Source organism: Rhododendron vialii, chromosome 13a, assembly GCF_030253575.1.
Source record: "Rhododendron vialii isolate Sample 1 chromosome 13a, ASM3025357v1".
NCBI lineage: Eukaryota > Viridiplantae > Streptophyta > Magnoliopsida > Ericales > Ericaceae > Rhododendron > Rhododendron vialii.
In genome coordinates this window covers 15,102,413-15,174,501 of record NC_080569.1, presented here as the reverse complement: position 1 = coordinate 15,174,501, position 72,089 = coordinate 15,102,413, and the positions used below count along the sequence as shown (strand labels likewise).

Below are 72,089 nucleotides of genomic sequence, written 5' to 3'. Positions count from 1 at the left end.
TTTTGAAGGTTTTCTTTAATAATCCCAGGCAAGAATGGGTGAGAATTATTCCGCTCCATGTACAAGTTCGACATTAATATGTTTGATGGCCAGCATAGAGAGTGGAATTATTGGATCATTGCAGAACGTGACTTGTCTGCATGGTCACTAAGTCCCAACATCAGAGTTATTTCATCTTTCTATGCAGTACAAAGTCTCGATCTTTGTATTTTAATTACAACAGTTAGTTATTATCCTTTTTTAGGTTATTGTGGAACACTTTTTATCAAGTTATCATGCCAATTTGAGTTGTAGTGTAATGCAATCTATTCTGGCCAAAGCTCTTGGCATAGTAATGCTTCATCAACTAACGGAAAGCGAAGCTATGCAAATTTATATTTTTAGTTGTTTTGCTTTTCAAGTTTGTTGGTACATAAAAAATCTTCCATTTTATTGCAAAAAATTTAACGAGAAACAAAAGCTAGAAATTATTTTAGGAAATTGTGTGTAGTGCACTGGCATATTACTTCATGACAGGTATGAAGAAGAAAGGTCCTCAGTACGTCTATGAGTTCCGCACAGTACTCTTGCTAGTCATTGCAGCGGTTCTCAGTTGGATGTTGCTGCAAGAAAATTATACGTCGTGACGTGCGTATAAGTTCTTGTACTTCATTTTTTTCCTTTGAATTACAAGAACTTATACGCACGTCCCGACATATAATTTCTCTTGCAGTAGCATCCAACTGATAACCGCTGCAATGACCAGCAGGGGTGGGTGGAACGCAAAGACGTACTGAAGACCTTTCTTCTTCATACCTCATGACATGAGGTAATATGCAAGTGTACTACACACAATTTCATGAAATAATTTTTAGCTTTTGTTACTTGGTAAATTTTTTGCAATTAAATAGCAGATTTTTTATGTACTGACAAACTTGAAAAGCAAAAAACTATAACTATAATTTCCATAGCTTCGCTTTCCGTCGGTTGAAGCATTACTATGCCAAGAGCTTTGGCCAAAATAGATTCCGTTACACTACAACTCGGATTGGCATGGTTACTTGATAAAAATCGTTCAAATATAAGTAATAACTAACTGATGTAATTAAAATAAAAAGGTCTGAGACTTTGTTCCGCATAAAGATGAAATAACTATGGGACTTAGTGACCATGCAGATAGCTGATAGGTCATGTTCTACGATGAATCCAATAATTCCACCCTCTATGCTAGCCATCAAGCATATTGTAATAGGACTCCACGCGATACAGTTATTTCTTCTTCGACACCTGTTACTTGCTCAGCTTCTTTGAGGTCGCATGACATTCAAAAAAAACCAACTCATACACAGTGGGTCCGGCGGGCAAGCTCATTTGAGAACACAGAGGAAATCTTCTGTCCAAATTAATGAGGATGCAGAATTTGATACCAAACCTAGTAAACGAGGTAATACAAAAACCATATATAGTTATCTTGGGGTATTTAACTGTAATTTATGCTAAAAGAATGAAATAAATTAGAGATTTCATATATTGATGAGTGTTGTATTGCCTTATTTTTAGTATTGAAAATTATTAATTCCATTTCAGGTGACTAATTCAGGTCGAGGAGATCACCAGGAAACAAGTAAAAACGCTTGATTCCATTTCCCCAAACTATTTTTTTCTATTTTTACTTCCTTTTTCTATTTGAAAAGATAATACCGATTTATTGGAGTTTTTTTTTTTGTGGCAATTTATATGTTCTTATCTGCTTCATATGGAATTCTTATCCAACTCTAATCTTGGTTGCAAATGAATGGTCAATCGAAACTTGGTAGGTTTGATGCGGTGGCTAATGCAATTTTCTCTTGTTTCTGCAATCAAGCTCCTATTGTGATTTCTAGGAGAAATTATTCTACTAATTTTGTAGGCTTTTTGGTGAACAGAACACTGGCAAGGTACCTGTGCATGCAGAACCTTTCTAAAGACAAAGAAACGAGGAGGAGACGCGGTAATGAACTTATCGCAGGTCCTAAAACGTAAAACCAAGAGTGAAAAATGAATCTACCAAAAATAATATGTATGTAATGAAAATTGTGCAGGCACTAAAAACTGGAGGGTATGTTAATGTGAACCCAATATATATATAGAGAGAGAGAGAGTCCTTTTCAGGTCTGATCGACCAGATTTTCTTATGGTCCAGATTTGTGTCTTAGCTCCCATTTCCCGATCGATTTATGATGATCCGAGCCGCTCAATGTGTTCATAACGTGATTTTTTAAGGGTACCCGCGAGAAATCACCAAAAAAAATGATGAAGGGCTTGATCCGAGCAATTTTTTTATGAACCGTTCAATAAAAAAACTGCACGAATCAAGCCCTTTCCGATAATATATCTTCAGGTAAGGACCTTATATGCGGACCTCCCCATTTCTCGCCTTTTCCGATCTGATTTCGATGATCTGAGCTGCTCAATGTGATCAGAATGTGATTTTAAGGGTACCCGCGAGAAATCGTCAAAAAAAATGACCGGAAAGGGCTTGATTTGAATTTTTTTTAACCGTTTAATAAAAAACTGTTTGGAACTGTTCGGATGAAGCCCTTCCCGATCATTTTTTTTTTTGACGATTTCTCGATGTGGACCCTTAAAATCACGTTCTGATCACATTGAGCGGCTCCAATCATCGAAATCCAATTTGGATCAATGAGGTCCTTATAAGAAGGAAACTCATATATACACACACACACACACACACTGTAGTATTGTAGTATTGTAGTATGACTAGTGTAAATAGGGAAAATGGGAGCACTGTTGAATACTAGCACAAAGAAATGAAAAGGCAAAGCACTAGAAAATGTGAGCACTAGTCAATTATATTCAAATATAATATTTGATCAAGTTGGAAGCTATATCGTTCAAATGGTTTTCAACATGAATGAATATATTTGAATAGTGGAAACATAAATGATTACAATGTAGTATTATATTGTTATATGTATAAGGACGCCCCCTCTTGGTATCAGAGCCAAGTAGGATATATTTAAAGGAGTAAACACTAAGTAATCTGTAAGTTGTTTTTATTCCTATTGAATTTTCAATTAGTATTTTAATTCTGCTATCATCGTTTGAGCATTCAATCAATGGTCACCCAAGTTGTTATCTATCCGTATGTGTAAGTCCTAGGTGAGGCAGTCGAGAAGGATAAGATTAAAAGTAGGATATGCGTGTATACAGGATAGGTCTTAAACATGGTTGTCTAGGATTAAAATATTGAAAGAAGAATCTCTAGAATTAAGCATAATGAATAGATTATTCAAGTGTAGTTCTTCAGCCAGCTCCTCAATGGCTTCGTTATCTGAATTTCCAGACATAGTCAATCAAGAAGAACATGAGTACCAAGATTTAAATACAGAATTAGGAAATTGGAATATACCCAAAATCCCAGTAAAAGAAATTTACAAAACAAGTTTTTTAGAAGATACTTTTAGAACTAATCAAGTAGCAAAAACTATAGAACAGGTTTATGCTATTACTAAACAAGAAGAAAGATGCTCACTTCTTAGTAAAGAATAAGTCAAATGACACCTCGAAAGAGGATATAGCTATATTCATGTAGGATTAGTACAAGTAGCTATTAAACCCCTTATAAGAGTAGGACTAAATTCTTCAGTCTTATTATCTCTAAAAGATAGTAGATTCATGGTCTATAGTGATAGTCTGTTAGGATTAATGGAATCAAGCTTACACAATGGTCAAGTTTATTTTAATTGTTATCCTGATTTAACTCTTAGTCTAAAAGATAAGAATATATTAAAAGCCTTAACTTTAAATATTCAAACTGTCGGAGCAATTACTCAAATGCTCGAAGGAAGTCAATCAATTGCCTTGATTTACCGTATTTATTATAAATGTATGAAAACTAATTTGAATATTCATGCCTTAGTCAAAAGTCCAAAGGACAAAACTGTACTTATACAAAGTAGCACTAATGCTAATATACAAGTATCCAAAACTATCTCTTGGAGTGATATCCAGCTACCAGCCAGTTGGCTTAGTGAAAATGAAAGTTACTCACAAAAAATTCAAAATGATACTATTGATCTAGACTATATTCAACAATACCTAGATGGTACAGTTAGGATAAGTTTTGATCAACAAAGAGTAAATCCTCCTCTTAGAATTAAAGAACTAAGCAGGTTAAATAGTTCAATCGCTATGCCTAGGCAAGATAGAAATTTACTTGATCCTAGAGTTAAGCTAAAAGGTGTTGAATCAAGTTCATAAATCAATAAACCTTGTTATTCTACACAGTCAAAATTTGAAGAAGACACCTCCCAAAGGTCTCCAACTCAAACTGATTTTGAAGAAGTAACCTCAAACCTTGTTGATCCGTCTTTATTTGTCATAAATAAAGATTTTAATATTGATATTGACAAATTATTCATAGAATTTAAGTCAAAAGAAAATAAACAAAAAAGAAAAGAATATGCTAGTAAATATACACCTTGTCAGCAAGAGAAAATAATAGCTCATTGGAAAATATTTATGGAAGATACAAGAGCTGAAGTTTATTTTTTCGATTACTTAGAGCATTACTATAAAAAAAAATCAGCACTATTATGAAAATGAAATGAAAAAAGTCAGATAATACTATCATAACCTCTAGCCATCCTCCTTTAGATTCTATAATTATTGATTACAAAGGTACATCTATAACAGGATCCCCATTCAAACTACCAAATGAGAGAGCAGAGTGCAAACAAATAGTTGAACAAATTAACTACACTAATCAGTGTCTCAAGACTATAAGTAAACAATTAGATAAAATAGAAACTAAAATTGAGGAAGGATCATCTAGCAGCATCCCTTCGTCTTGTAAAATGGAAAAACCCCTTATACACATTCCTGAAAAAAGATCAAGAATTAGTTATATATATATATATATATATATATATATATATATATATATATATGAGAAGACATACTAATACTGGAATTCTCAAGTTGAAAGAGTCTTGTGATTCTTGTGAAAGCTGATGAAGTACTTTTGTAGCTAGCTATTAGGATCCAAGCTGTATGCTCCATGTGTATTTAACTGGTAGGAAGTAGAGAGTTGTTAACATAACCATTAGGAGGTGAGTACATACGTGCAAACATGTTACATTTGTAAACTCCCTCTCTCGCTAGCTCTTCCACCCTCAGATCCTCCCTCTTACGAAGCACAAATACTCATATCTAACTGTTCTATTTCTTAGGCCTTTGTTTGGTCTTCGCTCGTCGCTAACGTGTCTTAATTATTGTAACGGTGATAACATATTGTACTTTTCTTACTATCAATGAAGTTCATTAATCTTCCAAAAAAAACTATTGGTATAATGCCCATAACGGATACTGATATTTTTATTATACTCTGGGATACGTATCTATATAGTAATATCATATTAGTATTGGATACTTTTTGGATCGATGCTCTAGGTGTAAGCTAAGCCGTTAACCCTTAGTCTAACCATGTCACTCAAAAACTTAACCTCAAGTTTTTTTTGATCGGTGACTTAACCTCAAATTATACAGTTATTGGTTAGGATTCGTTATATACCAATTTAACTTTTCCATTTCTTTCGATGTGGGACTTTACACTAGGTCACATATCTAATTTTCTATTCAATTAAGGTAGTGGCACTTCAACCATAGCATTGGAGAAAAGTTGTTAGGAATACAAAGAAGTGTTATATATCAAACCACCTCAAGCCTTAAGTCTTAGTCAATTAAGTTCAGCTACATGAATATGTTGTATGTATTGATTTCTGCCAAGAGGATCGTGTCCAATATATCTAAGAAACTGTGGTCTTTTCAAACTACTGCTTCTGAAGTAAGTTTGATCCAAGTCCCCCCGCCCCCCCAGTTCCACTATCTATTGTAATTATCTCACTCCTCCAGTCCTCCTAACTATCGCATTGAGTGATCTACAATCGTCGTCCAGACCACCTTAATCTATTCTTTCTTATCTTAATTAATCTTCTATCGATGCTACTGTTACCTTTCCACGAAGTTTTTTGTTTCTAATTCTATCTCTCAATGTCTTCTTATGCATCCATCTCGACATTCTTATTTCAACTGCACTCATCTTACTTGCATTGGTCGGGGAAAAAAAATATCCATATTGGTTTCGCACATTTTCTTGGCTGACTCACTTCAGCTACCTAACGGTGAAATTGGTCTCTCAAATTGATTGATATGTGCTTAAGCTGACCCAGACAAACACTTAGCAATCAAGAATAAAAGTTTAACTTCGAGGTCTACTTTGAAGTCATTTTAATCTATTAACAGCCAATTTGGGTGAAGTAATTTTATGAGAAAAGAAAGGAAATGATTGTTATTTCTTAAGATATTATACATTTGGATTGAATATTTTGGTGACAAAAGTACAATAAAGTAATATTTTGATTGACCATTCTCCTTTCTCACCCAATCTCACAGAAAATGGTGAGATTTAACGTGCTCCCCTTTCTTTTCTCCTCCTTTCTCACCATCCAAAGGGGTGTTAGTCCTTTAACGTTTGTTTAGAACATATGAAAAAGAAATAGAAATTACTAATTTTTTCTTATTCAGTTTGAAGAAAACAATAAGGAAAATAACTAGGGAACGCCTATTCGCAGCTGATAAGCACCCAAGATTGCTTGATCGTGGTGCTTAACTCCGTTAGTTAGAAGTGTTTTTAGTTATTATTTGTCGCTTTTATGCAATTTTGCTCGTAAGGTAGTTTGTTAAGTGTTTCAGGCAAAATGCCCTTAAAAGGTGTATTTTGATTGCTAAGCCAACCCCCAAGTTAGATCAAGTATTATCGCCCGGTGGAACTTGTGCCAAAGCGACCAAAGAACGAAAGCGAGAAGCGTCGGGCAAGCCAGTGGTCATCGGGTGTCAAGTTCTGGAGGCTAGCTTTCCTTTCTGAAGATAAGCTCTGCGTATCGATACGGATTAAGGGCTGTATCGATACGCGTTGGTTAATTGGGCAGGCAGAGAGTTCCGTATCGATACGGCCATAAACCGTATCGATACGGGAGCGTTACGGGAAATTGGTCTTTTCAGCTTAGCGACGTGGTATCGATACTTTGCATAATCTGTATCGATACGGGGAGCTCTCGGTCATATATTTTATTACTTTTTGGACTTTCCATTTATGGAATACTTGCCTTTAATAGTATGTTTTTAGATATTTGATGAGAGAGAAACCCATTGTGTATAAATAAGGGCTTCATCTCTCTCTTGGTATCTAGCTCATTACACCTTTTGTTCCTAGACTCCATTAATGCTCTTTTAAGCATTTCATAGTGTAATCTCTTAGAACTCAAGTAAGTTTGTTCTCGTTTGTTATTTTCTCGTTAATTAAAGTTGTTCGTACGACTTGGATCCTTTATAAAATCAAATTTATTTTCATTTCTGTCAGTTAAAATTCATGTCTTATTTTTATGCTTTGGTTTATGCTTTAAGTATGTGTGAGTAGTCGTTTGGCCAAGTCTTGGGATAATCTTTCCCGAGTACTTAGGTGGTTACTTGGTTCTCAAGTCCTCAGGATTAAAATCATGATTTTCGGAATTTCATTAACCTAGCCATTTTGGTCTAAGCGAGGGGTGTTAACTCCTTGGCATGTTGTTTAGTCAAGTGGTCTTGGCAAGCGACATATTGAGGGCTCGTGGCCTCCTACGTGTTAGATATATTAGCAAAAATAGGTTGTTTTAATTCCGATTTATCACATCTTTCTATAAACGTAGTCTTTTAAAGTTAAACCCTCCGGGCGTGAGCACGCGGTCGTGACTCTCGCCTGAGTTAAATTGAGGACCGATAACATCCTTTGTTAAGGGTTAGAAAATCCCTAGACTTGCCTCCTTTAAGTTAATTAAGCGTTTTCCTAGTCTTTTGCCTTGGCTATTTTCACCGCTTCAAAGCATCACCAAGTTGGCCGTCTTGAACGCTGCATTCTACCATTTTAACCTACAATCCGATTAAGCTATCTTGCGAATTCCCTGTGGTACGATCCCGGTCTTACCGGTTTATTATGCTACCGACGATCTAGCCCTACGCTTGGGGTTTTTCTCAACCTTATTTGAAGGCGAGGTTTGAAGGCTAAGCAGCGGCTCCGTATTTTCTCCCTTAGCCCACTATTTCACATAGCCCATTTCCAATATTTTAAAAAAAAATAATCTCCATATAACCTATTAAATGTACCTGATCTTCCAATTATACCATTCCCTTCTCAAAAATTACACTTTAACTCTCACCCTACCCACAGCCACCACTTCCACCTCCATAGCCACCACTTCCACCTCCACCCCCATAGCCACCACTTCCACCTCCATAGCCACCACCACACCACCGCCACACCACTGCCTCTCTTCAAGGTGTCGTTCTCTCTCTATTTTTGTTCGTCAGTCTTTCTTTTATTCTGTGAGTATATACATACATGTATGTATGTATATATACAATAACAGCAATTAGATCACTTTCGTTAACAACATGTTGAAAATATGTACAAAATTCGGTAACCAACTGTCGAACTATGTATACGAAAATCATACATAACATTTCGGTAAATAGTTGTTGAAACAAGATTATATTTCGGTAACTACATGTCGAAAATATGTTCAACATTCGGTAAACAATTGCCGAACTACTATATACGAAAATCATACATACATTTCGGTAAATAGCTGTTGAAAACAAGATTATATTTCGGTAACTACATATCAGAAATGCATACAATAAAAACAAGAAACATATATTTCGGTAATTGGATGCTGAAAATGTATCTCAATTTCGATAACTAACTGTCGAGTATGGTAATATTTTACTGTTGTTAGCTACCGAAATTACTTACTTTATTCTATTCGAACCAGACACATCAAAAAACTAGGTTTTTTAAACCCAGACGCCATAACAACAAAGAATAGGAGAATGATGAAGAACAAAGGGAGGAGAAGAGAAGAACAGGAGAAGAGAAGATGAAGAACAGGGGGAGGTCACCTGGTGTGTGGGTTTTTTAAATAAAAAAAACGTGAATGATGATTTAGGGAGAAGGGGGAAGAAGATAATTTAGGGGTTTTGTTCATAAGGGCATATAGGTCATTTCATGTATAGGTATAAGGGTAAGTAGGTCATTTTACATTAGGGGGTCATGTTGTAATTAATTGAAAAATTTTAACGGGCTAAAGGAGAAAATACAGGGCTGCGAATAGTCGCCCCCAATAACTAGGATAAATTACAGTTAACCCCCCTTAACTAAGCATGTGTTTCACTTTACCACCTTATTGTTCAAAACTTGGCACTTAACCTCCTCCAACTATATGAATCTGGAATAGTGTTGACGGCGTTAACCAAAAGGTAAATTACTTTAATATCCTTCCATATTCCTACTTCCCCAAGCTTGTTTCTCTCGTACAAACCCACCAGGGCCACCACAAACACATCAACGCCATAGATGCCCATCAACCCCCCCACCCGTCTCTCTCTGTTTCACGGCTTCACCCCTAAACAAAGCCACATTTGTTACAAAGCTACAAAGTCTGTCGAAAACTTGAGATTCAAAATCCAAATTCCAGTTTGCCTCATGCTTGTGGGATTTCTCAGCATTAAATAAGCTATGGTGCCTTTATCGTCTCGTTGTCGGTCTTCGTTCTCCGGGAAGGTCTGCCCAAGTCCCGGCAAAAGACTTCATACTGGTGTTTTTTCAGATCCGTGGAGGTTAGGGTTAGGTTTCTGTTTTTTGACGTCTGTTTTCCCTTGTTGCTACTATTCCATCGTTCGGCTACCATCGCTGGACATTCTTTGGATTCCATCGACCTTCACCGACCACTGGTGAGGCTCGCCAGAGCTCCAGTACACACACATACACGTAACATGTATATCAGCAACATCTCTACCAGAAAGGGGTAGGATTTTAATGAATTAGTTTAGTACAATCCTGGCAAACCCAATCACATTTGAGACCTCTAGTGTGGCCGATTTCACCTATAAAAGAACTTTGGCGTGGCCGATGTCATTGGTAAAAAGAAAAAAAGAAAGCCCACTCATGTAGTAAACCCCTGAATCTCCATTGAAGCTTCGTTTGGAACTACTTCATCCATTGGCAGTCGGAGAGAGAGAGAGAGAGAGAGAGAGAGAGAGAGAGAGAAAGCCGTTGGGTGGAGGCTGTGCGCTCTACTGATATATAGAGGATCGAATTGGGGGTGATTATCGGAATAGTGTTTGGGTTATGCAACAGTTGGGTGGAAGAAGGGCACAAATGTCATAAAATTCCACTTATGATGACATGTGACCAGCATATGCAAATATACATCCCAAACCCTAATAGAATCTAAACGGAAGGTGTAGGTTGACCACACATTGGTAGTTCAACGTGGTTAAGTGCGAAAAAAAATAATTTGAAGTGGCAAAGTGTAAACAAGGCATAGTTTAAGGGGCTTAATATAATTTATCCAAATAACTAAACAGACAAGAGATAAAATTAGTGGGCCGTTATTCGCAGCCCTTTATTTTCTCCCGTAACCCATTTCTTCACTTAACCCATCACCCATATATTTAGGGGGTGTTTGGGAGGTGCATTTTTGCATTTTCCCATTTCCATTATTGCATTTTGGTTGTTTGGCTACTCTATTCTCAAAACTCATTTTACAAAACCCATTCCCAGATTTTGACAAAGGAAGCAAAAAGTAAGATGAGGCCTGGAGGTCCTTTTTGTCTTTTGGGATTTTTGCATTTTGGATAAATTACTAAAAAACTCTCATTGAGTTAAGTAATTACTTCCATTACTTCCACGATACAGAAAGAACAGAGGAGAGAGAACATTATTCCCCAAATAGCTTATGAACCTGAGGATGCCGTCCACGTCATCGATGAATTCGACGGTCCAGGCCAAAAAATTACATTTCCCAAAAAATATATAAATAAATAAATAACATTATTTATATACCTTTTAATACGACAATAAATAATCAAGGACAAAATGGTAAAAAATCAACTCATAACTCATTTTGATCATATATCTCCCAAACACTATTACTGTTCCAAAATACATTCTACACATATCTCCCAAACACTCCTATCATATTCAAAACATATTTTGACAATAATTCAAAAAGTGAAAAATCCAAAAAACTGAAAATGAAAAGCCAAAAAGTAAGCTCCCAAACACCTCCTTAATATAAAATTTACTCCAAATAACCCATAAAATTCTTCCAATATACCCATCCCCTCTTAAGCTCCGTTCCGGAAACCTTCTTAAAAAATAAGTACTTATTTTGCCACTTCTCATTCAAAAATAAGAAGGGTCATTCCACAAAACCCAAATAAAAAGTTCCTTTCACATTTTCAAATTCAAAAAATATGTAAATGAAAAAAAAAATTCAATTTTTTTTTGCACCGTATTAAAGATCTCAATGAGATCTATCAAACAAGATCCATAGTGATAGGAAAGTTATTTGTGTAAACACATGATTTTTGAGCTTGAAATTGCCTTATACAAAAAATAAGACTGTTGATATGATAATGGGCGCCGGCGGAGGGAAATCGTACGGCGTCTGCGCCGGGCACGCTCCGGCCACCGAACGGCCGATCCGAGCCGTCCAAAAATTCTAAAAACAAAAAACCGAGGGGGCTTACGCGGGAATCAATGGCATCCGAGGTGTGTAGGGTGCTTGATCCGAGCACCTCTTTTCCGTGTATATATGATCAAGCACCCTACACGGAAAAAGAGTGCTCGGATCAACCACCCTACACACCTCGGATGCTGTTGATTCCCGCGTAAGCCCCCTCGTTTTTTTTTTTAGAATTTTTGGACGACTCGGATCGGCCGTCCGGTGGCCGGAGACAGCCCGGCGCGGCCGCCAGTACGATTTCCCTCCCTGGCCGGTCGGTACCTATATAAATTCTTCCAAAATAAGTATCAGCCTTCTTATTTTTAGGAACAAACCTTCTTATTACACAAAAAATAAGTTCTTATTGTGTTTCTGGAACGGGCTCTTAAACACCTACACTATCCCTCAAATGACACTTTCCACCCCAAAATCAAAACAAAACCCTCTCTCTTCTTCTCTGCTTTCGTCTCTCTCTCCTTCATAGCCACCGCCCCGAAGCAGGAGCCAGCACTGCCGCATCACCGCTTCCGGCCCACCGCCCCAAACACGATTCTCCCACTTCAAGGTACGTCGTTCTCCCTCCTTCCCCTCTCATTCTCGTCTCTCCCTTTTCCGTCTATATACATACATACATACATACGTTGATGCCTTTTTTCAAAGATTTTCAAAGACAACTCATTTAAGCCCTGGAACAGAAAACTCATAAATTTGGGAAATTGATGTGGGTTTACCTTGTATTGCCTCATTAGGATCTGCCTTGATTGCTGTTGTTTCTTGCTCTTCAGTACTTCCAATTAAACCAGAGCTTTGGTCTGCAACTGTAATGGGTCTAAACCCAGATGGGTAATCTCCAACGGATCTTGTTGTGGTCTTAGGGGGTTTATCTCTCTGAAATGGAAGTAGGTCTGCCCCCTAAAAAAACCTTTCTTTCTTTTGTTGGCTATTTCTTTGTAAAGAAAACATAGAAAAAAAATTTCCCAGTGTTGAATTCTTTTGAAATCATGTAAACATTGTTTGTGAGGAAGAGGAAGATACTGTCCTTAAGGATGAGGAGGTGAAAATTTTTCAATTTGACAAAAAAAAAAAATGAAATATGTAAGTTCAAGGTGGGTAAATCGGTTGAAGGTGGGTTTCATATGGTTATGGTTTAGGTCTTTGTTGTGACGAATTGAGGTAGCTTTTAGTAATTGGAGATTGAGACATAACTTCCTCTTTTTAGCTTTTCAACATTTTCCTTTGCATGATTTATAAGACCAGTTATAAAGTCATTAATATGGGATGTGTGTGTGAGAGGTAATGTTAGTGAGGAACAACTACATTTCGTAATGCTTTACCGTTTTACCGTTTTACGAATTTAGTTAGTTAATGACTGGCCAAACGGATCTAGGTGAGGCAGGTAAGTGCATAATCCAAGCTGTGGTTGTGTTAGTAAGAGGGATACGAAGGAGGTTGGAGGCTGTCTTACATTGGAGAAACTCCTTGATCGAAAGGGAAGCTACTCAGTAAGTCCTGCCAGTGATAGATAAGAAGTTTTCTAATGGGGTCACACTATACCAGTTATAAAAATGAGACCTTTTCGTAGCAAAGGCATTGAGTCATGGAAGTTCATATTCAATGCCAGACCTGGTCATACAAGCTGAATGTCGATCTATGCATAAGTGCACTCTTTGGTGGTGTTCACATTAAGAGTTTGGCAGATATGATGTAGGACAGATTTAGAACCCTTAGCGTATCGCTGCCTACAACTAGAATCGCGGTGCTTTGGGTGGGGAAATAAGAATATTGTTTGGATAAGTGCGCAAAGTAGAAGAAATGAGAGAATAGAAGAAGTCAAGAGAGATAGAGAGAGAGATGTGCTTTACCCTCGCAAGGGCTAGGCAGTTTCTGCAAGGAAGGACCGCAGCCCAAACCCCAATTACAAAGGCCTTAACCTTGTAAACTCAATTCATTAATCAACTCTATTCCAAATGAAAGATTACATCTCAATTTATAATCCATGAGAAAGACTCTTCGAATTCCTAGAACTTTAAATGAAATGAACCTAACCTAGATATATGCGTACATTGAACCTACTAGCATGTGTTTAATGCATCTAGATGAGTATTAATGCAAACACTAAATACGTGATGACCCTTTCAACTATCAATGCAAACACTTAATTCATGATGACCCTTTAACTACCAAACTACCATAGATGACCCTTGAACTACCAACTACCAAGGACACTTATTTTCGGACCAAAAAGCCTTCTTGATGCTCGTGCTATCCTTAGCCTTTGGTGTATGCTTCCAAAGCCTATGAAACTTGTCTAACCACTCCATGGCTATGTCATCAATTCTCCTCTGCTGAAAAGAACTCGACTCTAGCGAGTTAGGTGCAACTCCCAAAATACCAGCATGTGGAAAAGCTCGTTGAAGAAGGAAAGAACTTTTCTGCAATTTCAATGATCGGGCATCTGTGGCACAAGTAAGAGTATACTTCTTTTTTCCATCAATAAAGGAGTAAGTGTTGGCACGCCCGGCATGGTGTACATCACGATCCCACAACCATGTTCTTCCCAAGAGTATGTGGCAAAGCTTGAGTGGCAAAACATCACACATGACTGTCTCTTTAAGGCTCCCAATGTTGAAGGTGACAGGACATTGTTGCTCAACCTTCAACTTTGTATTAGTGATCCAAGCCACATGATATGGTTCTGGATGTGGTTCAACTTTCAACCCTAACTTTTTGACAGCTTCTTCGGATACCACATTGGTGCAACTACCAGTATCAATGACCAATGAGCATACTTTTCCACCGCAATTAACCCTTGTTTGGAAGATTTTCCCTCGATAAGAAAGATGCTCATCACTTTTGGAACTTTTTTTACTTGTTACCATAAGAGGACGGATAATGCCCACGCATTCATCTAGATCATCAAAATTTACCTCCAAATTAGGATCAAGGGGATCACAAACCTCTTCATCGGTTGGTGGTTCATTGGATGTGGCCTCTTTTGGGACTTCCTTTCCAACCAAGGCAATTGACTTGCTTGGACATTGAAAGGATAAATGACCATAACCATGGCAATTGAAACATCTTGTTCTAGAAGTACTACTTGCTTGAGATGTAAATGAAGATGCACTAGGACGAGAGGACTTGTTAGGAACAAAAGAGTTTCCTTGTGGCTTATCAGTAAACTTACTTCGATTCTCATCCACAAAGGTCCTGGTAACGCTTTCACTTGTAGACCTCACAGGAGTGTTCTTTTTCAAGTCTTCCTCCATTTGGTGAGCCACTTGAACCGCATCTGCCATGGTATAGAGTCGACTAGCAGCTAAACCACAAGAGATTTTTGTATCCAACCCTCGCCGATACATTGAAATCATCACATCCTCATTCCATGGGAATTCAGATCTGGTAGCCAAGCTATAGAATTTTCCAGTGTACTCTTCAACGGACATACTGCCTTGTACCAATTGTGTGAATTGTAGCTGAACACGTTGCTTGTAATTAACAGGCACAAAGTATCGAGTCATCGCGCTTCTCATGTCTTCCCACGTCTTGATGGTAGAATAATATGTTTGTTGGTATTTTGTCCACCAAATTCTAGCTGTACCCTTCAACTTAGCCTCCGCAAAGAAGAGTTTTCGCTCATCTGACAAACGGTACCACTTAAAGAAACTTTCTAGGCTATGTAACCAATCTAGAAATACTTCCGCATCGTTGCCTCCATGAAAGTCTCCAACTTCCAATTTAGCACCTCTGTCAACTTCATTTACTCTAAGATCTTCTTGCAATCGCTGTGACCCTTGTATTAGCGGAGGTTGGAAGGAGGACCCTGGAGAATTAGAGGCTTCAAACTCTGGATTTTTTCCCATAACAAAAGATGTCAATTTACTTAGTGATGTGTTTATCTCCTCTACAACACTTTTTAAAGTTGCAACACCTTCTTGAGTAGCCTGAAGCTCTTTGGAAATACCGTCAACCTTAGAATTAAGTTCGCTATTTGTCACCATTGTAAATAGATCAACTTTGAAGATGCAGGAGCATAAGCTCTGATACCAAACTGATGTAGGACAGATTTAGAACCCTTAGCGTATCGCTGCCTACAACTAGAATCGCGGTGCTTTGGGTGGGGAAATAAGAATATTGTTTGGATAAGTGCGCAAAGTAGAAGAAATGAGAGAATAGAAGAAGTCAAGAGAGATAGAGAGAGAGATGTGCTTTACCCTCGCAAGGGCTAGGCAGTTTCTGCAAGGAAGGACCGCAGCCCAAACCCCAATTACAAAGGCCTTAACCTTGTAAACTCAATTCATTAATCAACTCTATTCCAAATGAAAGATTACATCTCAATTTATAATCCATGAGAAAGACTCTTCGAATTCCTAGAACTTTAAATGAAATGAACCTAACCTAGATATATGCGTACATTGAACCTACTAGCATGTGTTTAATGCATCTAGATGAGTATTAATGCAAACACTAAATACGTGATGACCCTTTCAACTATCAATGCAAACACTTAATTCATGATGACCCTTTAACTACCAAACTACCATAGATGACCCTTGAACTACCAACTACCAAGGACACTTATTTTCGGACCAAAAAGCCTTCTTGATGCTCGTGCTATCCTTAGCCTTTGGTGTATGCTTCCAAAGCCTATGAAACTTGTCTAACCACTCCATGGCTATGTCATCAAGATATGCAAAGGGAAACAAGATGATTTAGGAAAAAGATGAACTGAAAAAGCTAAATTTACTAATTGCTTTCCTGGTCATTTTCTTTTCCTCAAAAAATCTCGTCGCACATCCATGATCCAAAGTTAGTGCATTGAAATTTGTAATCAGAATCGTTAGATTGAGTTGGCTTATTAGTTTTTATGTTAATAATTGTGAGGGTCTTCACAATTTTGATACACAGAATATGTGCGACATTGTATTAGCTTATGAGTTACCATTTCCCTTTGTTTCAGTCCAAATATACAAAGCCTGACATTGGCATGGAAGAGATCAAGGCAATGGCAAATACAGAGGAGAAGTAAACAGCTGCATCAATCAGGGTAACTACTGTTGGACTGTATCTGTTTCTGCATTTAATTTCAATTGGTATCTACTGTTGGTCTGCTTAGTTTCCGGGGAAAGACACTAGCCTCCAGGAAAAGTTAAGTGCTTTCTAAAAATCGAGACTGAGAAAAACTGTTGGACATTGAGAATGTTTTGTTTGCCCCTGTTCGAAATTTTTTACATCACGATTGAGGTTTGGTTAGAAAATTTGTATGAACCTAAGAAGCACGGACATGTCTACCGGCCTCACGTATCCCTGTCCAACACGGGTCGGTCATGGACACGATAAGACACTCTCCGGACATGTATTGGACATGCCCAAATACTTGTCTTATGATTTTATTATATTTCTTTTAGTTAGACACATTGTGAACACTCTAGGACATGTTGTCAACACTCTTGGAACATTAAAAGGACACATCAAAATGTCTCTGATGTTTAATTTGTACGGAATCAGAATATACCTCTTTAATACAAATACACTTTACATTTGATGTGTCCCCGACGTGTCCGTGTCCTAATTTTCGGAGAAATGATTTGTCCGTTTGTCCGTGTCGTGGCGTATCCTTATCATGTCATGTCCATTTCCCGTATCCCTGTTCGTGCTTCTTAGCTATGAACAACCATAGTTGATTGGCAAGATCAAAAAAAAAAAAAAAACATAGTTGATTGGCATGCATTTTCATTAATTCAATTCGTGAGTATAATGTATGAACCATCTGTTTTCTTAGTTCAAATACGAAAAACATGAACTTTCGCGATCTTTCTAGGCTGTGTGTGGATCATGAATGTGTGAAGGGATTTACCAACAAAAGGGGAATAAGGAAATCAAAGAAATAAATCTAGCTTTTTCAATATCTTCTTTTCCAATTTTATGCTTGCTTTTAATAGTTTTTTTTTTAATATTTATTTGTTTTATGAACACTAATCTGTATTGTATTATTGGCATATACGTGTAGGTTATGCGTCCACTGCCAATAGTTTGAGGCCGACGTCGACGTTGGGGCCGGGGCCGGGGCAAAGCGCAGCTACATGACGATGCGCCTTTGGATGTGGGTGGACCGGATGACCTATCCTTGCTAAAGAGTTTTCGCACACACGTGGCTAAAGCCATTTTGGAGGAAGAAGAGAGGAGTACATTGAGATTGCATCAACACTCTGGTCTTTTGGGTAGTTAGGTAGTTACAGAAGACAGGTTCAAACAAAAGGTTATGAATTCGGGCTTGCTTCCAATATAATCTGTTATAGTTTTTGGTTGAGACTTGAGATCATTGTCGTTTCATTGCCCTTTAATACCTGATCTACCAACTCTTGGTTGTAAATATCTATTTTCAAAACAGATTCCCCGGAAGGAAATGAAAGTTGCCCATCTCAAATGTAGGTGGACAGTTTTAGTTCATAGCAGTCTTCAGTAAATACTTCAGCATTGCATTACATTCCCAACTCCAGAAGTTGGTTTTCACCCATGCGGATTGTTGCATAAAATTGTCTCTTCGGAGAGGTTTGTTCGTGTACTTTCCAGTGTGTAATTTGCACGGCAGATCTTGACTAGCCTGAGGGCCCAAAACACCTTGAAGATTGCTCTGGCTTTATATAAACGGGAACTCAGTTTTAGACTTCAAAACATAATTTTTTGCCTCTACTGATATTTCAACTTTTGCTTAACTATCTGTCATCAATGCAATTTCATTGCTCTATGATGCAACCCAGTGTAATCAAAGCTGTGTTCATTATCCTCTAAAAGTGACTGCTGTGGTGAATACAACTCCAGCGGTTTCTATTAGAACTTGCTATTTGCTTGCCAACTCCACACTGTATTTTCTCCTTTCTCACCATAGGCACCACGTGATACCAAGGGAGTTCACCATACAGGCTTTTTTCTCAAAAGTGGACAGAAGTGACCAAGGTCCATAGTTCCATTGCCACCTCACCATGGATAGCATCTGACGACTTTATGATAATCACAAACCCATTTTCCTTGCCGGTAGATGTTATCCAATCTCTCAACATATCTTCGGATGGAACAAACAAAATCAAAAGAACCATTGAATTATCCACCTGTTTGAAAACACTCACATTCTCCGTTGTAAACTCCCGTGTGAAATCATATAGGGCCACTGAACCTATGTGGCTGTCGTGCACACTCACATTCTTCGCCGTAAACTCCGGTGCTATGGTCACTGGACCTATGTGGTTGCTGTGCGTTGAAGCATCACCCTGAAGAAAAGTATCAAAAATTCAAAAGTCTATTAAAACAAGTTTTCTACCTCTCTGGATCTGCTTCGGTAAGTGAATGTCAAAAATACATAGAATTCGGTATATAACTGTTGAACATAAGTATCACTTTCGGTAACAACATGTCGAAAATATGTATAAAATTCAGTAACCAACTGCAGAAATATTTTACAGTGGTTAGCTACCAAAATTACAATGGTTATTCTATTCGAACCAGAAACATCGAAAAACTGGGTTTTGTAAACCCAGACGCCACAAGAACAAACCAGAGGCCATTGTAAACGGAAAAACTTACATCCTCACGCGGCTTCCAAGATACAATGTCCATCACAGTATCTTTCTTCTCTTCTGCCATCATATGGTTGCCAATAAAATTTGAAACAATTTCAAAATCTAAATCTATAAGTGGGTCAAAAAATGGATCAATGGAAGGATTTGAACCTTTCATTGATAATCTTCCATTGATACAATATTTGGCCCTTGCTCCTCCATTGAAAAATTTGAGAGAGAGGAGAAAAGAGAATGATGATTTAGAGAGAAAGGAGAAGAGAAGATGAAGAACGGAGGAGAAGAGAAGAAGAACAGGAGGTCGGGGAAGTCTGGTGTGTGTTTTTGTTTTGTGAATGATGATTTTTGAGGGGGAAGGGGGAAAATGATAATTTAGGGGTTTTGGTCAAAGGGGTATGTAGGTCATTTCATGTATAGGTATAAGGGTAAGTAGATCATTTTATATTGGGGTCACGTTGTAACTAATTGAAAATTTTTAACGTTAATAGAGAAAATACGGGATTGCGAATAGTCACCCCTTAAATTATTTTCCTTTAAAACGTAAACAATACAATTAATTTAAAGAAAATAAATAATTACACCGTGTATATAATTTATTCTCACGTCTCAACAAACAAGTAGTCAGGATTCTACTTTTCCCCCTGTGAAATTCAACTCTAGCCCCCATTTCTTGGATCGTCCGTTTTTGGTTTCTCAGTCCCGCTTTCCCACCAAACCGGAACACACCGGAAATCTCTCATTTCCACCTCCAGACTCTACAACCCCTTTCCACCCTCTGTCGATCGATCTAGAGAAGGTGTCGGGGGTGGGGCGGGTTGCGGGTTTAATAACACGACGATGAAGCACAAAAACGGTGAGATCTGGGAATTCGAGAACAACGTAAACAGTACTACTGGTGGAGTGGAGGATGCCCACTCCGACGGGGGCGTAATTTTAGGTTTGGACGGCGGCACCACCTCCACCATCTGTATCTGCATGCGGGTCCTCCCCTTCTCCTCCTCTAACCTCCCCGACCCTCTTCCGATCCTCGCTCGAGCCGTTGCCGGTTGCTCCAACCACAACAGCGTCGGAGGTATTCCCCAATTCACACCTATGTCTCATTGTTTGTGCATTTGTATTTCTATAAACTATTCTTTATGGTAGATTCTGTAAGTCCATTTTAGAGAGCATTGTCAGTTGTTCCAATTTGATTGCATCAGTTATTGTACATCCCAAACGAGATTAAAATCAGTGGCACCATTTGATGGGAATCTACTTATGTAGGATTACATGTGCGGATAAATATGGTGAAGAAAAACTAAGTGTAAAGTCATGTATTTTAAGTCTTTGTCGTGAGCAGGCCTGGCCCTGAGTTTTCCGGGGCCCTAGGCGACCAACCAATTTGGGGCCCTTCACATCTACAAATGAAATATTTTCAAAATATACAAATTGTCCCAAATATAAGACTTCCAAATACTTAGCCAGGTCACAAAAATTACAGTACAATAACTAATAAGTATTACTTGAACATTGCTCTTCTTGCATTTTTAGAGGCAAATAAATCAATTAAGCTTCCATAGTCTAGTTTTTGCAGCGAAATCATTTTCAATGGATAGCATGGCTAACCCATTCAACCTTTCTTGTGACATGGTTGATCAAAGATAATTCTTGATCAATTTCAACTTTGAAAAACTTCTTTCCCCCGATCTTTCCCCCGATGCAACTGTAACCAGAATAGTCAAAAGTATTCTATAAGCAATCCATGAATTTGGAAAACAATTGTCCATAGTCTTCAAATGATTGAGCACTTCAATTGGTTTGTTGACTTCCTTTGGCAATCCATCTTTCAAGACTTTCAACTCCAAGGATAACTCTCTTCCATCAATATCTGAAACCCCACCATGTTTTAAAAACCTTTCAAGGTTCTCACAGCAAGTCTTCAAAGATTCATCGTTGGTCTTTTTCAAGTTAAACAAAAAGCCAAAGTTTGCTTCATATACTTTAAATTGCTCAAACCTATTCTTGAGTGACAAAAGACCTTTGTCAACTATATACAAGAAGTAATTAACTCTGAAGGATTCTTCAACCGATTGGGTCACTTCTTCACTAACATCCTCGTCAAATTGTTTCTTTCTACAAATAATGCGCTTTTTAACAAATGAAGGTTCAACTTTCATTTCACTTGCCATTTCTTTAGCTTCAACCATTGCCTCCACGAACCAATTTCTCTATACCTTTCAAAATAGGTAATAAGTCCTTTCAATTGCTTTACAGCAACATCTATATCCATATCTTCACTTTGAAGGAGCTTGCTAACGGAGTTAACAGCAAACAACAAATTGTACCAAGCAGCAATGCAAAACAATAACTCAAAATCTCAAGTTCATGAGTAACTAAGGACTTAGCTTCACTCTTTCCCATCGCCTCTGTGGTAGTATTTGCCAAGATAACTAAAGCATCTCTTATTTGTGGAGCATGATACCTTAGTGGTTTAACACTTTCAATGCAACTTTCCCAACGTGTTTGTGACAATTGCTTAACGGTGAAACCTTCCACATTATCTTTCAAATAGCCCATCGTTGAACGGAAGATGAAAACAAAACATATATCCGTTGTACCACACCAAAGAAAGTTTTTGCTTTAGAGGAAGAGTTGGCTATATCACAAAGCACAAGATTGAGATTATGACAACCACATGGCGTATAGAATGCTCTAGGATTAAGCTCAAGTACTCTTGTTTGAACGCCTTTGTTTTTTCCTTTCATGTTAGAACCATTGTCATATCCTTGTCCTCTTAAGTCACCAATATCAAGTTCAAGGCTAACTAACGCTTCTTGAAGTTCACCAAAAAGTCCCATTCCTGTTGTATCATCCACCTTCAAGAATTCCAAAAAAAAACTCTTTTACCATAATTGGACTCGTTGAAACATCCACACATCGCAAAACAAGAGACATTTGTTCTTGATGGCTTACATCCGGAGTACAATCAAGTATGACTGAAAAATATCTCACTTGTTTGATTCTTGACACAATTGCAGTTTTGACTTCCCCGGCCAACAATTGTATCCATTCATGTTGAATTTTGTGACTCAAATAATGGTAATGAATCTCACCCTTTTCTATCCGCCGCAAGTGCTCTTGCATTGTTGGTTCAAACTCAGCAATCATTTCAACTGTGCTTAAAAAAACTCCATTGCTCTCTTCATAAATCTTCTCATGGCTTCCACGAAAAGGCAAATTATTCTTTGCAAGGAATTTCACAACAATTATCATGATTAATACCCATCTCCAATGTTCTCTTTCTTTGCTAACTTGGTCTTGTGCACTCTTATCTATTGTTTCATTCTTCCCCAATCTTTTCTCCAGCTCAATCCATTTGCTCATGCAGGTAATGTGCTCGTTACTACTTTCATGGCCTTTAAGTCTCTCACCAATATTTTTCCAATCTTTAAATCCTTCAGTAGCCAATTGAGTCTTATTTCTTTCTTGCTTAAACAGCTTACAACAAAAGCAAAAAACTCTATCCAAAACCTCCGAGTATATTAGCCATTTCCTATCAAGTTTTTCTCCATTTGCTAAATGCCGAATGTAATGAATGGAGGAGAAATGCCTAGCATTAGCGACCTTAGGGAAGTTGACGTCGCAATCTCTTCTCACAGGACCTCTCTCTACTAATAAATCTCGTAAATTTTGATCAATATTTTTCCAATTACCCGGATCATCAATATTCAAAGGTTCACATTCAACATTCATCTCCTCATCTTGATTGGCTTCTCCACTCCCTAAATTCTCATTTCCTTCTTCATTCACCAAGTTTTCGTTATTTACCAAACTTTCAACTTCTTCATTCACCAAATTTTCATTTTCATTATTCACCAAACCTTCATCTTCTTTATTTTCCAAGTCTTCAACAGAATGTTCAATCGATTTACCAGTCGTAACGAATTTATCAATAGCCCCTGTTTGAGATTGGAGTAATTTTTCGACTCTTTGCTTCTTTTTTCTCTTTTCATATCCAGACAGGTAACATCTTTTAAGCTTCATGATAAGCTGGGGTAAAAGGGAAAAAAGAGAGGTATTAATCATGTAACATACTTTTTTTATTAGACTAAGATGTACAATGTTAGGTTATCAATGAACTCTCATATATGCCTATTTTATTCTATATGCACCACCACATTCCAACATATTTTATTCTAAAGGAATAAAAAACAAGAGCACAACTCCACAAAATCACAAATTACAAAAGAAAAAAGCAGAGAGCCGAAACAGTGAATACACATAAACACAAATCACAACTCCCACATATCACAAATCACAAATCCACTGCCGATTCACAAATCCAACATATTTTATCCAACATAAACATATTTTATCACAAATCACAACTCTAACATATTTTATCCTATTTTATGCCAATTCACTGCATGGCTTTAGCCTATTTTCGAGAAATTAAACAAATAGTTCTCAACTGGAAAACGAAAAAAGCATACCTTGTACTCTGGTAGATTTCTTCTTGCCGAGTGGCCGCCGATTCACGTTTTTACCCCTTCTGGCTCTTCATTCTTCAAGGGCAAATTTCACATTTCAATTCTCTGCAGCTCTGCTGTGACTCTGAGACCAGAGGACTAGAGAATTGGAGAAGGTGAGAGCAGCAGAAAGCCGAGAGGATTGGAGAACTTGAGAAGCCGACGTTGGGGACCTGGGGTTTTCAAATTTCAGATTTCAATTCTCTCCCGTGAGACTAGAGGCTGAGCCGACTTGGCTTTTCTATTTGTGGTTCTAGTGTTTTCTTTTTCTTTTCTTTTTTTTTTTCCTTTCAAGAGTTGTTTGTCGCAGAATTTCCAGATTGGGGCTAAAAAAATATTTTGGGCCTTGTTTTAAAATGGGGCCTCACTCTTTTAAGTTAACTTTGGGTACAAATTTTGGGCCCAAAAGACTCCTAGGGTAGTATACTAACTTACAATGTTTAGGGGCCCTAATTTTGGGCCTTTTGGGTGGGGGGGGCGGCAGCCCTAGGCCACCGCCTGGTGGGCCAAGGCCGGGCCTGGTCATGAGCTATATTTTTTTTGGGGAAAAGAATAAAGGCTTGGTTCAACTCTCTTGTGGTGTTTAAATTGAAGCGGTTAAGATACTATTATTTTTTATTATTTTCTAAATTGCAATTTTTACATTATTTGTACAAAAGATTTTGTTTACACACCGTTAAATACCTAATCGAATCACGTTAGTGTATGTTGAGAATATAAATAATAAAGTTGCCCCTCTCTCTAACAGCTTAAGCTTTTGGATGAGTTTGTGGTTAACAATCTAATATGGTATTAGAGCATGCAATAGATCCTGGGTTCGAAACTCACCGCCTACCTAATGATTAAAATTTATACGTGTTTAGCCTGCTTATGAAAGAGAGTCTGGCTACACGTGAGGGGTCGTGTTGAGAATATAAATAATAAAGTTGCCCCTCTCTCTAACAGCTTAAGCTTTTAGATGAGTTGGTGGTTAACAATCTAATAGTGTATAGCAAAATTTGTGTGTTCGAAAGTGGGGGTTTTTATAAGTTTAGTTTTTGCACAACCTAATCCAAAGGAATTACAAGTTTAGTTTTTGCACAAGCTAGGTAGAGTTAAAAGGACACTACGACACATGAGGAGAAACTTAGTTGGAGAGTAAGCATAGTAAGAGTCATAGTTTTCTACACAAAATATTAAGAGCATTTACCTGGATGCTTTCCTTTTGAACATATATGTATTGTATACATTGGTGTGGTACGGGGATACCTTCCTCTCTGCTGATCCCGTGGTGTGGAGGAAGGTCACCGTGGTAAAAAATGGATTTCATAGCCGAACAATGATTAGAATAACAGTTAAAGGAGGGAGGGAACTTTCTGGTATTGAACTTGGTCGTCACCAAATATTTTTACAAAATAAAAGGTGATTGGGTTCAGGTTTACTCTATAAGAGAGAAGAAAAAGAAGAAGAAATTCGCTTTTTCTGTGGAGGCTTTAGTGGTCTAAGATTCTGGTCTGCAAGAGGAAGGGCGTTTTGCTTCAAAAGTTAGAAATGTAGGGTTTTGGAGTTGAGCTTTCACAAAGGGCCTATTTGATAGGAGGGATTGGATTAGATGGGATTGTAGTCAAGGGATTATTAGTGAGGGGACTATTTGGGAGTATAGTCCCCTGTATCCCATGTTTGTTTGTGCATGGAATTCGACAACGGACAAGATCAATCCCGTATATCTGTGTTTGTTTTGAATACCGCTTGAGAAGGATTAATGGTTCAATTGTCCATATTGCACCTAGTGCAATTTTCTCTTGTAATGAGCTGTTTAGGAAACCGAATCAAAATTTATTCTTGCACTCCTTTTAAATCCAATCTGTCCAATTTCAGTACCCATCTTTATTCTTCCAAGAATAAAAAAAATTCAATTGCTTGAAAAATTTTGTTGTTCAATGCTCACAATGATCTTGACCATGCGATACACTCTTCTCTTTTAATTTTACCTTGAGATATCAACATAAGAAAAGTATATTGTGTTTTGACGTTATATGTCAACTTCCACCTCCTTTTTGCTTCAAACTTACAGAAGCAGCTGCAAGGGATACATTAGAACAGGTTATGGCCGAAACCCTTGTTAAAGCAGGTGCCAAGCGATCTGCTGTTCGAGCTGTTTGTTTAGGTGTATCTGGTGTTAACCATCCAACAGATCAAGAAAGAGTATTGAATTGGCTAAGGTTAGTTACCTGGGAATTGTTTTGCAATTTCATCTTCAAAGTCTTTATGGATATGTTGATCTAGGTGTCTGCTGCATAATGTTTCTAAATTTCCTTAGGAAAACGAATACCCATTTACATCTTATGGTTGAAAACTAAATCCCAGTGTACTCCCAGTTATTTGCATTCAATATGTTTGTCAACAATGAACTTCTAGTTCTAGGTTGTCTGAAAACTAGTTAGGATTTGAATATACGTCTATTTTCCTGCTTTAAACAAATGCATTCTAGTAAAAGAATTTTACAATTTGTATCAGGACAGCATCCTTGCCCACTTTTAACTGATAACACTCATAAATTCAGACCACGAAGTAATCAGGAAAAAGGTGTTAGGAGTACAGAATAAAATGAAACAGGTGTTAGGAGTCTTGGGACGCCCATAACTGTGAGACATACGTGTGTACAATATGGGCAGGCAGAGAAATTCGTGCAGTAAGTTGAAAAGCATTTGTGACTTTGTGTGCATAATTTCTTGTGGGTGGGTCCCTTTCTTGTGCTCCACGTTATCCCTCTCCATGCCTTATGATGCTTGGTTTTCCCTTGCCCTGATTTCGCATTTGACAAAAGGAAAAAAATAAAATAATGGGCCGTGTTTTTTAGTGGTTAAACCTAACTAACTATGTTGTATGTGGCACTGGATTGACATTTTACAGTGCTGCTAGAAAAATTGTTTCCAAGAACATATTTTGGCACCAACAGCTTCTGACTTCCTGTAATAACTTTCTCAGGGACATATTTCCAAGCCATGTAAAGCTATATGTCCATAATGATGCCGTAGCAGCTTTGGCTAGCGGGACATATGGTAAACTTCATGGCTGCGTTTTAATTGCCGGTACAGGTTGCATTGCTTATGGGTTCGCTGAAGATGGACAAGAAGCACGAGCTGCCGGTGCTGGCCCTGCCTTAGGTGATTGGGGCAGGTAAATGAAGCATGCCTTCCTGACAAGATGTGTTACCTTTGCTTTCTCTAGCATTAGAAATGAAAGAGAGCTGTTGTATAATTTAAGCAAAATAGTTTCAGAAATAACAGGTACAAAACAACCTGACACAGCTAAGTAGAAGTGTTTGCCATTTGAAGTCCTTTGTGTCCCTGCTAGAAAGAGAGAGCTTTGAGATTGAAACTTTGACGAAACATGACAAAAAATTGGTCATAATGCTCTTGACAATGTTTTTTTTTTTTTTTAAGTTGTCTGATATATAATGCTCTATTTAATGGAACGTTCACCATTCACAGAGGTATATTTTAACAGTGAATTTTATATTAGTTAACCTTTACGGTTCCACAATATAGGGGATGTGGCATACCACGTTCCTGTTCTTGTTTCTCGAGTGGAACAATCCAAGTTCTAGGTAACATAGTCTTCAGGGGGAGGATAGCACATTGATGAACATAATTATTTTTGCATTTTGATGTAGGTGCATAGCACAATTGAAAGGTGACAGGTAATACTAAAATTAGTGGATTACGTGTCATGCGGCTTCCTAACGTCAGTAGTGGAACAACACTGATATGTTCCCACAAATGCCACCAATGCATGGAGGTGAATAAGGATGTAGATAGAATTTTCTAGGACTACTTGAAAATCGAAAGAACATACAGAATGTCAAACTACGTCTCACAATATCTGTTCAAGACCCTCAGGAGAACAAGAGCCATGATCTAGCAGATGCTTAATGATCTTCCATCTGGTAGATTTATTTTTTATAACCAAACCGAGCCTTACGTCCCAATCACTTGGGGTCGGCTACATGAATCCGTTTTCTTTATTGAGCTCTGTCAAGAGCCACTTGTTCACGCAAACCCATTATACTCATAGCTTTGCTCACAACAGCATCTAATGTCAATTTAGGTCTACCCCTTCCCGTAGCATTGCTACCTAGAGCTATCCTATCTGTTCTCTTAACTACTGCATCTTCTGGTCTACAGTAGACATGCCCAAACCACCTTAGCCTATTTTCCCTCAACTTCTCCTCTATAGGTGCTACATCTATCATCTCACGAACTGTTTCATTTCTAATCCTGTCTCGTCTAGTCCTACTACACATCCACATCAACATTCTCATTTTCGCTACACTCATCTTGCTCACATGTTGTTTCTTAATAGGCCAACATTTTGTCCCATAAAGCATCGTTGGTCTTATGGCAGTTCCGTAGAAGATTTATTTTTTATGCCAAAAAAAAAATTTCCCGGCTACTAATATCACCTGATAACGTTATCCACCAAAATCAAAATTTACATTTTACAATTTTGACAAAATTACCATTGTTATTCTTGACTTCTGATGTTAGACTTTTGGCCAGGTTCACTTTCATTTCCTGCCAAGAAAACTTCGTATGAGCTCATTGCTTCTCAAATGAATCATAAAGCTTGATCCTCCACATTCTTTCTCAGCATGTTTAGGCTGTTTTTCAGAAAATATGCAAGCCATTTCATTTCCCCCTGGTCCTCACTTTCTTATGCTATATTTCAGCAAAAACCTCTCTCTCTCTCTCTCTCTCTCTCTCTCTCTCTCTCTCTCTCTCTCTCTCTGATGAACTGACATGGAAATGTGACATCAGTTCGGTATAGTTGAAAACATGGGGCACATGAGTAAAATTCTATGGGCCCAGGGAAATAGGGAAAATAGTCCTTGTTTTTCATACCACGAAATGAACTCTAAATGAAACCTGTCATTACAAAAATTATTTGAGGGACTCTACATGGTTTGTCTTTGGGGTCCTTCTACTGAATGGCTTGTCCAAGCCTAGAGAAAAGCGTTGGTACTTAACATGTAAACATCTGAACCATATAATCATGTATTCCCGTAGCTGATTTTCAGTCCTAGGTTTCAGGATTATGAAGCTTTTGACTTTCCATTTTACATTTTCCAAATCGTGCTATATGTGACTGAATAGTGGATTATCTCACGTACTACACTGACTGTAATTACACTTGTGCGATTATGCATTCTTTCTTGTAAAGAAAGGACCATTTGTTATCTATAAGTTCTATTTACATAATTACAATCAAAGAGTATGTTTTGTATGTAAAGTGAATACTACAAGGGGGGAATTTGAATTGACGAAGATGTTTCTTACAGTGGCTATGGAATTTCTGCACAGGCATTAACAGCAGTGATAAGGGCTAATGATGGTCGTGGTCCACAAACAATGCTTACAAATAGTATTCTACAGTCACTTGGTCTTTCTTCGCCTGATGAACTTATTGGGTATGTCTCTATTGAAACTTATGGCTCATGCTGTGCAATCTTTCCGCAAACAATCTAGTTAAACTTGGATCTCATTACTTTAAGGGCAATAAGAAAAGATCTTGGAGTTCTTACAATTGTCTTACTTCGTTGTATTAGTGATATTCAAGCCCATCTTAACATGCAAATCATACCCACTAGGATATAGGGATCGATTCCAACTCATCTTGGTTGCTTTCAGGTAACATTGTTTGAAGTTGGTTCTGTTTGAATGATTTTACAACCTTTTGACTTGATCTTTAATTTTCTAACCGCCTTGAGATGCTAGCAGGCTCTTTTCTAGAAGACTTTTTCATCGAAGAATTGGCAAGAGAGGCTTTCTTATAGATCTGCTTTCATTTTCTAGTCCAAACTAAATTTTGAGTTTTGTCTGTGCTTCTACAAGTTCAAGTTGTTTATCAAGGACATTGAAATGACAGCAGTTTAAGTGGAAATGTTTTACTTACATGAATCCAAACAAAATCCCTATGGAAAGAAGAGGTAGGAGGTTACATGTGGGTTCCTATCCATCTCTTTGTACCACAGTTCTTACTTGGTATGATCAACCCATTTACTTTTCAACGTTTAAGGTTGTGAAGTGCCTCTCATTCAAAGGGTTACACTAACATCTGAAGTTCTCCCTTGATCCCGCTCTTTCCTGGAATGTGATCCCTGCCTTTCTAACTTGTGGACCATAAGTCTAACAGTGGATACGAGGTGTGACAAATAGGAAAGCCCAGATATGTATTTGACAAAACTCAGGAAAAACTGATATTCTTGTTATTTATTGTAAGCTGAAGGGCTGTAGGTGATGGCTTCGGTACTTGTGTAAGTGCTGTAACTAGTGGTTGGATTTGTTTCAAAAAAACCAGTGGTTGGGTTCCCCTTGCTTTAGTCGACTACTGTTTCACTTGTTTTTTTAGAGAATTAAACAAGGACTAGTAAAACCTAGTGGACAACTTCATATGTTGCTGTTGTATACTGTTACTGTGTTGCTGTTCAATATGTGGTTTCATTTTTTACCTTCTCGGAATATAGGTGGACCTATGCAGATCCATCTTGGGCCCGCATTGCGGCACTTGTTCCACTAGTGGTGTCCTGTGCGGAAGCTGGAGATCAAATCGCTAATAGGATTTTGGATGAAGCAGTCCAAGAATTGGCTCTAGATGTGAAAGCAGTTGTTAAAAGACTTGGCTTGAGTGGACCAGGTAAAACCTTATTATATGAACTTTAAGGTGTATTTTTATTTCAACAATGTAAGGAGAAAAACCAGATAGGGGTTTATAGTGTAGCTCCAAAAATGTGGACTTCTGAGATGGATGTTGTCTTTGATTTGACTGCTGGTCATGTTGTGATACAATCTATAACTACTAAACAAGCACTTTGGTAGTATTTACTGCCTTGAGAGTGTGGAGCCAAACCCCCTCACCCTCTTCTGTGGGCATGTTTCATGAGATGTAGCAGCTTCTAAATGCTTATTGGTCTTTAATTGCAGATGGAAATGGCTCTTTCCCAGTTGTGATGGTTGGTGGTGTGCTTGAAGCTAATAAGAAGTGGGATATAGGTAAAGAAGTTACTGCCTGTATCCAGAAGACCTATCCCAAGGCTAGTCCAATTAGACCAAAGGTTGGCATTCTTTCCCAATTTCCCCTTTTCAGTGACTAGTTTTTTTCTCCTCATCTCATGTTAAGTTTTTGCCATGGATTAACCAATCAAGAATTCCCTTTTGATTCGTCAGGTGGAGCCTGCCGTTGGGGCTGCATTGCTTGCTTGGAACTCTTTGATGAAAGAAACAAGCAAACTGTCGTGATAGATGACCCTGGATTAGTTAGGAGCATCCAATTGTAAAGTTCAACATACAATACCTTGTACATTGATTTATGCCATAAACCTTTGGTATCTATCCCTTATCGGCCAAAAAGCTCCTTCATTGTCTTGACTCTGCGCGTGGTCATGTTCCCATGGCAGTTGATGAGTTGAGTGCATACATTTACAAATTGCTGATGTGATATTAGAAAACCCACTCCAGCTCCACACACTCTGCTCGTAATTAGAGCATAGACAACGATTGAATTGTTTTGCTTCTATGTCAAATTTTGATTTGATTATTGACTTGTCAAATTCTTCTTTTAGTGTTGTGTTGGTATAATCCTTGCAAATGTTCTTTTCTTGCCTTCCTTCTTTCTTTCTTTCTTTATTTTCGTAAATCGTCTTAGAAATCCATGTTTCCTACTACATAACAGTTGGAGACAGTCAATTTATGGGTCTATGGAACCGGTGAAATTCTGGAAGCAGACGGAAATCCGTTCTTGCCGCAGCCACCTTTAACTGCAATATTTGATCATTATCATTCACACTAATGCCTAGCATGTAGAGCATTCCCGAGAAAACAAGCGAACTGAACAAATCAAGTAAATTCTTCAATGATACAAAAGAACTTTAGCAAATCAAGTAAATTCTTCCACACGATACAAAAGAATTTTAGCGGAAAAAAATAAAAAGAACCTAGCCTGTTTTGAAGGTTGGAATTGTGGAATGAAAAGGAAGAAACATAGAAAAAGAAAAAAAAAAGAAACAAGTTTAATTCATTTCCCTGGTTATTGCAATAGGAGAATATGGCTGGTGCTCCAAAACCTTCACTCCATTAAACACTATACTTACTATATACTACACACACACACACACAAAATTTCCAATAAGGGTGCTCTTAACTTATTAAGTTAATGACGTCCCTTTCCCAACCAATTTGCGATGATCCGAGTCGCTCAATATGTTCAGAACGTGATTTTAAGGGTACCTACGAGAGATTAGCAAAAAAAAAAAACCGGCAAGAGCTTGATCCGAGCAGTTTTTGTTTGTATTTTATTGAACGGTTCAAATAAAAACCGCTCAAATCAAGCCATTCTCAGTCATACATACATACATTCATATATATATATATATATATATATATATATATATATATATATATAGAGAGAGAGAGAGAGAGAGAGAGAGAGAGAGAAATCTTCAAGTAAGGACCTTATATGCATACCTCACCATTTTTCGCCTTTTCCGATCAAATTTCGATGATCCGAGCCGCTCAATATGTTCAGAACGTGATTTTAAGGGTAACCGTTAGAAATCGGCAAAAAAAACGACCGAAAAAGGCTTGATTTGAGTAATTTTTATTTGAACCGTTCAATAAAAAACAAACAAAAACTAGTCGGATAAAGCCCTTCCCGGTCTTTTTTTTTCTGATTCCTTGCGAGTACCCTTAAAATCATGTTCTGAACACATTGAGTGGCTTGGATCGTCGAAATTCGATCGGAAAAGGAAGGTCCACATTTTATTAAAATGAAGTGATCCTTATTAGAAGGGAACTCTCTCTCTCTCTATATATATATATATATACACACACATACATATTTGCCTTTAGGCCCATCTGATACAAAAAATGTGACACCAAACACGACTCTAGCAAAACAAACCTCCATTTTCAAGCTTGATTTGCACTCCCCTCTAGTTTAATTGTTCATGGTAGAAAGTAGAAACACAAACCGGCTCTTCTCAAAAAAAAAAAAAAAAAGAAAAGAAAAAGGAAAAACAGTTACAGCCAACTCAAAGCAAACACCCATCTTAAAACCCAATTCATACATGGAATTTACATTTCTTTCCTAATATATACTAGTCTAATGGGAAGTGGCATCCCTCGGTTGTAATAAAAATACAATGCACTCATACTTCGTACCACCCAAAAAAATAAACTTTTTTCCTAGGACGTGCCAAAATTGTCCAAGATGTTTGGACTTTCCTCAGTTTTCTTTTCATAGCACAATCTCATCACCAACTCTCTACTCTGGTTTTGGTTGCTTTCACCAACAGACCAGAAAGAGTCTCCAATTTAGGCATTCAAAAGAAAAACTGGAACACCTGAACCTGTTAAACATCAACGAATGGTAGTTATGGTACTAGTAATATTTCAAGATCTGTTTTTTAAGCTGCTTTACTGGGTAACGAAAGATGAACATGTCTTGGAGCTGTCACTTGGGCTGTATTCAGATCATGGTTCAAGAATTATGGAGGGAAAGATCATATTTAATTTAGGAAGATAGCGCATCAAAACGCAAATTTTACCCTGTCATTTACTGGAGTAAACCCATCCACAAGTCCATGATCCAAACAGAGCGTAAATGTATGTACTAACAGAAGCCCTTAATCTTTCCTTGTTAGACTAGAGATGTAAGCATTAGTCCTGATGGAACTCGGGACCAAATGAAGACTAATTGCTAAGGGCATCTCCATCCCTTACTCTAATATTTTACCTAAACCTGAGTAAGGATTGAGTAAGCTTCAGTTGGTACGAAGCACTCCAATGGGCAAATTCAAATCTAAGCATAAATTTGAGTAAAAGCTTTCATTAATAGCATAGTTGTACATTTGAGAGGGAGAAAATGGCCTTCAAAAATATGAGTACGGATTTGAGTCTCCCTTAATTTGGTTAAAAATTTGTGTAGAACTCAAGATATAGATTTGAGTCAAGGGCAAGTGAGATTTACGGGCTAGTGAGATTTAGAGGGTTTTACTCAGATTTTGTTTCAGAGTTTAAAAAAGGGTCAAGGGCTGGAGATGGTCTAATACACACCTTCAAACCAAATTGTATCAGACGTTGTCAATAAGCTAATCAAATGGACTTGGTAGACTCTCTACTTAATTCTCTTCTGACAAGCTTCAAGATCTCAATAACCTGCAAATTCCAGAGAGCAGGATGTTAAATAGACAGTATTTTCCTATTTGGAAACCACAAGTCAATAGGATTTCAGGATGTATTAAATTGCATGAACAAGGCATTGATTGCAGAGGATGCATGATTTTATTTCCTTCTGGCGATGAAACAGATACAGGATATAATTGGGGGTATTTGTTTTCAGAGTTCTAATAATCCCCCAAGCATAATGCAGGATCCCATTGCATCTGGCACTTGATGATTCAAATCCATCCTCCAATAATCGGAATAATACTCGAAACAAAAATCCACTACTAGTGAAATCCTCACCCTAACAATTTGTTCAAAACAAGAACGCAGAAGAAAATCAATCTAATTTTTGAAGAAAAGCACCGGCGCTATGTAGTACAGTAGCAACAGCTTGTTACAACCAATAAATAATCAATTTAGCATGCCCTAGTATCAAAACAGGGCGAACAATAAGACAAAAAATGAACAGAGATAATATGTTGAATCCGCGCACTTGTTAAACTAGAACCACTAGGAGGACCCCAGAAACAGTACTAATTATTCGCATGATCTGAAGGCATATGATGTTGCGAAGAAAGAAAATATCAAGACTTGCACTATGACTTCAATGAGGCTTATTTTTCTTCACCTTCCACCACTTTCTCCACAATGTGCCAAGAGAGAGAGAGAGAGAGACGAAAATATCAAAATCAAGTAAGAAGATGCTATAGAGAATCCATCTTACCCCAGGATAATGTTGGAAAATCGGAGAGTAATGATCAAGAGCAATATATATTTTCTCTAGAAGGCTTAAAAGGGCATCCACTTCATCTCCCAATAGATCAACCTATATTTAAAGGAGAAGATCCAGTAAGAAAATAATATATATATAAACATCGTGAACGACGGCTTTGACGCAAATTTCATAAGCTATTTTATAATGCTATAGATGTCTTTCCCTTGTCTGCGCCATTTGCTCGACACTAAGCTTAGAATCTCAAAACCTAATGGTAAAAGAAAAGGAAAAATAGATAAGAGTAATATTCAATTTTTAGGAAATAATTGGATAATAAGCATTTTTGCAGTGTCAATTTAGTGTTCTGTATTTGCTAGTTCTCCATGTTTGGATAATCAAAATCAGATAAAGTGGGGAAAAAAAGGAAGACACTACAACTTCTGAAACTAAAAATCATGCATTGGTCCTCTTAGTAAGCCACATGTATTCAAACACAGATATTTTCTCTTATCAATAAATATGTAGACCATGACAAAAAACGAGGGGGGAGAGAGAGAGAGAATCTTTTATCTTTGTTTCTTTAGTCCTGATGCTCAAAGACACCAACAACGTTAGAGATAACTGTCTACCTGTGATACTGGGTAACAAAATGTAATTTCTCAGTCTTCCTCGGGTAAATAGTTTTGTAGCATTGTCCTCTATAGCCATCAATGTTCTAAAAGTCGATAGGCGCTAATCAGGCAGTCGGCCACCTTCGAGCGATTAGTCAGCTTAATCGATGCATATTAATTAGTAATCGGCGATTAATCGTTAGTCGGATCTAATCGTATAGGTCCCGCCAACGATGGCAATTAATCGCCGATTCATTCTTTTTGAACACTGGTAGCCATTGGTCCATTTATTAACGTCTTATTTTCCATGATTGAAGCTCTTTACCTTGTAGGCTAACTAGTTAGCACATGCCAAATTGATGATTTTTATTAGTCCACAATATAATGATAATGCAAGCCCGCATTTATGGGAAAATGTTCACTTTCAAATTAATTCAGAAATTCGAAGATTACACAAGATACAGTACTTGATTCATACTATGAGCCTCCCAAAAGCATTAAAGGAATATCATTACCTCAGCTTCAGCCATTTGAAGATCATTACATCTCCTTTCAAGCCTCTTTTTGTACAGCAATGCTGTATTCTTTAGTGAATTAGATTTCCGGACAAGAGAACTCAATTGAGAATTTGTGCCTTCCAACCTGCAAAGCTTAGAAGCATGTATAAGTTTTCGATGCCATACCCTGGATTAAGGATTAGTTGACAGACTTCTCTTTGAATGCAGGCACCATAACCATCACTAACCAACTTAAATAAATAAATAAATAAATAAGTAAGGAGAATTGGCAAGGGAAGGAAAAGTAACTCCCATGCAACGTTGACGGAGAAAAATAATTCCCTTCCAACAACTTGCAGTACCAGACCAGACAATAAGTTATAAATTGCCAATTGTCAAAACCAATACTTAAAACTTTTTCACATGTTGATTTAATAAAGTTTGAAGACATGAACACCAATCCTTTTCACTTAGCAGTTAGCACAAGCCTTTGAATATGACGAACAATTTATACTTAGGAGTTAGGACTAATGGATTGATTTTGATTTTCTAAAAACTCGAAACAAAGGAAGAACTACTCAGTGTAGTTACCTCATATTACAGTTTCTGATACCCTCAGAGACTTGGACTTCGAAATCAGAAAGTCCTCTTGAAAGTCCACCGATGAGAACAATCACAGCTTGCATTTGCTTCCTATGTTCATTCTCTTTCGCTTGAAGCAGCAACCAATCATTCTGTTTCTCTTCCGTAATAGCCAGAAGCATATTTCTATGCTCATTGGTTTCCCTTACTTCCTTTGTCATTAGTTCAACCTTTTGATCCAATCTGTTAATTGTGCCTTTATCTGCTTCAATTTGCTCCAGAGCCAACTCCAACTCACTCTTAACCAAATCTAATTCCCTAACTCTTTCGGTTACTAAATTCTCCTTTTCTTCCAGCGACTCTTGTAATAAACGGACCTCCTGCTTTAGTCTCTCCTTCTCTTCAATCACCAAGCTTAGTTCCTCTTTTCTTTCCAGTGCTTTCGATTCAAGGGAAACTCGGTACTTTTCATATTCATCTGAATACTTTTTGGTCAACTCATCAATATTTGACTGGGCATCCTTGACAGTTTCCTTGAAAATAACTCCACAAATCCCTTGTATGACCAAAGACTCAATATCCGAATCTTCAATTTCACAAATCTTCGGCACTTGAAAAGGCTGCATTTCTAACTCTTCAGCGCCACAGTTGTTTTTGGGTGTGACCTTCCTCAGAAAACATTTACACACCTTCTCAGTGGCTGAAGCCTCTGTCGCTGCATCTTCAAGGTCAGATTTTAAATCCTCTGTTAATTTTGGCAAGTTTGCCTCTGCCAAAATATGCTTGCACATCTTCTCAGCAGCATCAGAAACTTGCAATGAAAGACACTTCACTTCCTTTCTCTGATCTGCAAGTGAGTCCCTAAGATTGCGATTTTCGGAAAGGAGGCTATCTATTCTATTCTTTAAATTGCGAAGAGTCTCAGCATTGCTGCCCAACGTGGATAGTTTTTCATTTTCCATAATGAAGTCATCTAATTTCAAGATAACATCTGGAATTTTCTTCCTCAAATTTTCCAAGTCTTTATCCTTCCGATGTGCCAAAGAATAGCCTTTTTCTCTCAAATATTCCCCCTTAAGACTGAAAAATTCTTCGGTCATCTGTTGCACCTTAGATTCATGGCTCCTCCTCATCCTTGTTATCATACTGTTGAAATAATTCACCAATTCATCTTTTGACATGTGCTTTAACTGTGCAGCATCCCAACTCTCAGGCATACCGTTATTAGACTCCTCAAATACACCATTTCCCTCCCATAGAGAAGTTGAAGGAGAAAAATGATTGCTCAGACCCCTTTTGTGAAGATGATCCATATCGAGAGACCCATGAGAAATTAGCTGCCCATTTTCAGGATTGGACACTGAATTTAAGATTGCATCTAATTCCTTCCTTAAATTTGAAACCTCATTAATCCTTTCAAGTCGAGTATTTTGTTCCCATAACTTCTCTTCATACTCTTTGCAGAAGCTCCTAATTGAATTCTGTATCACAACTGCTTCAACCTCCTTTTGAAGCTCCTGCTCTAGCTTCCATTCACAAAGTGATGCCCTAGTTAGATGAACCATATCATCCAACTGTGCATAGATATTGTCCATTGTCGTTTTCAGAGTCTCGAACAGATTATCGACACCCGTAAAGCTTTCGGGTGCCTTTTCTTGGAGAATTCCACCCAATCCCACAAATTCTGAACCCGAACTTATCCTCCTCATTGGACTGCACCCTCTTATGCTATCAGTCTCCATTTTAAGCTTCTTAATCTGCCCCTTTGCTACATCTCTTAGACTTCCCAAAGATTCCGTCATCTTATCATGCTCCACAAATGCATCGGAAAAGCTACAATAAAAACCATTTTCCTGACTTCTCGCTTCATGGCATGACTCACTTTTATCGGCACCCAATTGGAATAAATGCATTTTCTCCTTCAAACTCTCCACCTCCAATTCTTTCGCTGCAATTTTCTCCTCTGCCCTTTGCTCGACTGCTTTCACCATCCCTTTAATGACAGAGTCACTCACCATCCTCGATATCATCAAACGGTCATTGATATCTTCCCAATAAGAATCCAAATCCTCAAGAAGGTCAACACCCAAGTTCTCACTCTCTCTAACACTACTGACCTGTTGGGCGGCTTTTTCGATACTTGAACCAATACGACGACCAAAATCTCTCACCTCCACCATAACTTCTTGATCTTCCATCACTGAATGCAAATAAGAATGTACCTACCCAACACCTGGAAGAACAAAAAATAAGCTCAATTCAACATTTTGGCCACATAGTACCTAATCAAAACTTCAAATTCGAAGCCAAAAAATTGGCACAAATAGTCGTGAGTTTTTTTTGTCATACGGTATACATCAGCGGGGCTAGCGGGATGTTAATATGACAATATGTGTTGGTCAACGGGAGGGTAGAGGCTATCCTGAACCCCAAACTTGCTCCCCGTGGGACTCGAAGTCAGGTCACCCTGGGGAGAGAAATGAGACAACTTGACAAGCTTGGTTTCTCAGTCGGAGTTCAAATGTGAAAAATGAGAACTTACAATAGAGAAATAATAAAAATATCTTGAAACAAATTAACAAATGCAATCCAAACATATAAATTTGATTTACATTAGACATTCTAACATCAACGACGACCTCCAGCCCTTTGATTAAATCTTCAATTGGTGTGAAGCACGGACAGAATCAAATCTAAGCATATTTTTGGGTAAAAACCTTCAGTAAAATAAAAAAATCCATAATTACAAATTTGGAAGATTCGGACTGACCTTAACGAAGTAAAGATTTAAGACTCTCCTTGATTTGAACAAAAATTCGAGTAAAACATAGTTTTGAGCCAAGAGTGGAAGGATTCTTATAAGGTTTGTTACTCAAGTAAAGCTTCAAATTCAAAGCTGCAAAACAGAGAGTGGACCAAATAATAGAAGCTCAAAATGCGGAAAATGAGAACTTACAGGTGAAGCAAAAGATCTCTCTCTCTCTCTCTCTCTCTCTCTCTCTCTCTCTCTAAGAGAAGCTGCCGTGTAAATAACGGCGTGGAAATCCCCGAAAAGTTTCTTCTGACAACTGTTCTTTAGAAAAGAGCAATTCATGAACCGGAACTCTCTCTCTCTCTCTCCCTCCCTCTTATCCCACTCTCTCTCTCTCTTGTCCCACTCACTCTCTCTCTTCCACCCCTTTTTCCTCCTCCAGTTCCCCTTGGGTTTGGCTGTTAGGGTTTTGCGAGAGGAGAGAGAGGACAAGAACAAGGATGTGAGCGGGAGGGATGGGATGACTGCTGGAGCCTTCATAAGCGCGTTTAATTTACGGTAGTTGCCATTGCTCGCTTGTCTATGTTTTGTTGAATTGTAGGGGCAGAATTGTCCAATTACGTAGGCTAGGATTTATAATTTGTCTCTTTTAGCTTACTTACTTACTAGGTAAGACCGAAGCTTCCTAGGGGAAATCCAAATACAGGGAGTATTTTTTACTAGTACTCCTATCTTTGTGGTAAAGTACAGTTTACGTTCCTTCACTTTATACTATGTGTCACTTTGCCCCTTACACTTACACTTACACTTTCAATTTCACTTGTTAAGACCTCACAGTTTTTCTCAAGAGTCAATATCCCCCTTACCATTAGATTTCGTTTACTTCTGTTGAATAAAAAAAAAATTCAGTTCAACAGTACTAGGTGCAAATAATTAACCTCATTGTCAAAAAAAAAAAAGTATGGATAACCATTTCCCATTTTTGAAAAATGATTTTCATGCACAATCCGCTTTATTCTATTTGCACTTCAAAAACAATGTATTTTAGTGTGCTTTGAAATATGTGGTGTTTTTTAATTTAAGTACTAACAAAACAACCTTTGAAGTTCATTCAAGAAAAAAAAAAGTGAAGTGCAATAATCATTGTCTTTTTTTTTTATGATTTGTTATGCTAAAACCAAAAATGGCCATACTTAAGGAGTTACCTTTTTATTTACACAATAACGCATAGAATTTTTTGGCACAAAAAAGTTAAAAGTTTTATCTAGTTAGTGTTGGCAAGCAGGCTTGATATATGACATTAATGTATAGAGTGAATGTCCTCCTGACTCAAATCAATACAACCTATATGTTAGTATGCTGAGTTTTTTAGAGTTGAACAGTACCGCAAAGTTGCATAGTTAATTTTTTATGGACTTTCTTTATGGAAAATCGTTGTGACAAAAAAAATAATAATAGTTGCGAAAGAAATAATTTTTTCTTACAAAAAATATGGACACTTGTTTTTTTTTTTTTAAAGTACATGGTCACTTGAGAAAAAAAATTTAGACCTGCGGAGACAAAAATATTACACTTAATAAAATGAGGTGGGAATCAGGGAGAAGGTGGAGAAGTATAATTTTATTAAAGTACTGGTAATGACAAAAATAAATTATTGAAGTACTAGAAGGTAAATAATTACCAATGTCCAATCAACTTGAAGTTTTACAAAGACTGCATACTTGTTGAGACAAACAAAATGAATGGTTCATATCAAATAACAAGATCTGAGGTGAGCCCCGTAATGGTTGCACAACGCACACCCTTGTACCTTTTTTTGGTGGCCAATGGCAAGTAGTGGATTTAAGATAATGCTCATGAGGAGAAATCAAAATATCTATTCATTAATTGTACAAAAATGTTGGAACCACACCAAACCCAAATGTTTGGGTACGTAAATATGTGTGTGATTTGGATGAATTTGGGTGTGTAAATGAGTGTGTGATTTGGATGTGATTTTAGACTTATTGATGAGATAATTTGACAAGGCGGCCTGGGAGTTGGAGTATACAAAAGAATGATTTATCTCACGAATTACCCATTTGAATGTTTAAACTTTATAAACTGGGTGGAGCTGTACAATGATTGTTATCTCAGATCGGTGCTTTATTGAAACAGTATTCCGTCTTCATCTCTCATCTCTCATCTCATCATCATAAGATAAAGAATCATAAAAAAGCAAGAGGCATCCTTTTCTTTGTCTTTATAATGTATATATATACAAGCAACAATCATGGTAAATTAATCACGAGAGAGACGGAGACGGAGACGGAGACGCTCCTAACATTTTACTATTAGCCTGGAAAAGTAGAGCTTCGAATGCAGCAGAATTGTGACCCCATATCCTAATCCCCCAGGAATAAGATTCAATCTGCATTCAATATTATATGGAAAAGGACAGTTATTATTCAACAATACAATAATATATTAATGCGGAGAGTTTTGCCTAACTTTTTGGGGACCTTTTGATTTGGTTTTTTGGTCGGTTTTGCTTATAATTTATATATATCACATCTTTGGCTCCACAAAATGAATAATTAAAGTATAAAAATATAAACCAAAGTTGTTGCAGGATGTTATTTCAACTTTGATCTAGATTAAATAATGTTTTGTTTTCTCTCGTTGAGATGAAAAGTATTGTGTAAAAATTTGACCCAAATCGTATAAAAATTAAGCTTGTTGAATCAGGTGCTAACTAACTCACCTAGAAGCAATCATTGTTAGGGGAACGCGCAACTTAATACCAGTATTTAAAGGGAAGCGCAGAGTCCTGCACTTAGCGGCAGACGGACATGAAGGGTTTCGCAATGCTACCCATACAACATTGACGGGTGAAGGCATTTCTCTCAATACATTTGCCCCGTGCCAGCAAGGGGCATCTCGAGTATAGGGTGGCTAGCCCCCAGAAAGCCAATTAAAACAACCAAAAATACCGTGTCAAAAAACCATAAAATTTAGGCCAAACATTTTATGAAGATCCTCGTCAGAAACTTTTAAAAGATCTAGACCGTGGGGCACAAACTCCTAGCGCTAGGGAAAAGAAGAGACTGTAGTACTCTCTCCGTCCCATTTTTATTGTTCATTATTTTGTTTTTTTTTATGTATTTTGCCTATATTTTTTAGTGTGAATTTTGAAAAATATGCAATATAGATCTTGTTTAATAGATCCCGATTAGTTCTATAATACAAAGTTTTCAAAATTATGAAAAATATTATAGATTGAAATATATAAGTAATTCAAAAATCGCACGCAATTCAAAAATTGTCAATGAAAATAAGAACGGAGGGAGTAAGTTTTTTGAACCCTTCTATCGGAACAGACACGCTGTGCACTGACAATGCATAGACCGCCATGCGAGGCCACTCTGGGTCTCGCACATAAAATTCGAGCAATTCAATACTTTTCAAATAAAATTTCGATTAGCCTCACAAAAAAAACAACTCAATCCAATACATGTAGGTGTTTGATCTAATCTTTTAGTATTTTTTTATTTAGATTATAGGATCTTTAATTTGAATGAAAAAACAGAAGATTTGATCAAATACTTACACGTATCACATTGAGCTTATTTTTTGCAATACCACTCAAAAAATTATTAGCCGTGCAGGACCGAAAGTGGGCTCCCCGTGGTGATCTGTGCACCATCGATAGACAGCCGGTCTTTAGCATTTTCAAAATTTTATATACACGAGGTAATAAAAAAATCCAATTCGAGGCAACACCAAATTTGAACAGAACCTTGTACTAATAATTTCCAAGAAGCAACTACCTTTTTTTTTTAATAAAAGAAAAAAAAAAGCAACTTGCTTTTGACCTAAAAGTACATTGGGCGGTTCTGGGGCCATTCCGCTTTCTTTCTAAACATTCTTTTTCAAAATTAAGGTAATTTCAAGCTAAAAAATTATGTGTTTACGCAAATAATTTTTCTACCAATATGGATTTTGTTTGATAGATCTCATTGAGTTTTTTTAAACGGTGCAAAAAAAATCGAAGAATTATTTTTTATTTACGTTATAGTTGAGTTTGATATTACCTTTTTTTGAAAAAAAATAAATAGTAAGAAAGCGGAACGGGCCCACCTCTTCTTTCTTTTGGAGTATAATGCTCTTTAATTCATTTCCGTTTAAGCAATGACAACATAAACAAGATTTTCATATATTTTTTATTGGAGTTATGGACTGAGGGGCCGTGCTGTGGCCTCAAGGGACAACACGGTACTATAAAGCAACTTGCTTTTGACCTAAAAGTACTTTGGGTGGTTCTACCTCTTTTTTCTTTTGGAGTATAAGAGCATCTCCAATAGCCTCAACAAAAATTTAAGTAAATTGGCTAGAAAATGACTTATAATTCCCTCCTTTAGCTAGCCTCTAAATTTTTGCACTACCCAACGGTCCATCCTTTTTAGGCTATTCAAACCCCATTTAGATTATTATATATATTAATGAACATATATATACAACATATATGTAGAGTTGTGCTATAAGTACCGACCGGCCGGGAGGGATTTCGTATCGACCGGCTGCGCCGGGCTGTCTCTGGCCACCAAACGGCCGATCCGAGCCGTCCAAAAATTCTATAAAAAAAAACCGGCGTATACCCACCTCGCGTACACCTACCATCACCGGCGTCAAGTTTGTTTTTGCAATCATCGATTTCGATTCCAGAATCCACCGGCGTATAACCATCGTCCATGTCGTTGAGTTTGTTTCTGCCATTCGATTTAGATTTCAATTCCAGAATCCGTCGTCGTCGATCGGAAACAAGTCTCCTTCGTTGTCATCGATTTGGATCTGTGAAAGGCAAGGGAAGAGAGAGAGAGAGCTGCGCGAGAACCAAGGCAAACGAGGCTGGAAAACCTTGCTAGGAGGAGCGAGGTACTGTAGCACCACGCCATTCCACCGACCACGAGGCAAGACTGCTGTGTTATTTTTTTTTTTGCGCTTCATCTAGCTACAGTAGCTAGAATCTCCAATTGCTGAGGCAATTGGAGATGCTCTAATGCTCTTTAATTCATTTCCGTTTGAGCAATGACAATGTAAACAAGATTCTCATGTATTTTTTATTGGAGTTATGGACTGAGGGGCCGTGCTGTGCCCTTAAGGGATAGCACGGTGTTGTCCCGCCCTTGCAAGGCATGCCCTGCTTCGGTCTTGCAGGACCTGCTTTTAGGTTATGTGAAATGATAAATTATTTGTGGGCTCCCCGCCCGGCGCGCCCTCAAAGAGTTACCACCCGGATTTTTGAGATGAATGATTCGAGAAACCGAGAACTCATTTGAAAAAAGGCTTTTGATCTAGCGAAAATGTCGAGATTTTGGGTTCGGGAGCCACGTTACAAACGGGGAAGGTTTTGTTGAAAAAGCACCCCATTTGCTCGGTAAAATCGGTCTCTACTAAACATTTTTAAAGGGGAAAAATTTCGTACATCTTTTGAAAAACAGAATTTTTTTAATAAACAAGTAAAGGGGAAAGGGTCATGGAAAATATATCATATTAGCGTGCACATGGTGCTACTTGTACGGAAATGATAAGAGTATGATGTTCGGAGATGAAATAACTAACCGATAAACTGTCTAGATCAGAGCCATTCTCACACTGCTTACCATAATGCCGCGCACGGCCTTATGGTATGCCGTGCGGTTTACTTGCTTTGCTATCAGACTGTCATCAATACCCAGAACAGCGCGCGGTGTGTTATATATCCCGTGCGTCATTCCTTTAAGATATTGGAAGATGCACAATCGCTGATTCGTCTTGGATCAGTACCATCTCTTCAAGCGATGAACGTAAAATAATTTCCAGTGCATTTGATCACTGGGGATGATCAAGAAAATCTCTTTTCAACATAAAGCATGGCTTGTAGATATGGTCTTATTCTGAAAAGTATTGATAACAGTATTTTAACAAACAAACAGGCTTGATGAAAGATCGCCATGATCTAGACTATTTAAACAAACAAACAGTAACTAATAAAAGACCGCGCGTCTAAACATACTACGTCGTGCGACGCATTAGAATGCCGCACGGTGTGGTATGTCCAGTACAGTGACTGTTTTTATTTTCGAAAATAATTTTTAAGTCAGTCTTTAACCAAAAAGGATTAAACCCGACTACGAGAAAGTTCCCTCAGGGGCCAGGACAGGGCCTAACCCAAGGAAACTTAGTTTTTACCTTTGGTCTTGAGCTTGAACGAGGACGGATGATGGTGGATGAGTGTGGGCAAGAGCGGGTAAGAAAGAATGAGTGTGGGTGTGAGTGGTTGTTGGGTGTTTTGGTTGGTAAGGTCTCAAAGTGAGTAAAAGACTAACTTTGATGGTGAGGAGAAAAATAGGACACCTTGAGAAAGAAAGTGCCTAGAGAATGTCTTTTTAGAATAACACTTCTCAAGGCTTGGAAATGGAATGGGTGTATGGGCCATGTAAGAGAGAGAGATTGGGAATTCCGGGGCTTCTTTCTCTTGAGTGGAGAGGTGTATTTATAGGCAAAAGCCAAGGATTTTGAATTCAAATGGTGGAGGTGTTTTTTGGGCGGGCTAGAAGTGTTTTTTCAGCTAAGCTATTTTGTAGCTGTGGTTCAAACAGGCGTGGCCGACGGCTTACTGAGCCAATCGGAACTTTTTCCTAACATATCGCGCGGTTAACCTCATGACCACGTGCGGCGTAATAAGTTTTGGTATGCCGCACGGTGTAGAAGTGTTCCATGCGGTATTCTAGGTCCAATCCAGGGCTTTTTTGGGCTTATCTAGGTTTTTGGTTTTTGGTTTGTCTGGGCTTGTAACACACAAATTCGAGTCCTGCAACAAAGAAGACGAAAAAGATGCACAAAAAAATACTTTTTATTGATTTTGAATTGAGAGGGTTACAATTCTCTAATAAATGCTCTTTAAATAAAGAAAAAAACAAAATCCTCTGATTCGATCTCCAGAATTGGTGGCGTTCCAACGGCTTGAATGCTTGTTGTTGAATCGCAGAAACAATAACTTTCTTTGAATCTTCAAGTTGAATGAATTGAAGAACAAAGTTTGAATATGACTTGAACTTTGGAGTTTGATCTTTAAAATCTCCAAGAGTTTTGGTTTGTTGAATGATTTGTGTGGTGGACTTGCAAAGAAATCGACACGGTTCTTGGTGTTTGATGATTCTCTGCAGGATGTTGAAGAATGCTTGAGTTCTTGAAGAGTGCTTGAGAGCTCTGAAGAATGCCAAGCAAAAGGTGTTCTCTCTCTCATAGGAGCCTCTATTTATAGGCTCAATGAGAGAAGAGCTAAGTATGGCAATATCTTATAATAAGATCTTTGATTGGTTTGATTGGCTTAATTGATTTTGATTGGCTTGATTGATTGACTTGACTTGATTTGATTTGCTTGAATCTTGATCCCATTTCATTTCCTATGTAAGAAGATTTTATACTTCTTTTTAAGGAATGATTTTAATTTAAAAGAGAAATAATATATTTATTATTTGACTCTTTTCTTTTATGATTTATTTGAAGCGGGCCTGCACTTTTGGGCTTGTATACCTTAACCCATTTGGCCAATCAAGCTAGCCCAACTCTTTAATCCGTTAGGCTAATTAAATTAGCCCAACTTACTTTGGTCTTCACTGTATCTCAAGTGGATTGAACCGTAGAAATTTGTTGGGTCCAATATTTATTCGAGTGCTTTGACCAATCTTGACTTTAATTAATTAAGACAATTTATCCCAATTGATCGGACGGTGATTAAGTCATGTCGAAATTTTAGTGTCTATAGGGCTTTTGATTAAAGAAGTCCTTTATTCAAGCTCTCAAAGGTATTGTGGAGCCTTGGATTTAGTAGAGTTAATTTGGTCAGATTTCCGTTAACATTTTCCATGTCTTTTGAGAGGAAAATGTGAGACTAAACGTGGCATGATGTGGAGCCTTGGATTTCGTAGAGTTAATGCTAGCCGTTGACTGGACCAAAATGGACAATAGTGAATTGGATAGGAGCTGAACCCTTCTAACTCACCTCCTTACTCGTGGAAGGCAATCTTGCAATTTCACATGAATAGGTAGTTTTAAAATCATTTCCATACTCGAATACTGAATAATCATGGACAACACTGCTAAAAGCCTACATAAAATGCACAAGCACTTTATGTCATTCTAGACTTTTTGTAGTCAGCGCTCCAATAATTTTTGGGATTTATGGTTCACCAGGATTAGTCGAGGTGCGCGTAAATTGGCTCAAAGGTTATCAATAATACTACAATTTGTCACTGCATAAAAGAGCAACAAGATGACCGGACCAGAAAAGGTTGTGGACTTCTTGTTACACTCTTAAGCCTCATTCTTCTAAACCTATTAGAAAAAAAGTTTGTTTTGTCCTTCGTTGAATTTTTTTTTGCATTTGTTAGTTTTGTGCCAAAAAGTCAATTTTTGGCCTAAAAAGTGGTTATTTGGCAAAATACTTGGGTAAAAGTAAAAAAAAAATACTTTTTCGATTCTTTTCGTCGAGAAGAATCAATAACCCACAAAAGTTTGACACAATACTAATAAATGCAAAAAATTTCAAATAAAGACAAAATTCTCAGAATTAAGTTAAATTCAAGGTAACGTAGCCTAAGCCCATATAGAAACTTAAAACGGTTGGGTTTTGTTACAGTGGGCCGAATTGAAATAACCCAGCTGGACCATAAGAATTCTGAAAGAAAAATGGGGAATGGTCTCTAGAGCTGTAAATAAACTGAATCGTTAGCAAACTATTTGAGACTCGATTCGGCAAGAGCTTATTCGAGTTCGATTCATCTGCTAAACAAACTGAACTTGAACCTCGATTCTAGATTCGTTCCATAAATGAGCCGAACCTGAGCCTAACGGTATTCGGCTCGATTAGGTTCGCGAACCTGTAGTTAAATATAATTAATAATTCTTTAGGGGTCTATTTGTAAATATAAAAAAAATTAAGGTTATATATATAATTCAATACATATTTTTCTCCCAAATTCTATACGATCAATGAGAGAATTTGGGAACGGTTAAGTATAATGAGCCGAGCCGAACTAAATCCGAGTCTTGACGAGCTCAATTTGAGCTTAGATTTGGCTCGGCTCGGTTCATTTGGGTTTAGCGAGCTGAATTCGAGCCAAGACGTTCAGGCTCGAATCAAACCCAAGCTGAACTCTAGCTAGACTAGTATCTTAATGAAACCCGACCGAGCCGAACCCGAGCTTTGAAAATTTTTAACGAGCCGAACTCGAGCCAAGTTGTTCAGGCTCAAGCCAAACTCAAGCCAGATTAGTGCCTTAATGAACCTGAGCTGAACTTAGGAGGGTTCGGCTCGATTTGGTTTGTTTACAACCCTAATTATTGGTCCCCTATTCTGCAACAGTTGACTAGGCCGAAAGGGCCGAACCTCTGTAGGGTCGTGTTTGTGGAGGACAGTCAACCCGTCATTAATTCGGCCTAATTAATATTGGCTTAGTGCATTAATTTTAAGCCAATAAATATTCATTCCACGATGCAGTTTAATTAAATATTTAATTATGGCCATTAAGCGTTGGCCCAGAGCTTGGTGTTAAAAACGGTGTCAATAGTATAATTTGGCATCGGTTCTACCAGTTGCAGCATTAGATGTGTGAGCACGTCATCAACCGGAGACCCTTTCCAAAGTTAATTCAAATAAGTTTAATGAGAGGAAACCACGCACATTCGACAGTTTGGATAGGTCTGCGTCTGGATGTGCGCACATAACATTGCTCTCTTCTTCATGCTACAATTAATTACGAACCATTCACTATCTAAATATGATAACTAGGGCATCTCTCCTGATCGACACTAGCTATAAAGTGATTCGTTTGTGAGTTGGTTTGAAATTTAACATGTGGAATTGTATAAAACACTCCACAAGGACCTTGCTAAATTTGTCACGCCCTCGATTTTCATCATAAATATAAATGACTTCCATAAATAAAATCTCGTCATAATCCGTATGATAACCAAAATAATGTAGAATTCCCAAAGTATTACATCTTTGGATCCGAGGCCCAAATTAACACAAGTACTGAATATTCAAGAGTTAAGGATTTACAATATTTCGTAGTCAAAAGATTTACTATTAGAGTTACAAATACATCTTCCAAAAGAGATTTACAAAGATGACTAAGTAACTCTTCAATTGTTAAATTTCAAAAATAATTTCACCTCCAAGCATTTCAACCATGCACGCTATTGCCATGTGTTAATACCTAAAATTGATAAAGGGTTTGAGCTACACTAGATCAGCAGGAAATTCTAATCTAACATTATATGCAAAAGAAATGCAAGGATGATCATAGGAAAAGAACATAAACAAGGACAATTTGGTAATCAATACTCTTGGTTTAATAACCTCGAAACAACAACTTAATAATCACCGTTTAACTCACACCAAAACCATTCCCACCTTTTATGTGCCCAACACCATCTCATCGTATGTGTCTTGAGTCAAAGCTCCTGCCAGGCTAATTATGGGACCCCGATATCCCCTGCCAAGCTCCTACCTAGATGGTTGGGCCTTGAGTGTTCAACATGAGCATTAGCTCCTGCCGAGCTAATTATGGGACCCCGATATCCCCTGCCAGGCACCCACCCGTCGATGGGCCCCAAATGTTCTCGTTGTGTCAATAAGTATTCATAAATCTTATGTTCTCATATCGTGCCATTTCTATTCATTCGAAGTTCATGTATTAGTCGGCGTAAAAATTTGTCGAACAAGGGCAAGGGATGCAAAGGTACACAACGATCTCAACGAATATGATCAATAATGTTATGGAGTGATTTGGTGATGTTTAGAACAAGTTAGAAGTGATCGGAAGTCAAAATAACGAAATTTGGAACAAAACAGTAAAAGCTGATTTTAGGGCACTTTGTATCCATACTAGAAATCCTAGTATGGATACAGATTGGCTTCGTAACACATCAGAGAATCATGTATCCATACTGACTAGAGTAGTATCCATACAGATAGGGTTCGAGCAGATTTTCTGAAATTTCAAGGATTTCAATCTCAACAACAACAACAACAACAACAACAACCAAGGACATGATTCAAGGCAAGAAAAACACTTCTATCACATATATTGAGAGGTAGAATCCCTACCTCGAAGCCGAAGAACAAAACCCATGAAAATACGAGCCCTAGCTTTCCGAAATCGAAACCGTGTGCAATACGACTCCTCCGAGCTCAAACCAACGGAATACGGACAGGGTTGAAAGATTGAAGGTAGTTTTGAGTGAAATTTGGAGAGAGAGCAAGAGAGAAGGGAGGGAGCCGAGAGAGAGGGAGTGAGGCGTGAGAGAGAGAGAGGGAAAAATGATCTCATACTCTCTCACCCTCCTATATATACCCATATATCTACTAATCACACTCGCACCCTTTCACAACCAATTCTATTCATTTGGCCCCAAATCACATAAATACAATTATTTCATATTTCTTTCTCCATAATCAAGCATTTATAAAACATTAACTTTAGATAAAAATAATTAAGGGTCTCTACATTCTACCCTCTTTAAAGAAATTTCGTCCTCGAAATTTTTCTTACCAAGACTAGCTAACATATACATCTCATAAGCATGCAACAATCATAGACATCAATATTATGCAACGAGTCTAGCATCATGATACTTAAATCTTAACACTTACATTGGTTCATTCCGGAAATAGATGCGGATACTTCTCTCTTACCTCGTCCTCCCTTTCCCATGTCAACTCTTCTCTACCTTGGTTACTCCATAAGACTCGCACCAACGGTATTGTTTTACCCCTCAAAACTTGATCACGCGAATCTAGGATACGTATTGGTTCCTCCCCATAAGACACGTCGGCCTCCAACTCAAGTTCGGACCACTCTAGCACATGCGACGGATCCGGTTCGTACTTCCTTAACATAGACACGTGGAACACGTCATGTACACCCGATAGTTTTGGTGGCAAAGCCAAACAATACGCAACCTCCCCAATCTTCTCGATGATATCAAATGACCCGATATAACGTGGCGAAAGCTTCCCCTTTTTCCCAAAACGCGATAAACCCCTAGGAGGCGATTCCTTAAAGAATACGTGATCCCCTTCTTCAAACGACAATGAGCGACGACGACGACGATCGACATAATTCTTTTGTCTACTTTGAGCGGTCAATAATCTTTGGCGAATCACCTTGATTTGTTCGGTCGTTCTCTCTTGAGCTTCCTTAAGGCGTTAGAGAATAACTTTCATGCTCTCAGAGGTTTCCTTGATCATATCCGGTCCCACTAACATAGCCTCTCCCAATTCGGTCCAACACACGGGCGATCGACACGGTCTCCCATACAAGGCTTCATACGGAGCCATTTCGCTACTAGATTGATAGCTATTGTTATACGCAAATTCGACTAGTGGCAAGTGATCCTCCCAACTACCCCGAAAATCCAAGACACAAGCCCGAAGCATATCTTCCAAAATCTGAATCGTTCTCTCGGATTGCCCATCGGTTTGAGGATGATATGCAATACTAAACAAAAAATTTGTGCCCAAAGCAGCTGGTAAACTCTGCTTAAAAACGTGCGGTAAACCTCGGATCTCGGTCGGATACGATTGTAGGGGGATGAAACAATTGGTGCTTCGGATTGCCTTGGATTGCAACGGCTTATTCGTGCCTTTTCACCGGAACCCTAATTCGTCGTCGGAACCCTAATCTGCAAAATAGACAGAGGGTGAGTGCACATTTGCCTCTCGTGGCAAAGGCCCTCCGATGCCAAAGTTAGTATCACGTACTAAAGAAACCCTAATTATCAGTAGGAAATATCGAATAGTGCAATGTATTGCGTACCTTTTGCCTTTAGGTTTACCTCATATTTATAGATTTGCGTATGCTTGTGTCCCAAGCATTCCTGTTGCCATAGGATTCCCAACTCGTATAGGAAACCCCGGATATCAAGGATTCTCGTTTCCTTTATCAGTTTATTAGAAAAGAGTCCTACTCGGATTCTTTTCCATAAAGAGCCGAACATCCCATTCTCATTGGGTATCTTTACCAGATCCTATATTCTCGGGATCTTATTCCTTTTCGGGACATGACTATTCTGGAATCTTCCAGAGTATTCCATTTGCTCCAACTCTTGATTGGAGCTCTTTCTTTGTTCGGCCATCTCATGGCCGAACAGACGGCTTGGACCAGTCACTTCACATGTAACTGGTCCGTTTTCAATTATTTGGACTAATGACCTCATATGCCTTTTGTCTTTATTAGCCGATCAGACTGCATGGATCAATGATTTCCCATATCATTGGTCCACATCTCCGTTCACCATATTGCCCGGCGATAAGTCCTATCATACTCATCACGTGCTCCCAAACATCACGTGTTCGGCAACTAAAAGTATCTGTTCGAGAATACCTCCCTACAATTGCTCCCCAGCTTTTCCTATTTTCCACTGTTCGGGGTAATGGGAGAAGCTTCTAGAGACAAACATTTAGACCTGAATTTCCTCTGATACCGAGCAGTCGTAGTATTTAATACTTATTGATGCTTTTTGGCTCCTTTGTCATTATACCTATTTCGAGGTATAAACTCTACGTGGCACGTTTCGTATGCCTATCATTAATTTCGAACTGACGTTCTATCGAACGGTTGTCAGAACGGTGCTTGCTTACCGTTACTTTTTAAGTAACGGTGTGAGACGAGACGTTTCGTCTCCGTCCCTGGCACTTAAACCCCAAAGAGGATGCTTTTGGATCTTTTCACAAAAACTTAAACTTCCTCCTTCTCTCTCTAAAACCAGGCGAAAATATCCCGCCATCCGCCATCGCTGTCATCTGCGAATTCGATTGCGTTCCAGGAAATCGTCAAAGTATCTTTGTAAGATTCTCGTTCTTACTCCATTTTTAGTCGATTCTGAGATCTTAGAACCGCTGGGTTTTAGGGCTAGTTCATACCCCTTTCTGACTTCATAGTTTTCTTTTGGTTATCTCTATGGCGGATGATAATGATAACCCTCCTAAACCCAGTAAGTTTAGGAAGTTATGTGAAACCCCTACTGCCATGGCGGCATTTAAGACGGAATACAATATTCCAAACAACGTTGGTCTCGAGCTCGCCCCTCTAGGAGCAGATAGGGATGGTGGCTCATGGGATAGAATGTGTATCCCTATTGTAGCCATTGTCGAAGGTGGAGTTCGATTTTCCCTTCACCCACTACTCCGCCAAATCCTGAACTGGTACCGTCTCACCCCTATATAAGTATCAACAAATGTTTTCAGGCTGATAATGGGAGTAGTTGCTTTGAATAGGATTCTGGGGACCCAGCTAGGAATTTGGGATATTCAGTGGTGGTACAGTATTGTACTAAACCCTGAATACAATACCTACTATTTCAAAGTTAGACGGGCAGAAAAGCGTCTCGTGCTAAACCTGCCAGACTCTGCTCAGGATCACGAGATCGATTTCCTTTACGTCACTGGAGCCTTTGAGCCACTAGGAGAGGATGGTCAAGTAGTGGGTCTCCACTGCCCCCACATATGGGGATACCCACGTATGCTCCTCATTTTATGATCTTTGCAATTTTTTCGTTTACTGCTTTCTCGTAGCTTTTCTATGTGTCTAATTTTGGTTTTTCAATTTCGATCTTGCAGCTGAAAACGCTAACAGGCGTCCTAGACATGTACCAAGCAACGTCCGAACAGAGGACATCAACAAGATCTTAAAGTATACAAGCGAGTCTGGTACCCGAACAGCAGGTCGGGGTCGTGACACTGACGTACTGCTGGGATACGACCCTTCGTACAGAGGAGTTATCGACAGGAGACTTGCCCATCCTAGTACCAGTGCTGCCTCTACTTCTACTGCTCCCCAGCCGAGGAACTCGAGACTCTCATCTTGTGTTACGGTTGCTGGTCAACCAGGTGAAGTTCCTGTCTCAGAAGGCATCCCATTACCCCGCTTGAGACTCCGAAGACCATCTCTAAGACAGATCGTTTCTCATCATCAACCCGAACAGCAAGTATTGAATCGTGACACCAGCCAATCATCTTCTTCTGGATATTCTCCTTCTCCAAACTCAACAAGTATGTCTCGTCAACCCTTGAATTTAAGTTCTCTGCTTACCGTCTCAACCAGAGGGCGTGGTGCTGGCCGGGTGGCTTCAACTGGTGCCCCTCCCCCACGATCACGTCGCAATAGGGGGGATCTGCACGGGCATCATCTTCTCCTCAAGAAGTGGACACCACTGTAGAGGCTAGTGACGTTCATAGAGACAAACGTCCTAAGGTAGATGACCAAACTGGCACTGCTTCTCAAGCAGATACTGAAACTCATCACCCTACTTCACCAACTGCCCAAATCCTTCCACAGACGTGGACTCCTCCATTTACTAGGGGAGACCGTCCCGTTCACGTTGGGGACAGTGCTGGTTCATCCGAAACAGCACTTGCCCTAGCTCAAGGGTTGCTGCTCCCAGTTGACATGCAAAAAGAATTCGGATCTGCACCTGACCGGCTTGTTTCCACTGGACTTGTCAGTGGTATCAAGGTAGTGTGACTTGATCTTTCCTTCTAGTTACATATAAGCTCTTATGTATATTTCGTATACTATATATCATGTATTGCTACACCCGTTACTTACTGTTCGGTGTTTTGCCAGTTCATTCAAAAGATGGTTACTTTGGGCCAGAAGTACCAAGAAGCTGAGACCGAAAGGATCAGATTGTTGAACGACAACACGCGGCTACTTCGGACAATTTCACGTTTAGAAAGAGAGAGAGATAAAGCCAAATCTGATTTTGATGGAGCTAAGGACAAACTCGAGATTGCCGAGGAGAGCCTAAATCAAGCTTTGTCGGAGATTGATAGCACCAAAAAAGTCGCTTATGAAGAAGGGTACCAGAAGGGTTTTGATGCTACAACTGCTAGCTATGTCGAACAGATGCCTGCTATTCAAGACCAGATCTGGGCTGCTTGCTGGGAGACATGTTTAACAAAAGTTGGCGTTGTAGATGACTCCCCTCTCTGGATTGAGAATGAATTGCCGAGCAGCCGGGCTGCAGCTCCCCAAGAGCATGAGGTGCCCCTGGAAGATGATGTTGAGCAGCAAATTGAAGATTTTGCTGGTACAGAGGAAGATATTCCATCTGGATCTCAACCCGTCCAATCTCCTGTTCGTGAGTCAGTTAACGAACCTATCAACCTCGAAGAGAATCCAACTGGCAGTGTTGCTACCGCTGAAGTTCATGCAGAGATCCCAGATGAAACTGCTCCTGAGGTTCAGAATCTGGACTAACAGGTAAGTATTTGGTATAAAAAAGGTTTGACTGGTCCTGCGTGACCTTAGGCATTGGCCCTGCGTGGCACTAGTACTTTCAATACTTTTGTTTGATACAGGTATTCGGCCCTTTGTGGCATAACTTTATAATTTGCTCGGCGCCTCTTGTTGTTTGCATGTGCTGCAAGTGTTCAAGCATGTTATCGTACTTGAATGTTTCTAAGTTTCTCGTACTTGAATGCAGGTATTCAACTGTTTTAAGTTTCTCGTACTTAAATAGTTGTGGCTAACATATACTCGTTATGCTTTAAGCCAAGCCAATTGTTTTATATAAACTTACAAGTGTCTCGTACTTTAAATTCCATACAAGTGTTTCATACTTGTGTTTAAGTTTCACGTACTTAAACAAGGCATACAAGTGTTCTCATACTTGTTAAGGTTTAAAAATCACACAAGTGTTTCATACTTGTGTTTAAGTTTCACGTACTTAAATGTATAAGTGCATGTCCCCTGCTCCCCAATACGAATGAGGGAAACTAATCTCGTAGTTCATATTTTTAAAACAAATACCAAGAACACAACATTTACACTAAAAAAAGTGACTTTTATTCATAATCTGTAAAACTCAAGAGGGCGTTATTCGTACCCCTTGCAACTAGAATAACAAAACTAGAACAAGGGAATTATATTCGTAATTCCCACACAAGTACGTAATGCAATTTAAAATAGAACTCAATGCTTCTAAACGAAGAATTTTCGTAGATTATGGACATTCCAAGGTCGCGGAATTGAATTTCCATCCAAATCTGCCAATTTATAGGCCCCTATGCCTACAATCTCGGTAACTCGATATGGGCCTTCCCAATTGGCCCCCAGCTTGCCTTCGTTGGCCACCTTGGTATTGCCGAGCACCTTCCGTAGCACTAGGTCCCCCACACCAAATTCTCGAGGATGAACATGCTTATTATAGCTCTTCATCAATTGGTCCTGGTAGGAAGCCAAATGTATTAAGGCCCTTTCTCTTCTCTCCTCGGCGAGATCAAGCTCAATTTCAAGGGCCCTATCATTGCCCCCACATTCGACTAATGTAGTCCTATTGGTCGAAAGACCAACTTCAAGAGGTATAACAGCCTCTGTTCCATAGGCCAATGAATAGGGGGTCTCTTCCGTAGACCTCCTAGGCGTTGTTTGGTGAGCTCACAGCACTAATGGTAACTCGTCAGGCCACTTCCCTTTTGCTTTATCCAACCTTTTCTTGATTCCATCAAGAATTGTTTTGTTGGAAGCCTCTGCCTATCCATTACTTTGAGGGTAGGCTGGAGTCGAGTAATAATTCCTTATTCCATACTGAGCACAGAATGCTTTGAATTTCTTCTGAAATTGTGATCCATTGTCTGTAATCAATGAGTATGGGACCCCAAAATGAGTAATGATGCTCTTCCACACGAACCTTTCTATCATAGGTTCGGTGATTTTGGCCAATGGTTCTGCCTCAATCCACTTAGTGAAATAGTCTGTTGCAACTAGCAGGAATTTTCGATTCCCAGTTGCTTTGTGTAGTGGACCCACGATGTCCATTCCCCATTGAGCAAACGGCCAGGGACTTGTCAAAGGCACTAGATCCTTGGCTGGTGTTCGAATCATTGGTGAAAACTTTTGACACTTTTCACAAATTTTTACGTATACCTTAGCATCTTCTTGCATGTATGGCCACCAATAACCTTGGGTGATTGCTCGATGGGCTATGGACCTGCCCCCAGCATGGCTTCCACATGTTCCCTCGTGAATCTCGTGGAGGAACTTTTGCACCATTTCAGGATGCACACAAAGTAAATAGGGTCCTGTAAAAGACTTCCTATATAATTTTCCCTCTGGGGATAACCAAAACCGAGCAGATTTGGTCCTTATTTTATGAGCCTCCTTTTTGTCTGAAGGGAGTGTTTCATCTCGTAAAAACTCCACAATTGGGTCCATCCAACTTGGTCCCTGGTTCACGTCCAAGACCATCTCCACGCTTCTCCTAATGCTCGGCTCAGTCAGGTACTCTACGGCTATCTTTCTTTTAAACTCAGTTGGTACAGCTGCAGCTAACCATGCTAAAGAATCCACGTGAGCATTCTTTCCAGAACTTATCTGCTCAATATACACCCTTTCGAAGGTATCAAGCAGATCTCTGGTTGCTTATACATAGGCCGCCATCTTCTCGCTCCGGGTTTCATATTGCCCGGACAGTTGATGGACTACAAGTTGTGAATCACAATATACCCTAACCCGTTCTGCTTTAAGGGTTTTTGCACTTCTCAAGCCAGCTAAGAGTGCCTCGTATTCTGCCACGTTATTTGATGCATTGAATCCTAGCCGAACAGATAGTTCTAACATTGACCCTTCAGGGGGTAAAAGCACAACCCCGATTCCTGATCCAGTGTTACAAACTGACCCGTCAACGAATAGCTTCCATTCCTGGGGATCTTGTTCGGCTGGGGCCTGCTTCTCCTTTTGGGGTAGTTCTGTTTTCTGCTCCTTTCTCGTAGGAGGCAAAGGTGCTACTGTGGGTGAGAATTCTGCCACAAAATCAGCCAATACTTGGCCTTTAATTGCTGTGCGCGGCTGATAATCGATGTCATATTGGCTCAACTCAACGGACCAAGTTGAGATCCTTCCCGAGAAGTCTGCTTTTCGTAGCAGTAATTTTAATGGGAACTCAATATACACCACAACTTTATGGCTCTGGAAATAATGTGGCAATTTTCTGGTTGCCGTTCTTAATGCCAAGACTAATTTTGTCACGCCCCACCCCGCAAACGACACCCAAAGTGGGCCCGAGTCGGCGCGGCCACGTGGCATTCCACACAAAAGACCACACCACACTCTACAACCAATCAGAATACAACTTAGCGGAAGACTTCTCACATAAAATAGAAATGAGTCAACGCCAAAAACTCAACTCACAAGTCATAATGAATATCGCTCTCTTCAATTAATTACAAAACATGTAGGTTAGCTTCTAGACAAATCAGCTACACAACAATCTAACCAAAGACATCACCCAACACGAGTCTCAGCACTCTCCAAGGCGTTGACCAGTAGTGGACCCACGCTAAGCCACCTGCTATCTGGCAATCCAAAAAGGACAACCAGAGTGTGTGAGATATAGAAATGCTCAATAAAATATCACAATAACCATAAGAATATCAATAAGAATATTCACCACCAACATAACTGCAATACCCATATGAGTATATTAGTTATAACCACCACATCCGCCAAACATAGCAATATTATCCAATAAACAGCCACGTAACAATAACTGAATTAACGACAGCATGAATGTAAATCACACAAGCACGCAGTGACACGTCTGCCACATTCCCATGTACCCAAGGCATTGTGTCCCGCAAACCATGCTCCCAACCTCCGTTAATTAGACGGAATGGCATACGACATGGCGTGACTCACTCCACAATCCTTTCGCGGGTACAATCAACATACAACAAGCATGCATACCATTAGCTAAAACAACATATAGCATGATATACAATTTCGACCATATATATATCCATATCAATAGCTAAACCTCGATTAGCATGATATCATTGATATATAATCACCTCCACCGCATTAACTATATAACGATAGTCATATCGAAAGCTAAAATACCATTAGCATGATATACACTTACCACCACAGCAATATCTTATTGAGAAGTACCATATCAGACACACTCACCTTCGCTTCGACTGGAGTATGCCAAACTTACGGTTTCGACACCTCCCACTTGACCAACTCGCTACCTAATCACAAGCTAACCATATTAGCATACGACTCCATTGAAATGCTCAAACAAATATATGATAACACCTCATAACATTTTACCAAGCTAACACATGCCAAAAAGTTAACCAAGTCACCAAACATCCCTAAGGCATTCAAACGAATGTTTAATATCGAGTTGTAGAGCTAACTAGGTATTAAACAATACCCAACAAATACAAACATGTCCATCTCAAAGACCTACATGTGTACCAAAGCATACATAAAGTTAGAGTAGCACTTAATCTCCAAAATCTATACGGAAACTTATAACCATTTCACCATATTTTGACCATAACTTCTTTTAGGATTAGAATTGGGTTATGAAACCTCCACCATTAGAAAGTACGTTTTGAGTACATCAATTTCGATATATAATTTGCCCAAAAAGGAGTTCGGATGAAAAAGATATGATCGTCCGAAGTTCACAACAGTTGCTGAAAAGTTACCCGAGAGGTACAGGTACCACAAAAACTCAGTACGGGTACCCACCCAAAATCGACCCAAATGTTTCAATTCTGATCTGCCGGTACAGGTACCACCAAAAAGTGATACGGGTACCGACTGGGTTTTCAGCGAAAATTCAGTTTGTTCATCCTCCGATTCCCAACCTTTTCCCCACTCAAATCTCATCTAAAACCCACTAAAACTTCACAAAATCATGCTCAAACTCGTACATAACAAAGAGCTACTCAAGAACATCAAAACCCACGGATCAAATCAAGTTCTAAACACCAAATTCAAAGGATTTAAGACTAGGTTCTTAATTTCTCCAAGAACTCCAACCCACATCCAAATTAACCCAAAACCATGTATTCTAGGCACGAATTTAACCTCCAAACATATGAACTAACATAATAAACATGAAATCAAATACAAGAAAGCATGAATTACCATGTTAGGACTTCAATTCTAGGAAAGAATGATCATTCCCAAACAAATTCCCTTCTCTTCTCTTCTTCTCCCTTCCTGCCGTCTCTCTCTCTCTCTCTCTCTCTCTCTCCGTAAAATGACAAGAGTGAGGGAGAAAATATCTCCCTGGATATTTATTTGGTCCAAAGGAAAATTATCGTATGCAAACGAAACCATGTACAACTTATACTCCAACTCGCAAATCACATATAAAGCCCTCGAGCTTCTACTACATGCAGGTTAACCCCAGAAACATATAATTCAATTAAAACATGAATTTAAAATACTTAAATATCGAGAACGGGTATTACAACTCTCCCCCCCTTAGAAAATTTCGTCCCCGAAATTAGAACCACCAGCGACAACCAAAACCAATAGGTTATTAAAACAATCTTGTCCCACGACCAATCCTAGCAACACTGTCATCACAAACAAATAAATCGCTAAACTACGCAACTTCATAACACATGGATATATGCATCACCTTTTAACAGACGATATATAAACACAAAACCACAAATTAGCTACTCGTTCAAATACATCATCGTAATCCACTCTCATTCACCTTCACCTCCTAGCCAAAACTCTCATTTTTCCTAATCATGCCTTTGAGCAAACAAAACATATAGAAAATTATATCATTATGATTCTCATTTTAAAACTTCCTTGTTTCACATCAACTCACGACAAATCCAATTAAAAGAGTCTTGCAAATACTAACTCAATACCAATTCGGCCTCTCAAATAGGACTCATAACCCTCAACTTACATCATGGCACCCAACACACCTACATGCTAAAACCACTTTCATCATTTCACACAATTCCACCGTAGGAAATTTATAAGCTTATCCTTTAATAGGGTAAATTCCAACCAAAACTCCCAAACTCTCGTTAAAATCAATATAACGCAATCTCAACATCAGTACCAACTTAATAAACTCTCATGACACCCATACCACCACACACTCTCAAAACATGAGTATGACCTAGTAAAAGAACTAAGTTTTAACCTCACACTATCAATTAGTATAATCACACTACTTGATACACCAACAAACATCAATTTTGAAACAATATTATATGTATATTATATGATCATTCCTCACTAACCATTTTATCACTTAGGTACACCAAACAAGCACATCCATCTCACACAAACAACACCTCAAGAAATTCGTATATACTAGTATACAATCCAACCCAACGCATATTAACATGAATCAACAACCCACCCAATCTTCCTAACCTTCAACTCATCACAAAACTTACTACCATCGTAGCTCAATTATCACTTAAAATTTCACATATGACCTTAACAATCACCTGTGCTTCCCTTAATCTACTTCCTCTATGCATTCCCTCATAAACCCCAACGCCTTTTCCATCATTCCATCACAACCAAAATTTCAACACTGTTCCACGTCTCATTGTCAACTCAGCACCACTCCCGAATTCTGTTCCAGAAATCCAAACTCAGTTCTGTTGTAACGTGTCCCTTCAAAACAAGGTTAGTCCACAACATATATATCATTGATGGCATGCGAATATGACAATATGCAAGACGTGTCGTGATTTGATAGGCATGTTGCCTATTTCATCACAACACCACTGATACTCCAGTCGACTGGACTGACTCTGACACGAGGCCATAATGCATGAACATGTTATCAAATTAAACAACAATAAAGTTATACCTGTTCCATTCTCTCCGAATGGTTTTCAAGAACACCAACACTCTGCCCCAGTTTCACTTTCGCGAAGTTAACCCATTTCCCATCTGCCACTGCAACTGCTTATAGGCATTGTCCATTCTCTCAACACAATTCAATCCCGACCTGATTTGTATTTCCCCAGACTTGTATCATTTCAACTCGTTAACTGAACAATCCCAACCATAGCTCACCCTTGTAGTATCCAAACATTCACAGTTACCATTTGTAGCTGATTTCCCCTTCTGTTTGATCTCATTTGCCCAACATGCGATTCTCAACTCACAAATTCAACCATTAAACACACTATCGCCCCTACCTACTCCACCTCCAACAACTAATACCCCAAATTTTCTCATCTCATCCATTAACGCTACATTTGACAACTAACTCACTAAAGTTTTCCAACTCATCTGTACATGAAATAAGACATAAAAATACTCACCAACACCTATCTCCCCAAAGATATCCACAATCATATACTAGTTCATATAGAACCAATAAAACCATCTTCACGTAACACTAAACTACTATTCACATTTACATATATTCATTTCGCTCCTTTCAAACACCAAATATGGATTTATTTTCTACGACTATCAAGTGTAGTTTCTAACATTTTTCAAAGAATACAAAACCCTTCCGTATGTGCCTTTAACTTTTAAATAATCTATCTCACACCATAACTACAAATACTGTACAGGCCATTTAAGCATACACAAACATTTGTAGAAAAAAGGGTTAGATACATATTCACTACTTATTCGAGTCCCCAAAAGTAATATTATAACATTACCGAATACTCCAAACTCAACGCCACACAAAACAATCATCCATAAGAATATCGAACCGTATTTGAACCTTTCAACTAAACGAAAGTATTCACATCCCCACAACATTTCTTTAGGCGCTATGCCCAGAATATTACCACACTAGATGTGTACATACTCAAGTTATCCACTTTATTTAGAAAGTTTACCATTCTTTACACACGTTTAACACATTTCAAAAGTTTTCAATTTTTACAACATTTAACACTTTCCACACCATGAACGGATAACAATCATTTTAAACTTTCTTATCAATACATATATCTCTATGTGAGTAGCATCTTCTTAGCATGCACAAATCATACACGTACTCAATCACACACCAATGAAGCCATGCCACCTCCATAAACACACACACACACCCCTTTTTTTTTTCAATATCTCCCAAAATTCACCACAAAACCCCCAACTTTGACACTAACCTTCCAAATTCAAAATGAACCATCTCTAGCGCGTACCTCTCAAACTCTCAAGAATCTTCCCACCGCCAACTTACGATATAGCAAGATTGACATACCACATAACAATACAACCAAGTGCACATTATGCATTGATAATACAGTAAATAAGTTTAACACCACACCTACTGTTACTTACACCCGACGTAATTCAATATTGAAAATACCTCATAACCATATCCGACAAAGTCTGAGTTCCTTGACATGCATAAGCACATACTCTCCATAACGTCATGAACCCTCCAATCCCTTTACTTCTAACACACAAAACACGGCCCACATAAGACACCGCTAGTGCCCGCACAATCTGCCATGGAATAATTACCATTTGTTGCTCCTTGAACTGAGCCATATCAATAACCTGCTTTAACAACTCAAACCACCAACAACAAACATAGTGCAAAGTATTAAATACTCTCACATTAGTCACCCACTAACTCCTCCTTGACAGTAACAACAACCTATGGTCCACTACCAAAATCCCTAATCGACTCTCAACGCAGAGACTAGAACGTACTAGCTCTGATACCAAGCTGTCACGCCCCGCCCCGCAAACGACACCCAAAGTGGGCCCGAGTCGGCGCGGCCACGTGGCATTCCACACAAAAGACCACACCACACTCTACAACCAATCAGAATACAACTTAGCGGAAGACTTCTCACATAAAATAGAAATGAGTCAACGCCAAAAACTCAACTCACAAGTCATAATGAATATCGCTCTCTTCAATTAATTACAAAACATGTAGGTTAGCTTCTAGACAAATCAGCTACACAACAATCTAACCAAAGACATCACCCAACACGAGTCTCAGCACTCTCCAAGGCGTTGATCAGTAGTGGACCCACGCTAAGCCACCTGCTATCTGGCAATCCAAAAAGGACAACCAGAGTGTGTGAGATATAGAAATGCTCAATAAAATATCACAATAACCATAAGAATATCAATAAGAATATTCACCACCAACATAACTGCAATACCCATATGAGTATATTAGTTATAACCACCACATCCGCCAAACATAGCAATATTATCCAATAAACAGCCACGTAACAATAACTGAATTAACGACAGCATGAATGTAAATCACACAAGCACGCAGTGACACGTCTGCCACATTCCTATGTACCCAAGGCATTGTGTCCCGCAAACCATGCTCCCAACCTCCGTTAATTAGACGGAATGGCATACGACATGGCGTGACTCACTCCACAATCCTTTCGCGGGTACAATCAACATACAACAAGCATGCATACCATTAGCTAAAACAACATATAGCATGATATACAATTTCGACCATATATATCCATATCAATAGCTAAACCTCGATTAGCATGATATCATTGATATATAATCACCTCCTCCGCATTAACTATATAACGATAGTCATATCGAAAGCTAAAATACCATTAGCATGATATACACTTACCACCACAGCAATATCTTATTGAGAAGTACCATATCAGACACACTCACCTTCGCTTCGACTGGAGTATGCCAAACTTACGGTTTCGACACCTCCCACTTGACCAACTCGCTACCTAATCACAAGCTAACCATATTAGCATACGACTCCATTGAAATGCTCAAACAAATATATGATAACACCTCATAACATTTTACCAAGCTAACACATGCCAAAAAGTTAACCAAGTCACCAAACATCCCTAAGGCATTCAAACGAATGTTTAATATCGAGTTGTAGAGCTAACTAGGTATTAAACAATACCCAACAAATACAAACATGTCCATCTCAAAGACCTACATGTGTACCAAAGCATACATAAAGTTAGAGTAGCACTTAATCTCCAAAATCTATACGGAAACTTATAACCATTTCACCATATTTTGACCATAACTTCTTTTAGGATTAGAATTGGGTTATGAAACCTCCACCATTAGAAAGTACGTTTTGAGTACATCAATTTCGATATATAATTTGCCCAAAAAGGAGTTCGGATGAAAAAGATATGATTGTCCGAAGTTCACAACAGTTGCTGAAAAGTTACCCGAGAGGTACAGGTACCACAAAAACTCAGTACGGGTACCCACCCAAAATCGACCCAAATGTTTCAATTCTGATCTGCCGGTACAGGTACCACCAAAAAGTGGTACGGGTACCGACTGGGTTTTCAGCGAAAATTCAGTTTGTTCATCCTCCGATTCCCAACCTTTTCCCCACTCAAATCTCATCTAAAACCCACTAAAACTTCACAAAATCATGCTCAAACTCGTACATAACAAAGAGCTACTCAAGAACATCAAAACCCACGGATCAAATCAAGTTCTAAACACCAAATTCAAAGGATTTAAGACTAGGTTCTTAATTTCTCCAAGAACTCCAACCCACATCCAAATTAACCCAAAACCATGTATTCTAGGCACGAATTTAACCTCCAAACATATGAACTAACATAATAAACATGAAATCAAATACAAGAAAGCATGAATTACCATGTTAGGACTTCAATTCTAGGAAAGAATGATCATTCCCAAACAAATTCCCTTCTCTTCTCTTCTTCTCCCTTCCTGCCGTCTCTCTCTCTCTCTCTCTCTCTCTCTCCGTAAAATGACAAGAGTGAGGGAGAAAATATCTCCCTGGATATTTATTTGGTCCAAAGGAAAATTATCGTATGCAAACGAAACCATGTACAACTTATACTCCAACTCGCAAATCACATATAAAGCCCTCGAGCTTCTACTACATGCAGGTTAACCCCAGAAACATATAATTCAATTAAAACATGAATTTAAAATACTTAAATATCGAGAACGGGTATTACAAATTTCTCGAGGGGCAAATATATTGTTTCTGCATCTAATAACGTTTTGCTCACATAATAGACTGGGATTTGCTCGAATCCCTTATTTCTCAAGAGGACTGCACTCACAGCATGCTCAGAAACGGCTAAGTACAAAACTAGGGACTCACCTGGTTCTGGAGTCGAAAGAAGGGGAGGAGAAGCCAAATATCCCTTCAGATCCTGGAAGGCTTGTTCACACTCTGCTCCCCATTTGAATCCTTCCTTTTTCTTTAACAGCTGAAAGAAAGGTCTGCACTTGTCACTTGACCGGCTAATAAATCGATTAAGAGCCGCTGCCATCCCAATCAACCGTTGGACGTCTTTCGTTGTCCGAGGACTCTGCAAATTCTGTAGGGCCTTTATCTGGTTGGGGTTCGCCTCAATCCCTCTTATGGTTACAAGGTGGCCCAAAAATTTTTCAGAACCGACTCCAAATGCACACTTCGAGGCGTTGAGTTTTAGTTTATATTTTCTCAAGATTTCAAAAGCCTCTTACAAATCTGCTATATGGCCTTGCCCAGTTTTTACTTTTCACCACCATGTCGTCTATGTAAACCTCCATAGTTTTGCCGAGCAATTTTCTGAACATGATGGTTGCCAATCTCTGATATGTTGCCCCTGCATTCTTCAATCCAAAGGGCATGACATTGTAACAATACAACCCTCATGGTGTAATAAAAGAAGTCTTTTCTTGATCTGGCCCGAACATGGCAATTTGATGATATTCTCGATATGCATCAAGAAAACTCATTCGTTCGTATCCTGCTGTTGCATCAACTAACTGATCTATCCTTGGAAGAGGGAAACTGTCCTTTGGGCATGACTTGTTTAAATCTGTGAAGTCCACACAAACACGCCATTTTCCATTCTTCTTTTTGACAACAACAGTATTGGATAGCCATTCTGGATAGTAGACTTCCCTTATTGCCATAGCTTCCAACAAACGATCTACCTCTTCAATTACAGCGTCAACGTGCTGTATGGCTGCCCTTCTTTTTTTTTGAATGACTGGCTTATGCTGTGGATCTACATTCAAATGATGGCAAATAATGTATGCATTCACACCAGGCATTTCCTATGGTGTCCAGGCAAATACGTCGACGTAAGTCTTCAAGAAACTTATCAATTCAGTCTCTTCCTCTGCTGGCAGTGATTCCCCAATTAAAAAATACCTATCTGGATCAATCTCGTTGATATGTGTTTTCTTCAAACCCTCGACTACCCTCTCGGTTGGGTCCTTTCTGATATCCTCAATGGTCGGCTGATCTGGAATTTCCACTGTATTGACATGGTGGGCGTTATGGATTCTTTTTATGATGGACACCAAACATTGTTGAGCTACCTTTTGGTTACCCTTGATCTGTTCAATCCCATTGGATCCTGGGAACTTTACCATTTGATGGAAAGTAGAAGAGACTGCCCTCATCTTGTGTAACCATGTTCTCCCTATAATCACGTTATAGGAAGACGGTACATCCACCACCAGGAAGTCAGTTCGTAGTACCACTGTCCCAGCCCGAACAGGTAAAGTTACCTTTCCTAATGGCCAAACTGCTCCTGCTCCAAATCCAACCAAAGGGGTTATTGATTGTACCAAATCGTCTTAAGTTAGTCCCAGTTTCTTGAATGCATCGTAATATAGCACTTCGGTGCAACTCCCTGAGTCCACCAGGATTCTTTCCATGTCATATTCCCCAACTCGTAGGGTTATGACTAAAGCATCGTTGTGAGGTACCTGGACTCCTCCCAGATCTTCATCTGTAAAAACTATGCCCTCGTTGCATGCTTCTTCGTTACGCCCTCTTTTCTTTCCCAACTGCATCACATGCTAGTCATGTTTTATCTGTCTCTGAAGCAATCTCACCTCATTTCTCGTATAAGGTTCGGCTAATCCATGTATCATATGGATTACTCCCTTTGGATTCTGTTCGTAATCCAATTCCATTGCTTTTTCTTTATCCTTGGGATCTTCTTGGATAAATTCTTTGAGATAACCTCATGAGACCAAATCATCAAGGTGCCGTTTAAACATCTCACAATCCTCAGTCATATGGCCCCAATCCTTATGGTAGCTGCAGTGCTGATTCGTAGCACGTTTTGCATCTTTATTCCCACCTAAAGTTGGAGGCCATTTGAAATAAGGTTGATTCTTTATTCGATAAAGAATCCTGTAGATGGGCTCTTTCCAGACCGTGTTTATTGAGAAGAATGACTTGGGATCCGGAGCTTGTTTGTCCTTGTACGGCTCTTTCTTTGCTTGCCCATAATCTTTCCTTTCACGTTCTTTATAGGCCCCTTTACTTGCTCGGCGGCCAGCTTACCATCCTCCCGAAGAATGTCATCCTCGTTTCTGGCGTGCTGCTCAATTCGCTCCATCAATTTTGCCAGTGTCTGCACTGGACTCATGTTTAAGGATTTACGCAGCTCCCCCCGAACAGGCAAACCTATCTTGAACGTGGCTATTGCGTATTCCTCGCTGCAACCTTCAATCTCGTTGAAGGTTTCCCAGTACTTTTTTGCATATTTCCTGATCGGCTCGTCCTCGCCTTGCTTCATAAAGGAAAGGCTCTCAAAAGTTTTTGGAGCTTTCCTGCTCGTCAGAAACCGTGCAGTGAATTCTTCGGCCAACTGCACCCATGTTCGGATGGAACGTGAACCCAACCTATGAAACCAAGACAAAGCTACCTTCCCTAAACTTGACAGGAACATCTTGCACATAATTGCATCATCTCCTTCATGCATAAACATTGCCTGCTGGTAATGTTGTATATGTGCCACGGGATCAGCATCTGTCTCGTAGAGGATGAACGTTCCGTGTTTCACTCTGGTCGGCAACTTAGCTTCCTGTAACTTTCTTGCAAAAGGGGAGGATGCTATATTCTTAAGTGCTTTTTGTGCTGCCTCTCGTGCAGTCATGGTTTCATCCTCTGGTCCTTTCTTTTCGTTGGGTCTAGTTCTTTCCCAATCGGAATCAGGTCTTTCGTACCTGTCCCTATGATGTTTCCTACTCCCTTCCTCCTCAGGGGTAGAACTTCGACCTCTGCTTCTCCTTTTTCTTGGAGAAACCCTCCTTCGCTCCGGTGTTCGGGTCTTGCTCCTCTCTTTTCGTGGAGAAGTTCTATGTCGCCTTGGGGTTGGACTTCTGCTTCTGCTCCTTCTTCCTCGTGAAGGAGCTTTTCTGTATTGTATCACAGCATACCCACTACCTCTAGAATTTCTTCGAGACAGTCCGGAATCCTCCGGATATTCCCTGATTCTCTCTAGTTCTCTGATTTCATGCTCTCGTTTTTTAATCAGACGAGCATACTCCTCGATTTCTTGCCTCTTTTTATCAAGAACGTCTTCGCTACGGTACACACTCCTAGAGTGTGCGACCGATTCATCCCTTCGATGGGATTTACTCCTTCTCATGGATCTCGAAGCCGTCTCTCCCTCTCTATTTTTGGAGTTATCGTGGACGGTAAGGGGGCGGCCCTTACTCGTGGTCCTCCTGTGTCCACCCTCGAGCTTTCTCGAAGCCCCAGGTGGAGATTTATCACTTCCCCCATCTAACACATTCTTTGGGTCGTGCGGTGTTGCTGGATCTACTTCCACCATGGTCGTATTTCAAAGGGAACTCTTTCGATTTCCTACAGACGGCGCCAATTCTAGGGGGATGAAAACAATTGGTGCTTCGGATTGCCTTGGATTGCAACGGCTTATTCGTGCCTTTTCACCGGAACCCTAATTCGTCGTCGGAACCCTAATCTGCAAAATAGACAGAGGGTGAGTGCACATTTGCCTCTCGTGGCAAAGGCCCTCCGATGCCAAAGTTAGTATCACATACTAAAGAAACCCTAATTATCAGTAGGAAATATCGAATAGTGCAATGTATTGCGTACCTTTTGCCTTTAGGTTTACCTCATATTTATAGATTTGCGTATGCTTGTGTCCCAAGCATTCCTGTTGCCATAGGATTCCCAACTCGTATAGGAAACCCCGGATATCAAGGATTCTCGTTTCCTTTATCAGTTTATTAGAAAAGAGTCCTACTCGGATTCTTTTCCATAAAGAGCCGAACATCCCATTCTCATTGGGTATCTTTACCAGATCCTATATTCTCGGGATCTTATTCCTTTTCGGGACATGACTATTCTGGAATCTTTCAGAGTATTCCCTTTGCTCCAACTCTTGATTGGAGCTCTTTCTTTGTTCGGCCATCTCATGGCCGAACAGACAGCTTGGACCAGTCACTTCACATGTAACTGGTCCGTTTTCAATTATTTGGACTAATGACCTCATATGCCTTTTGTCTTTATTAGCCGATCAGACTGCATGGATCAATGATTTCCCATATCATTGGTCCACATCTCCGTTCACCATACTGCCCGGCGATAAGTCTTATCATACTTATCACGTGCTCCCAAACATCACGTGTTCGGCAACTAAAAGTATCTGTTCGGGAATACCTCCCTACAACGATAGATACGGGAATCCCGTGAAGTCGAATAATCTCCCGAATACACAAACAGCTAAGTGTATTCAAGGAGTCGGTAACCTGAATAGGCAAGAAATGAGCAGTTTTGGTCAAACGATCCACAATTACCCAAATAGCGTCATGCCCCCTCGGCGATCTCGGCAAACCCGTAATGAAATCCATGGTCGCGTTCTCCCATTTCCACTAGCCCACAGGCAATGGTTGTAACTCCCCCGCGGGTCGTTGATGTTCGGCTTTCACTTTTTGACACGTAAGGCACTTGGATACGAAAGTCACAACGTCCCTCTTCATTCCGGACCACCAAAATTGCCTACGTAAATTATGATACATTTTCGTCCCCCCCGGATGAACGGCTAACGGAGAATGATGAAACTCTAGCAAAACTTCTTCCCGACACGAAACGGGTACGAATAACTTCCCTTGATAGCGCAAATTTTGATCGGCGTGAATCATCCACCCTTCTTGAGCTTTTCCACTAAGGAATCTAACACGAAGTTCCTCCGCTTCTTCATCGTGTTGTAGAGCCTCAATCACTCGAGTCGATAAAGTCGATTGTACGATTAAGTTGCATAACGTGACTCCTTCCCGGACTTCCTCGAAATGTAAAGCATAAAAGCCCAAATCATTCATCATTTTCCATTCGTGGATAGCTAGACTCGCTAGGTGTGTCGGTTTTCTACTCAACGCATCAGCCACAACGTTCGTTTTCCCGGGTGATATTGCAGTTCGAAATCGTAGTCCTCCAAATGCTCCATCCAATGACATTGTCGAAGGTTAAGTTCTTTTTGAAAGAACATATATTTCAAACTTTTATGGTCGGAAAAGACTTCAAATTTTTCACCATACAAATGATGGCGCCAACTTTTCAAAGCAAAAACGACGGCCGCAAGTTCTAAATCATGTGTAGGGTAATTCCGCTCGTGAGTTTTCAACTGCCGCGACCCATATGCCACCACTCGCCCCGCTTGCATCAATACACATCCCAATCCCTCCTTAGACGCATCACAATACACAGAGTAGCCAACTCCACGTTTGGGCACAATCAAAACCAGTGCGGTAGTCAACCTCTTTTTCAACTCCTCAAAAGCCGCCTCACACGAGTCATTCCAAATGAAACGAGTCCTCTTACGCGCTAGCCTAGTCATTGGTGCCGCTAAACAGGAGAAATCAAGAACAAAACGACAGTAGTAACCGACCAACCCCAGAAAACTTCGGATCTCAATTATGTTCTTTGGTCGTTGCCAATTCATAACGGACTCTATCTTTCCCGAATCAACGGACACACCTCCCTTCGAAACCACGTGACCCAAAAATTTGACCTCGGACAACCAAAACTCGCACTTACTAAGCTTGGCATACAATTGGTGCTCTTTCAAGAGTTCAAGAACAATGGTAAGATGAGATTGGTGTTCCTCCTCCGTAGGCGAATAAATAAGGATGTCATCAAAAAATATGACCACAAAATGATCAAGATACGCATGAAAGATACGATTTATCAGGTCCATGAAAGTAGCTAGGGCATCCGTCAATCCGAAAGGCATAACAACGAATTCATAATGACCATAGCGAGTACGAAATGCGGTCTTAGGAATATCTTCTCTCTGAACCCTCAATTGGTGATAACCAGATCTCAAATCGATTTTGGAAAAGCAAGTTGCACCCCAAAGTTGATCAAACAAGTCGTCGATTCTAGGCATGGGATACTTGTTCTTAATGGTGACTCGGTTTAGCTTATGATAATCGATACACAAATGGAGTGAACCATCCTTCATTTGCGCGAAAAGAGCTG

At 39.1% G+C, this 72,089-nt stretch overlaps 3 protein-coding genes and 1 long non-coding RNA gene across 7 annotated transcripts; 2 read left to right on the top strand and 2 right to left on the bottom strand.

Moving 5' to 3' along the window:
* Nucleotides 1–12,008: 12,008 nt before the first annotated feature.
* LOC131312947 (uncharacterized) lies at nucleotides 12,009–18,032 on the top strand. The gene is made up of 3 exons (XR_009196021.1): nucleotides 12,009–12,150; nucleotides 16,543–16,629; nucleotides 17,593–18,032. It is a non-coding gene; the product is annotated as an uncharacterized LOC131312947 (long non-coding RNA).
* A 1,748-nt stretch (nucleotides 18,033–19,780) lies between these two features.
* Nucleotides 19,781–31,263, top strand: LOC131312945 (uncharacterized). Its single transcript, XM_058340981.1, has 7 exons — nucleotides 19,781–20,228; nucleotides 25,718–25,865; nucleotides 26,632–26,823; nucleotides 28,985–29,113; nucleotides 30,170–30,339; nucleotides 30,627–30,757; nucleotides 30,870–31,263. Exons 1-7 carry the CDS (start codon nucleotides 19,994–19,996, stop codon nucleotides 30,939–30,941), a joined length of 1,077 nt encoding a protein of 358 aa, XP_058196964.1. The 5' UTR covers nucleotides 19,781–19,993; the 3' UTR covers nucleotides 30,942–31,263.
* On the bottom strand, nucleotides 20,848–24,127 carry LOC131312946 (uncharacterized). 2 transcript variants are annotated; one of them, XM_058340983.1, is made up of 3 exons: nucleotides 23,629–24,127; nucleotides 22,760–23,185; nucleotides 20,848–22,378 (listed from the first exon to the last, which is right to left on the bottom strand). In XM_058340983.1, exons 2-3 carry the CDS (start codon nucleotides 23,177–23,179, stop codon nucleotides 22,004–22,006), a joined length of 795 nt encoding a protein of 264 aa, XP_058196966.1. In that variant the 5' UTR covers nucleotides 23,180–23,185; nucleotides 23,629–24,127; the 3' UTR covers nucleotides 20,848–22,003. The 2 variants fall into 2 exon arrangements, with proteins under 2 accessions (XP_058196966.1, XP_058196965.1); XM_058340982.1 differs by having other exon boundaries at nucleotides 22,760–24,127.
* A 1,457-nt stretch (nucleotides 31,264–32,720) lies between the features above and the next one.
* On the bottom strand, nucleotides 32,721–39,578 carry LOC131312944 (WPP domain-associated protein). 3 transcript variants are annotated; one of them, XM_058340977.1, is made up of 6 exons: nucleotides 39,228–39,578; nucleotides 36,281–38,504; nucleotides 35,708–35,834; nucleotides 34,591–34,692; nucleotides 33,756–33,857; nucleotides 32,721–33,049 (listed from the first exon to the last, which is right to left on the bottom strand). In XM_058340977.1, the coding sequence occupies exons 2-5, from the start codon at nucleotides 38,467–38,469 to the stop codon at nucleotides 33,795–33,797; spliced, it is 2,481 nt and encodes an 826-aa protein (XP_058196960.1). In that variant the 5' UTR covers nucleotides 38,470–38,504; nucleotides 39,228–39,578; the 3' UTR covers nucleotides 32,721–33,049; nucleotides 33,756–33,794. The 3 variants fall into 3 exon arrangements, with proteins under 3 accessions (XP_058196960.1, XP_058196962.1, XP_058196961.1); XM_058340979.1 differs by having other exon boundaries at nucleotides 33,779–33,857; XM_058340978.1 differs by lacking the exon at nucleotides 39,228–39,578 and adding an exon at nucleotides 39,042–39,214.
* Between the last annotated feature and the right edge of the window lie 32,511 nt (nucleotides 39,579–72,089).

Excerpts from the sequence above, each read along its gene's own strand:
- LOC131312945 (XM_058340981.1), top strand. The coding sequence starts at position 19,994 with ATGAAGCACAAAAACGGTGAGATCTGGGAATTCGAGAACAACGTAAAC. Across the intron at positions 20,229-25,717 it reads CAACCACAACAGCGTCGGAG|AAGCAGCTGCAAGGGATACA; the intron begins GTATTCCCCAAT and ends TCAAACTTACAG. Across the intron at positions 30,340-30,626 it reads ACTTGGCTTGAGTGGACCAG|ATGGAAATGGCTCTTTCCCA; the intron begins GTAAAACCTTAT and ends CTTTAATTGCAG.
- LOC131312946 (XM_058340982.1), bottom strand. The coding sequence starts at position 23,221 with ATGATTAATACCTCTCTTTTTTCCCTTTTACCCCAGCTTATCATGAAG. Across the intron at positions 22,379-22,759 it reads GCGACGTCAACTTCCCTAAG|AATAATTTGCCTTTTCGTGG; the intron begins GTCGCTAATGCT and ends TTCCTTGCAAAG.
- LOC131312944 (XM_058340977.1), bottom strand. The coding sequence starts at position 38,469 with ATGGAAGATCAAGAAGTTATGGTGGAGGTGAGAGATTTTGGTCGTCGT. Across the intron at positions 35,835-36,280 it reads ATCAGAAACTGTAATATGAG|GTTGGAAGGCACAAATTCTC; the intron begins GTAACTACACTG and ends TAAGCTTTGCAG. Across the intron at positions 34,693-35,707 it reads TTCAAATGGCTGAAGCTGAG|GTTGATCTATTGGGAGATGA; the intron begins GTAATGATATTC and ends CTTTAAATATAG.